Genomic DNA, 64167 nt, shown 5'->3' with positions numbered 1-64167 from the left:
ATATTTCCCGATGTAGGTGACGGCTACGAGCTTGTTACAGGTGCATCCAGGTTGTGGTACATGATGAGAGCTTTAGCTCGCTCTTGTGCAATCAAATCATTCATCCATTTCCCCTTTTCTCTCCAAATCATCATCCATGCATGCAGGTTGGTGACTGATGAAAGGAAGAAAAGGGAAGGCAAACCTGGACAGCACAGACAGAGTATCTGCATCTCTCCCTTTCTTTCTTCTCGAGGTTTTCTCTGATTCTTTCGGCAGCATCCAAATGCACGACAACGATGCCACCCATGATGCGTCGATGGCGACCGAAAGCTCAGCCTCAGCTCGCCACGGTCGAGAGGCTGCATTTCTGCAGAGATTTTCCTCTTCATGGCGAGCAGAAAGGAGAATATGTTCGCACTATGCGTACTGGAGGCGTGTGAATCCCGTATGCGCGTGTGGTGCCTGCTCTGCCTGCCCTGTGTGCGTGTTTTTGCTCGGATCAATGGGTTGATCCCCACTGCTATCATGCTGCTCCCAATGATGGCTCGCTAGCTTCCCCGACAGGTTGTGCCCATCAGGTGCAGCCTGAACTCACACCTCGCAGGGCCAACACTAGTTCACGAGATTGCTAACTACAGCTGCTAGCTACTCCCTCCGTTTCGCAATGTAAGTTATTCTAGCATTTCCCACATTCATATTGATGTTAATAAATCTAGATATTCAATATGAATGTGAAAAATGCTAGAATGACTTACATTGTGAAATGGAGGAAGTAATAGCTAGCCAGCTATACGGGCATGTCAACCATTTTTTTTTACACGGAAATGCTAAACTACTGTTGGTAGAAAATTGAGGCTAAAATATTGTAAATTTCTACCATTAGATTTGCTTTGCGGTTCCTGCTCCGGCGACCTCACCTCTTTCTCCTCAAGCTCTAATTACCCCTTCTTCACTAGCCATGACGACCGGCGTCTTGCCGACGAGCGGTGGCCCGACGATGCATGGTGGAACTAGTGGACGGCACGGCGACATCGGAGTCGCGGGGATGGAGGAAGACGGTGGACTGGTGTTGGTGGTGGGGGCAAAGCAAGTGTACAGTTAGGAGATGGTGGTGGATCCGACAATAGTGAGTCGCTGGAGATGGGGGAGACGGTGGGGCGGGGGCACCTCGCTGCCGCCACCTTGAGGAGAAATAGAGGGGGAAGGGTAGTAGGGAGGGGAGGCGGCTGGTCGAGGGAGCCTCTCTGGTGCCATTAGCGTATTTCGATCAACTGACAAGGCCAGGGCGTTGGTGGCAACGAGAAGCGGAAGTGTTGAGCACTTCATGTGGTGATGGGGAGGAAAAAGGAAAAAAAAAGAAAAGGTTAGAGTTTGGAGGGCTTTGCACGAATCTCAAAACATAATTTACTACATGATATTCTATCGTTAATATAGACCAGGGTTTAAGTTTTCAACAAAAATTGGTTCTCAACCGTAGTTTTTTTTTTGTTTTCACGGAGGACGGAAGCGGATTATAAGTAAAATTTCAAATGGTTTTTAAGAATTCAAAATTGAGACGATAGATTTAACTGAAATTTGAAAAAAAAAAACTGTCATACCGTCAAGATCGGGATTCGTCGCTCAATCGGAAATGGGAACACTGGTAATTGGTAAAAGACCAAAGCATTAACTTTGTTCAGTAGTTTTCTGAACCGGGAAACAAGGAGTATACTGTTTCGGTGCTTTTGTTTCGTCTCCTAACTAATACTGTACCTCGTTGGCTAGCTTGAGCTGGATGCAAAATTTATCTCCCGGTCATCGCGGTACACCGAGATGTCAGAATGATATACGAGGGCGCACATGCCTTGTACCAACCGGAAGCATCCAAAAACCCAGATGCACAGCTAATGCATTCACTCTATGGGGCATTGGACCAAGAGAAGAGAACACAGGACATTTTTGTTTCTTGTTCGTTTGTGCTTTGCAATTCTGCAAAGCATTAGGGGCGTTTCACCGCGTATGCATGTACAGCGTGTTCGTGCCACGATGGTTGCGTCAGTGAGGAAAGGCAGCCCACGTTAAGTTCAGACTTCAGAGGAGAAAGAAACAAGGCTTTCTCTACACTGTGGCTGCAACAAGGGCCCCACATGACAGCAGAAGACACTGCTGCTCCACGGTCGGACTGGCATTCTCGCCGTCAATGTCGTCGTCTTCCTTCAGTTTACAACTAAAAAAATATACTTGGAGTACTAGGAAAACAAGCCCAAATAGTAGGCATACATGTGGCCAAAACCGAACCGGTAAAACCGCTCAGGTTTTGCATCACTCTCAAGTTTCAACAAAACTAAAACACATTCTACCATGTGGGAAGGAAAGAACGCTATGCGTGAAATTACCGCCTAGATTAAACTGTTTTGGGGGTCACCGGTCACGGGCAAATTAGCACATCATCTCGTTCCCGTCCACTCCACCATCTTGCCCTCTAGTTGTACTTAAGTTTGCAAGTAGTAGGTGTGATCGTAGGATAGCCTATCATGCAATGGTTCTCATCCTCACCATTGTCTTCCTCGTGTTACATTCCTTTCGTTCATTCTCTCAGTGAAATGTACATTTTCATCACCCCACCTCAAATAACGGTGGTAGAAATATGGAGGGACATTATTATATATAAAAAAAGTACAGAGAAGTATAATTGAAATTTAGTAGTGGCTAAATCTCTTTTTTTTTCTTTTTTGGCATATTTCGATTGAATATGAGTGATGCCAACGTGGATGGCCACATATCGATTAGTCAAAAAATAATAAATAATAAAGTTACCCCTAATCAATCTATCAGTAAATTACTAGTTTATCTTTATCTCTAATAACTAATGGATCATTTCTACTAGAGAGTAACGAACCATCGTCCAAACTAAGAACATAATTACAAATTCACAATAGTCTCTAGTCTACAAGTAAAATTAGGGTGTGTTAAAAAAACTCAATTTGTGTCATTAAGAAAGAAGGAAACAGGCAACAAATTACATTTTTTTAAGAAAGGTCAAATTACATATAATTCGTGCAAAGCCAAACTGGCTCAAGCTCCGCCACATTGGCATTAGCATTTTGAGGGCGCCCGACATTCTCATCCTCATCGTCGTCTTACTTAAGTTTTTTTTTTTATTTTTACGCAAGTCTTACTTAAGTTTCATCCATTTGTTCCATGCTTTTACGTTCAAACGGCTCCCTTATGGCCCGGTCATATGCTCCTACCATACACAACACGCTGTTCCAATGTCAGTACAAATGTTACTAAGGTACCACTGATTGCCCACATTCTCTAATGAACAGTAAGAAAGTGTTTGGCAAATGGGAAACGGAAATGATTTCCCACCCATCTTTAAATCCTAACCATTCATTCTCCCTCTTCCATTTAATCCTAACCCTTCATTCATTTCCTAATCCCAATCCCACCCTCCATTTCCCATTATCCAAACACACCGTAAGGGCTTATTAAGAAATAAAAATTATTTTACAGGTAAATTTTTATATATGCGTTCTTAGTGATTTAAAACCAATGCTGAAAAAAACGTTCAAAATATCTTAAAATCAACTTCAAAATTATTTTTAAAAAATTTAAATTTTGGTTTTTGCCGACGGAGCTCAAACTTTGTATGAACTGCGTTTTTTTTAAAAAAGAATCGGAACAACTTTAAGATGTAGGGCTAGTTTGGTTTGAAGCCTAAATTAGGCTTAACAATATTTGTTAATTTCAATAGTGTTTAGTGTCTATTTGGTTTGAAGCCAAATTTTGGCATGCCTAACAAAATAGGCCATTTTAATAGTGAACTTAGGCTATTTTAGCTTCAATCCAAACACAACTTTGCCTTACCAAAATTAGTAGTGACAAAATTTGGTAAGGCTTATTTAGGCCACAAACCAAACCAACCCTTAAACTAAAATTAGGGTTAATGAACAACTTTTAGAACACAACCAAAATCGCACACTAAGGTAAAGGAACAAAACAACAAATCACGTTACACCCGCGACCAAAGCCAAAACGGAAAACGCACACCCAGCTAAGGGTTGGGCATCATTGCAGCATAACTAAACACAGCGTAGAATAGAGGAGCGCTTTACGCGGAACTAATTAACTAAAATTAAACCCCGCTTTCTCGGTCACGGGCAGGTCGGTCCCACCACCCCAAGTCCCCATCCACTCCACCACCCCGGCCATTCCATTCCATTCCATTTCTTTTCTTTTCTTTCTCCCCCTCAATTATTGCCGCTTCTGTCCATCCCCTCCCCCTCCAATTCCATTCCATCTTCATCTCCATATCTTCTCCTCCTCGCGTCGGCAGTTATCTCCTCGTTGATAATGGCGTCGTCGTCGTCGTGGTGGGTGGTGATGTTGTTGATGGTGGTGGCGGCGGCGGGGTGGGGCGGGGTGGCGGCGGCGACGGCGGCGGAGGCGGCGCACGAGGTGCTGCGGGCGCACGGGCTGCCGCGGGGGCTCCTGCCGGCGGGGATCGCGGATTTCAGGCACGACGAAGGGAGCGGGAGGTTCGAGGCGGCGCTCGGGGAGTCGTGCACGGCGCAGTTCGAGGTCGGGCTGCGGTACAACGCGACGGTGGCCGGGGTCATCAGCTACGGCCGGATCGCGTCGCTGTCGGGCGTCTCCGCGCAGGACCTCTTCCTCTGGTTCCCCGTCCGCGGCATCCGCGTCGACGTCCCTTCCTCCGGCGTCATCTACTTCGACGTCGGCGTCGTGTTCAAGCACTTCCCCCTCGCCGTCTTCGAGGCCCCGCCGCCCTGCACCCCCGACCCCCTCCTCCTCCTCACGCAGGTAATCTAATCCTTCTTCCTCGAACCAATCACGAAGTGAAATCTCCACCCACCTAGTTCATCTCTGAATTGGGCGCTCACGCGGGGCAGGTGCGTGAGGACGGATCGGTCGCCGGCGGCGGCGCGGCGTCGCAATGAAGGGGACGGACTCGATGGTTGAAATCGGCGAGGCGGAAACCAAAAGAATGCGCAGTTTTGAGGCATGGGAGTGGTCGGCCGGTCCGTCGCCGGCGGGCCGGCATCTGTGCAGATAGATAGAATGAACATTCCTTTCGTTTTCTCCTACTAGTTAGTAACCTTTCATTCCTCATCACTCTGTTCTTCTTGCCGTTCTTGTTGTCCAGTGCGATCAAAGCCGGCCGACGGTGGCCGGTAGAGGAGGCTGCCGGCCTCCGGTCGCCGCCACGGCGATAATTTTTCGTGGTTATGATGGTTCGGGGATTACAACGTGTTGAATCTGTTTCTTGCCGTGGGCGATGAACTTGGATCGTTCCCGGATCCAATCCAGCGTGGCGATCGGCAAAACACGCGTGTTCCGTTCCGTTGGATGATGCGGTTTTGGGTAGCACAGCAAGCGTCGCTGTCTGTCTCTCTCGGCGCTGCTGATGATGCGTCTCCTCCGGTGGCTTTCAGTGTCCTGTTGCTGCTGCTAGATGCTCCGGTGGCGCGTATCTGAGGCGAAGCCGTCCATGTTGGCATCCAATGGGATCGCGCATCCTGCGGTACTGCTACTAGTCTCCTCCTGATGCGTCAGATTCGGCGGCATTCGCCTTCTCGATCAGCTAGCGCCAGTCTCGCGAGAGAATGGGCGAGCATTGTGATCTGTGCCCATCCATGACCAAATTGACCATATGCCTTCCCTAGCTTGCAGTACCTCTCTCCCTCCCTCTCGCCATTGGCTCTTCTCTGACATGTCTCGCCAAAAGTGAGCTCGCTTTGTGCCCCGGGGGGGGGGGGGGGGGGGGGGGGGGGAGGCGATTGGATTAGATTGGACCATTCACCGCGCCACGGCGCCAGCGAGGCATGTGTTTGACTGCTGGGTGGTGTGTGACCCGTTCTTGTCTGTGAAATGTGAATACTGGCATACTGCACGCACGGTGAGCACCATGTAAATGCTCTCTGCTAGCGTACACGGTTTTCTTCTCGCGCACACGGAATTCTTCTCGAGGTGTAAACCCCGTTTGGTAACTTTGGGGTATCAATCAAAGCGGCGAAACCGTGCACCGTTATGTGCCACATGGGCGCAGCATTCTTCCCGAGCTCCGAATTGATAAGTTGGATCTGGTACGGCGTAGCGTACGCATTGCATGTTGCGATCGATCGATCGATCGAAGTCCCGGCCTGGGCAATAATTCGCTGCTGCACATCCACACACACCGCAAGCTGACAGCGGCTGGCTGACGTGGTGGAACCACCAATCGGCATTACGAACAGCTCGGCAACGCCCAGGATGACTCGTCACTGACACGTGGATCCCATAGGGCACATCACGATCTTTTCTTAGAGAAGGTATTTTTTATCGGCCTCTACATCCGACCGGATATATGCAATATTTTTAAATTATAAATTTAGCCTAACCCAATCTGAAATTTGCTATCATGAAGATGCTACTTAAGTCAATGCAACCACTAAACTACATGCCCTTGTGGCACGTCACAATCCTGCCTGCGTTGCATAGTGTTCTTTGTGACACCAATGCCACAGTTGGTAACGAACGAACTAGTCGGGGGCAAGGGGCAAGACAGCATGTTTCGCATAGCGCTTGGGAGTGAACTGGTGAAGTTACACAGGAACAGCGAGCGACAGAGAGGGGGAGAGGATCAGGCGAGCGATTGCGTATTTTGCATTACGGGAGAGGGAGAAATGGGTGGATTGGAGGAGCAGCGGCATGTGCTAGGGGGGAAGCTAATGATGGGAAAGAGACAAGCGTATCAACTGCAGCGCCTTCCTGCAGCTGCCGGGTTGGTGGAGTAGGTGACGACCACCCGCGCCTGGGTGGGAGTGGGATGCCGGCGCGGGGCAAGTGATCGATCGATTGACCATGGTAGGAGCCACACAGGCCACAGCCACCTGGGTAACTAGTGTCATCAGCTGCATTTTGCTCAGTTGCTGCTTGCCATCGTCGTCGACTTGTTGCCCTCCTCTTTTTTCCCTGTCCGTTGCTGCTTCTTGGGTTCACTTTTGGTGCGTTTGGAACTTTGGATAGAGTATTAGGTGATCTGGATAGGCACGAGGAGGAAGCCATGCGATGCAATGGGATAATATGCAATGGGTGATGAGGTGTTTGGGTGTCCACCTGTTGAAACTGTGTCATTGTTGGACGGGTGACATGTCACATGCTGATGGGGTGGCGTCAGTCAATCATGCTTTTGTAGATTAACCGGAGTGAAGAATGGGGTCTGATGTTCTATCTGATCTGATCTGATCATCTCTTGTGGATCATCATGGTTAGGCTTGGCATGATATATGAATCTTGGTCCAGTCAGCAAGTGGGGGGTTTTTATTGGTAAATTGCTTTGGTAAGTTAAGAGGTCACATCACTAAACATTTGCTATGCAAATGTGAATGCGTATGATCCCTACTTGGCAAAAACTTGGAACGTGCTGTTTGCGTGTCTTCGCATTCATGCATTTCTATCCGTCGTTAGACAACCAATCGCCAGGTCAATTGTAGTGCCGGATGGCTAGCTGGTTGGATGACACTGATCATAGCTTGAACTTTACGTATTTATTTTTGGAACAGATGTTCGTATGGTAAAATGCCTTAATGGTATACGATCTATTTGACATCAGATACAACTTTCTGATATTGATTCCAATTCCATTCAGGGAAAGAGCCAGAGTGCCGTACAATTTGCACACAGAGGTGTGTCCAAAAGAACTTTTTTGCAGTAAAAATGTGAAATATAGGTACCTTATAGAGACATGAACCATTAGGCATTTGTCACCCGTGTGCCTGTGTGTGTCACTCTTCTCATGATCTCATCACACCAGTAAACTGCATATTAACGCCTGAATTCATTGGTAGTGCCAAATTCTAGGTAAACTCCGGCACTATCAAAATATTGTAGGGTAAAGTTATTTAGCTAATATTTGGATTGCTACCAATATAAAACCAAACTCTTATATTATAGAGGAGAAACTTCTAGAATATGACCAAATAAGGTAGGCACTACCAAATATTTGGTGTTAGTCCAAACTAACACACATATTATTCAGTTTGCCAACAAAGTGGAAAGGCATGTTTTGGTATCAAACCAAAACGGCCCTAATTAAAAACAAGGAGGGACAGGTAAATTAATTGGGCCGTCAAACTCAGGAAAAGCCCAGTCTGGTTCAAAAGGCCCAGATACAAAAAAAAAACCGCAACCCCAACTACACGTCTCCGGCACAGTGGAAGTCTACTTTGCCTCCCTTATTTCTTGCTCCTGACTCAATCGCCTCCACCGACCACGGCTGGGCCACCTCCCATGGCGTCCCAGCACGGCGGCGACCCGCGCCTCGACCGCCTCTCGCGTGCCCTCACCTCCGACCACCCGCCGCCGGCGGCCGCCGCGGTCCACGCGCATCTCGTCCGCGCGCACGCCGGCACGCCGCCCCCCGTCATCCGGTCCCTCCTCAACCGCGCCATTCGCCGCCTCTCCAAGCCGCACCCGCGCGCCGCGCTCCGCCTGCTCCTCCTCATGCCGCGCCTCCCCGTCTCCCCCGACCACTTCTCCCTCCCCTTCGCGCTCAACGCCGCCGCGTCGCTCCGGTTGCTCCCGCTCGGCGCCTCCCTGCACGCGCTCGCCCTCCGCCTCGCGCTCCTCCCCGGCCGCCTCCCCGTCGCCAACGCGCTCGTGGATCTCTACGCCAAGTGCGACGATCTCCCCGCCGCACACACCGCGCTCGCCGACATCGCGGCCCCCGACGCCGTCTCGTTCAACTCGCTCCTCTGCGCGCACGCCCGCCTCGCCTCCGTGCCCGACGCCGAGTCCCTCTTTGCTGCCATGCCATCCAGAACCCAGGTATCGTGGAACGCCATGGTGGTCGTCTACGTCAATGCAGGGGACGTCTCTTCTGCTCGCCGCGTGTTCGATCAAATGCCTACCAGGGACTCCACCTCGTGGTCGGTGCTGATTGTTGGGTACTGCAAGTGTGGTTCAATGCGAAGTGCACGAGAGGTGTTCGATAGAATGCCGGCAAAGAATCTTGTGGCATGGACAGCGATGATCAATGGGTATGCGCAGAGTGGGGTGCCAAAGGAATCACTTACGCTGTTTAGAGAAATGGAGGCTGCTGGGATTGAGCCTGATGCAGCAACTATGGTCGGCGTTATATCTGCTGCCTCGCAGATTGGCAGCACGGAGTTGGCTGGGTGGGTTGGAAGTTATGTTGACAAGAAGAGGATTGAAAGGAACGATAAAGTTCTTACAGCACTTGTAGATATGCATGCTAAGTGTGGGAATGTTGACGAGGCTCTCAGTGCTTTTAGGGAGATTGCACAGCCAGATGCATACCCTTATACTGCACTTATTAGTGGGCTGGCAGCTCATGGTCATGCAAAATTAGCGCTTAAAGTGTTTGAAAGGATGCAAGCTCAGTCAGTTTGGCCTGATCCAATCACTTTCGTCGGTGTGCTTACCGCATGCAGCCATGCAGGACTTGTTGATAAAGGTTTGGATTACTGGGAGGCAATGGTGAAGTACTATGGGATGGAGCGTCGAGCTGATCACTATGCTTGTGTAGTTGACATGCTTGGCCGAGCGGGGAGGCTTGAGGAGGCTTTTGAAATGGTGCAAACGATGCCAATGGGCCCCCACCCAGGGGCTCTTGGTGCATTGCTTAGTGCCTGCAAGACGCATGGCAATGTTGAGATTGCTGAAATTGTTGCAAACAAACTTTTTGAGTTGGAACCTCACAACACTGGGAACTATATAATGTTGTCAAATATATATGCTGAGAAAGAACAATGGGAGGAAGCAGAAAGAATTAGATCAGTTATGAGAACAAGACTGCCCTTCAAACAGCCAGGCTCTAGTTGGGTGGAGGATCGACAGAGGGAGCGTGGCAGGTTTCCTTTGAGGAGCTGAAAACCCGAACACATATCTCTCTTTGTTTCAAATGTAAATTTTCAGATGATGCCAAACAGATCTTATTGAACTGCCAGAAATGCAGGAGCTACTGATGCCATTAAGGTACTTTCACTTCTTTACAGTTCATGTTATATCTGAAAGATCCCAATGCAAATTATTTTGTGGAAGTATTCAGATAACTTTATTGCTTTAGTAAGTTTGGCATCTCAATGAATTGATGCGGTACAGCATAATACCAACACTTGTATTTTAACCTCTATATCTTAGATAATTGTTTGGCAAGATATTTTAATAAATGGTGTGGGGTAAGCAAATAAGGCAATTTGTAATCCATATCTTAATGCTTGTAACTGCAAGAGTTTAGAAAGAAAATTTTCTGTAATCTAGTATGCAGAAAATGCTCAGGCAAGAGCATGTCCATCGCTTCCAAATCAATAATTTCAGAAAGTAACAGTCTCCTCACGAAGACATGAAGTATGGAACGATTATTTGCATCACCATCATGCATGATTGTATTTTGTTCTGAATGTTTGGTAAATCATGTGCAGAAGAACTAGAACAATAGTTTTTTCTCCATGTTCATTATCCACTTTCACGAAAGGATGCTAATTGGTGCAATTATTCTGGGCATTATTGATCAGCCTGATTTCACTCTTGACAGCGGGAGCATAGTAGTCTGACTACAAGGAATTGATAGACAATTCTCGTTGCTGCAAGATTGTTAACTTTTCTGAGATGTTGCAAGCTAAGCTGGTTTTAAACAAGCTAAATATCAGGGGCGGATGATCTATGGATCAGTTTGTCGTTAAGGTAACTTCAATTCTTCATGGTTCATGTCATGTCTGAAATTTGCCATGATAAATTACTTTGATCCTTTTGTGTGTTCATTGAGCCATGTTTTTTTTAAAAAAAATATGCTTGTTTATCTCTAGAAGAATTGAGTATAGTTCATGACACTTGCAATTTAAGCTCGTCATCTTAGGTAGGTATCTGTGTTATCAAGAATTTAAGATGTGTCATAAAAAAAACCAACATCCGAATGTTTAAACTATGATGGTTCAGCTGGAAATTTGTTGATATATTTTGAAATTTTGCTAACCATGAATACAATGTTCACTTGCAAATCAGTAAGATTAGAAAACAGATCATCATGACGTTGGAAATAGTTATTTACATGGTGCATTCCATATAAATGGCCGTATATTGTTCTGGATGCTTGATAAATCATCATAGGCAGAAGAACTAGATTAACTGTTTGTCTCCATGTCGAATACCCACTTCAATAACGGGTGGTTCACCCATAACGTACACTAGTGACAACAAGCTAACTGATGCAAATTTTCAGGGGCATTCCTCAGCTTGACTTCACCGTCTCGATCGCTTGGATTAATTCATCTAGTTTGGCACCTGTGACCTCCTTGACGACCTTCCCGTCCTTGAGAATCTTGAATGTTGGCACAACCTTTATGCCCAGCTCCTTTGCAAGAGACTGCGAATCGCACGCACCAAGGAGGCTTAGCACGATTTATTCAGGAAAACAGCAGATACATTCCAATCGAATAATGGTGGGTGGAGCGTAGACAAGAGAAAGAAAATCAGTTCTAACTGACCTTGTTGTCTTGATTGCAGTCGAGTTTGAGGAACACAACGTCCTGGTCCTTCTCGGACATCTCCTGGAATTTCGGTGCCATCACCTTGCAAGGGCCGCACCTGCAAATCAACCAGTCAGTTTTACAGTTATTACACTGAGCAGTGGGATGAGATCTGTTCCCTTTCTTATTCACGCCGCTCATTTCAAAATAAATCCAGCTCGTGATAAGACTGAAGAATTCATGCGAGGCAACAGTTCATCAATGGAGATTGACGCGAAGAGATCAGTGGAGTTTTGTGGCTTTTGTGAAGTACCATTGGGTGTACATGTCGAGGACGACGACCTTGGGCCCTGCCGACTTGACAATTGGCCAGAAGGTATCCTTGTTCACCTCCGTCACCTGCCCGGTCACGGCCACCGCCTCCGCCTCGGCCCCAACAGTTGCGGTGTCCGAGCCGCTCGACCTCACGGGGATCACCGCCCTTGTCTCAGGGCCAGACACCACCGTCAGGCTCCTCCTCTGAGAAGCCACACCGCCGCCGAGCAAGGCGGGGAAGCGCCCGCAGGCGGCGGGGCGGCATGTGGAGATGGCCGGCGAGGAGGCCGGCCCGTGCGAGGAGGAGACGGAGAGGCGTAGCGCCATTGGATGGGAGAATTTTGGAAGGTAATGGCCTAATTGGGTGGCGAGTTGGTGCTAGGAAGGAAGGATGTGCGTTTTTCTTCAGCAGCGGCAGCGGCAGATGAGTGGTGAGCTTGAAAGGATATCTTGCATTGCTTGGCGGTATTCATAGCCTTTCTAGTGGAGATAGTTTCTTGGCGGGGAAATGACATGGCTGCCCCAGGTAATTCCTGCACTTTTGTGGTGGCACTCCACCTATAGCTTTCTGTGGGATGGGGCATTTCCGGTATCTGAAAGATCGGGTTGTGTGGTGCCTGCGCATCTCTGAGGTTTCATGGAGGAGAGAGCTTGTCTAACATTTGTAGATGGCTCTTTGTGTCTGGAACTGATGGCCTCACGATTGACGGTAACATGGAATCAGTATCATAGATGTCATAGATCCCTTTACATTTACACATATGCTATGTTAGATTGCTAGAGACCCTAATGAAGTAAAGATTAGAAACTGCACACAAAAGGTAGTGTTGTATAGTGGTTGAATTGGAGTTAGGCGCTATAGCGTTGTGAACTTACCAACATGATGCTGGGCCAGTATTACTTGGAAACCATAGTAATTGAATTATGTTGACAGTGTAGACTTTTAACTAGCCGAATTATGTTAACAGTGAAACCATAGTATTACTCCTTTTCTGGTTGTTGAAAACGGGATATGTTTCTTATACAATTTTACAGCTCCAGCACATGCTTGATACAATTTAACAGCTCGAGTAGATGCTATAACAGATATTTATCTCGTTTTTTTTTTGGGTTATTTCCAGTCTATGACCAACACATCAGCAATTCAGCATCGTTTTCTACTATTTGTATGTCTTCCCTTTGAGCAGTGAACAAACAAGTGTTCCAAATGCACTGTACCATCAAAGAATCAGTACCACGTGAAAAGAAAAAAAAAATCACCAGCGTCTCTAGCGAAAAGCCAATCCAGCTGCACAAACACATCAGCATCATCGCCACGTTTTGCGAATTCTACCCTACTCGACACAATCTCGTTAGTCAAACTCCAGCCGCCAGATATTGAACAATAATTGTGGACTGCTCGCTTCTGGCTTGGAAAAAAAAACAGAGGAATATTCCTGAGATATTGTAGGTAAATGCCAGATGTCACAATGAGTAGTATCATGTATTACATGGATATTTTCTCTTTGCTCATTGTCGGAAATGCACAGGTAGAAGGTTCAGTGAACCAATGCAATCAGGTTCATTTTCTTTTTGCACTAACTATCTTGCTTCGAGAGTTTGAGTTTGAGAACAAATTTCACAGGCTCGTGAATGGTAGTATCAAGTTTCTGAATAACCTCATCTCAAAATAATAATAATAATAATAAAGTTTCTGAAGAACCTACTAGTCAAATTCCCAAACCGACACAAAATGACAACGTGCCAAGAAGGCGAAGATGAGGCCCAAAAACATGTATCCGGCCCAAACATAGCCCCAAATGTAGCTGCTAGGCAAGGCCCAACATATACGGTGGAAGAGACGGCCCATGTGCAGAGGCGGCTTAGAGCACGCATCTGGCAAAGCGAATGCCCCTGTTACTCGATCAGGCAACTAAGGACCTGTTGAAGCTTATTTTGTCATGACACATCCGGTAGCGCTATGGTTTGGGAGGGGATACCGGGATATCTAATCCAACTCAATTGAGATCCTTTAGGGTACTGCATATCGCTCACTGACATGTGAGCCGGAGAGTGACCTACATCCGATCCAACTACATTAGAAGCTCTTGCTTGCAATGAAGGACCTGCCATCGCCATGGACTGCAACGTCCTGAAGGTCTGTATAGATTCAGATTGTCATGAAAGTTATTTCGAGTATTGCTACAAGATCAAAATGCAGATACTTGGCAGTCCTTAATGACACCAATATAAGAAGACGTCAATTTGTTAAAGCAGAATTTCGTCATGAAAGTTGGGATCTAAATGTAGATGCACATAATTTGGCTAAGTTTGCATGTACTTTAAATTATGAGGGGCGTTACATGTGGCTGTTAAAATACTTTCCCTCCCATTAATGCCTTATTCGATTAATACAGGAGGATGGATTGAAGGGGATTGATGGGATTAATTCCATGCACCTTAGTGGATGTAGAACAAATCTCCCTCGGAATCAAGGTGTGGAATAAATCACTCTCGAAGATCGATCACCTTGAGATTAACCGAAAAAAACCTTAAGAAATAACGTGTTTTTTTTCGTAAATTTCTTAACCCATTCATGATTTCAAATGTTTAGTAAACCCTAGTAATTCTATGTGGCATGCTGTGAGATGGATCTATCTCCTACCATGCATGAAACCAGTTAGTTTCATAGGACTACCTCATAGGAGAAAAAAAAGCATCTCCTTTACTGGAAAACCTCACCTGTTTTGTCAACTGTGTGGGGAAATTGAATCAATTAACCATATTATCTTTGATTGCCCCATTGTTTTTTTTTTGTTTGGTGTGCCTGGAGAGATGCCATGAGTTGGGGGCAGACTCCCAGGAGTTTTGATGACATTTTTTTACTGGTAGAGATGAACTCAATTGCTAAGAGCAAATCTGTTAAAATGTGTTTAATTGCTGCAACTGCCTGGTCACTTTGGTTGACAAGAAATGCAATGATTTTTAGAGAAAAAATCGTTTACTATCCTCTAAACATTCCTTTTCAAATCATTTCCCTTATGCTGCAGTTGAAACCTCTGCTTCACCCTGATCAGAAGCAAAGTCTGGAGATGCTGATGACCCACCTTAGGGAGACGAGATCAGGCCTACGCTCAAGAACTGGGATTGGTTAACACTGTGTCCTTCTGAACCTGATTTTCTATTTAGCTGTCCTCGTTAGGTGATGTTTAGAGCTAGTTTCATGAGAGTTTTTGGTTGGAGTTAGCCTGGAGTTGTTTCTGTTTGGTTCATTGATACTTGCAATCCCTATCAAGCCGGGGTGTGGCCCATTAATGTTTTTTTTTTCTGCTTTTGTGCTGAACCTCTGTCAAGCTGGCATCCCCAGCAGACTCGTGGCCCGTGATGGTTTTCAATAGAAGCCGGGTCCTTGGACCTTTTTCTAAAAAAAAAAAAACTCACATGCTGGATATATATATGGTAATGTGGAACTGAAATTGGGCATATATGGTTAACAAAGTTTCTGTACAAAAAATACACATATATGAAACTGAAATTGAAATTGGGCAAATGTATAGTCAACAATTTTCTCTTTTTACAAACCAGAACACATAAGTACGTACATGTTTTGAGGTCGCCGTATTTTGATCTTAACGACTTAACCAGTTGCTAGATCAGTGGTGATCGAATTCTTGTACAACACATGCGTCCTTGTTCCTACAAGGTTAAAAGGAAATTAGAAATACCGACGGGGTTACCGGTGATGACAGCACCAACGGTGCAGATGGTCCACAGCAACGCTTTCACGACCGGGCTGTCCATCGTCCACGGCGACGGCGACGACTCCTCCGGCACGCCGGCCGGCAGCTGAGGGAGGATCATGACGCCGCCGCCGCCGCCGGTCGCCGCTCCTCTCAGCATATTCACCAGACGCGCCTTGAGCCTTTCCACCCTTGTGCGCTGCTGCTGCTGCAGGCGCGCGCCCTCGTACTCCTCGCGGAAGAGGTCGTTGGCGCAGGCGACATGGATCTGGACGACACCGGCGCCGCCGCCGCCGTCGGAGACGTACCCCCAGGTGTGCCTCCTGTCGCCGAGCTTGACGTGCCTGCACTTGCAGCACGGCGACCTGAGCTTCCGCGTGAGCCGCAGCTTCGTCACGCTGCCCTCGGCTTCGATCACCTTCGGCAGCGCCGCGCAGCAGGGGTGCAGGACCCTGCCGCGTTTGAGCAGGGTGCGCAACCTTCCGATGTCCCGCACGTACGCATAACCATTCACCTGCAAGCGTGCACAACTGATTACACGTACGTATACTAGCTTAGAGTTTTCTGCGATGTAGCCAGAATCTTTTAATTTGGGGACGGAAGATCTTCCGAATCATACATATATAAAACAACATGCCCCTCTCAAAAAAAAAAAAACAACATGCCAAGTATCGTATATTCCGAGAATTGCATGTAGGTATTGAGAAAAAAGAAACACCTAAAACCAACTAAGACACGATCGACAACATCCGTGTTTCAAAAGTTTTTATTTGGACGAAGCTAATTAAGGTAGTAGATGAAAAATAAGAAAACATCGATCGATGACAAGAAACATGATCGAGAGAAGGAGAGATATAATGGGAAACTATTTTAATTTCTCAAGGGGATATCCTCTCGTTTTGTGCATGTCACTCAAATGTTTATAAAAAATGTGAAAAAAAAAATCTGAGAATATGTATTAACTCGTGGTCTATCACTCCACAAATATGCAAGTTCAAATTCAACTTCTACATCTCGCAACGGAAAACCAAATTAAACTACAACTAGTTAACGTATATTCGCAGTTAAATTTGTTTTTTTCGTTGCGAGATATAGATATTGAATTTGAACTTACATGTTTGTGGAGTGATGTACCGCATGTTAATATATCTTCTCAGATTATTTTTTCATAATCATTTGAGTGACATGCAATCAACGAGGGGATATCGCACGAGATATAATCTAGAAAGAGGTGACTTACGTTGCCTCCGCATCCATCGCAGCGAACGTCGTCCTGGACTGTGCTGGGAAGAGATTTATGGAACACGAGGCTGTAACGCTTGAAGGGATCCTGGTAAGAATCCCCGAACCTGTGCTGCGCGCACGCCTCGTGGAGATGGAACCCCCCGCGACACCCTCCCAGCTTGCACACGTATCTCATGTGGTACCCGTGCTCCTTGCAGCCATCGCACCGGAATGACTCCTTCCCGGCCGTCAGTGTGAGCTCATGATCGTGGTGCTCGGAAGCTCGAAGCTTACTGTGCCCCGTCATCTCGCAAAAACAATGAAATCAAGTGAAGCGGCCGACTAGCTATGATATCTACGTGCAGGTGCATATGCATCACATATGTGCACCAATATAATCGGATTGGGAACTCTAAAAGCAAGCGTTATACTTGGAGAGCAAGAACGTAGAGCATGCTGCTATCATGCTACTCCGCGATCCCCTCTTTATATACTATATAAGACCTGGCCTTTTGGTTTGTTTTAAGTCGCACTTTTTAAAGTTGATCAACTTAATTTATAGAATGAATGTAGCAACGACATTTCTTAAAAAAAAACAAATAGGCTGTAAAAAATTCAATGGTGGTGATGAAACTAATTTTATGTTGTAGATTTCGATTTTTTTTTATAAACCTTTTGTACTTAAAGAAGTTTAACTCAGAATAAACTCAAAATATCTTATACTTCCTCCATTTCACAATGTAAGTCTAACATTTTCCACATTTATATTAATGCTAATGAATCTAGATAAATATATATGTCTAGATTCATTAACATCAACTAGCTGGGTGGCCCGCGCAATTGCGCGGCTAATACCCAAATAAAATCATATATTTTTTTAGTATGATTTTACTTAAAATTTATTAAATAGCTATCTCATTGTCTTAAGATTTTGAAAGACTAAACCTTATCATCCTCGTGTTTCTAATTATATAGTTTTTAAAAGTCACACCAGTTGCTACCCCTTATGTCATCTACTTCTTTATTTGCTTGCTCGATCTACCAATATTTCTATTCATTCTTCTTGGAACCTTTAAAAATTGGATTTTATAGTTTTTAGAGTTTATTGTCACATTGGGTTTCATTTTTATAATTTCTAGATGTTCCGTCAAACGTTGCCATTATACTCCTGTGTGACATGTCCACTGTCTCTTCTCTTTATTGTCATTGAGATTTTAAAAATTGAACATAATTATCGTTTGGGTTCATTTTTACTTTCTAGTAGTCCCGCCAAACCGTTAGCGGCTTTGCTATTGTACTCCTCTACGGCTCGCCCGTTGCCTTCCTTCTTTATTGTCATTGAGATTTTAAAATCGAACATGATAATAATTGTTTTTTTTTACTTTTTAGAAGTTCTGAACCTTAAAAAATTGAACTTGTAGTTTTATTTTTTATAATTTTTAGAAGTCCCATCAAACGATGCCACTATGCTCCTGTACAGCCCGTCCGCCACCTACTCTTTATTGTCATTGTGATTCTAAAAATCGAACATAACTATCGTTGGAATTCATTTTTTATTTTCTAGAAGTCCCGTCAACCGTCGACAGCTCTGCAACTATACTCTTATGCACCCCGCCCGCTGCTTCTCCTTTTTATTGTCATTGAGATTTTAAAACTCAAATATGATTATCAATGGGTTTTTTTTTACTTTCTAGAAGTCCCGACAACCGCTTTACTTGTTTACTTCACGGTCTGCCTGACATCCCTTCTTTTAATCATCATTAGGATTCAATTTGGTGTTTTATTAACAATTTTTATATGTCGTACCAACTGCCACCACTCTACTCCTTTATAGGCCTGTTAATTAATTTATCTCGTCATGTGTTTTAGATGGTCTTTTCTTAACAACCGACACCTTGTAAGCTTCGATGCCTCGTGAGCACGGACTCGTTTCAATGATATTTTTTCCGTATTGAAAATCCAATTTGAAATTTATTTCATATTATTATAAATTTAATTAATCTCATTTTGAATTTTAGATGGTCTGTGTAAAACTTATAACCTATAAGCCTTATATTTTAGGCTTAACTACATTAATTAACACTAAATTATGCTCCGAGGTGAATACAGCTCCGAGCTGAATACGTTTAAAATAAATTTACACGATTATGATTATAATTTGTTGTCAGTTGCCAATGTGGCCGGACACTTCTGGGTGTGTTGCATGCATTGCTGGTCTGGAATGCTGGTTGCAGCTTTGCTTTGTTTGCTTTACCTATTGGGGGCGATGGTAATCAACTTTGCTTGCCACTTGTTCTGCCGCAGCAGCCCAAGTATATCTACTTCATATATCTGCGTTTTATGTGTGCGGTAACAATGCATATATACTTGCGTTTTGGAATCATAACAAATTCTGTACCGTATTGTATCCCGCTTGAATTTTTGATACCGTATAGTAATCCAATTGGATTTTTCTAAACGGACAGGACTTTTTAATCTATATCAAAGCTCTATAATTCTTTATTTTTTCTATAGCAAATCTAAACCGTTGTAATCTAAATCTATTATAATCCAACGGTGTATAATTTTCTCTTTTTCTCCGATTAACGTGAGAATTTCTAGCCCCCACAGCGAACGTGGTGTCTTCTTTTCGAGCTATCTTAATAATATAATAGAAGATATGAATGTGAGAAATGCTAGAATGACTAATATTGTGAAACAGAGGGAGTAATATGGAACGAAGGGGATTGTGTGATGTTGCCTTAAGACAAGTTGGACCACTACCTTGAGTTATGTGAGAAAAATCACACCTCTCTACGCGTGGTATTAACTAAGTACGCGTAATCAAAAAATAATATAAATTTCTTAGGGATATATATCTATCGTGAGAAAGTACTATTTGTGTCCCTACTAAAGATATCGTCATCGCAAATGGGTGATAATATAATCCTCATTTGTAATGGGTATCCACTAGAGTATAAGTTTGGATGTCCATGAAAATGACCTTGACTCGAGACTTTAAGCTATTTTCACAGCTTATGCGAGAAAAATCAAGCTCTTCTCCGTGTGGCATCAACTACATACGCGCAATCGAAAAATCAATGGAATTAAATTTCTGGGTTTTTCACTCAAATTAAATTATATCGTGAGACGAGTTATAATTAATATTGGTGTGTAGTGTGGTCTTGAAATTTGAGTGCATCATTTGATCCAGTAGAGTTTAAGTATGTGTGAATATGACTTAGCTTCAAGACAAGTTGGGCTATTTTCTCAGCTTGTGTGAGAAAAATCACACCTTTCTCCATATAGCACTAACCATATGGATGCACAATCCAAAAAAAATATTGATACTATTCGGTCAACGTATATGGTGAGAAGAAGTATCATAGGTGTTGAGTTAAGTTTAAGTATGTACATCACTCCATCCATTAGAGTTTAAATAATAAATATATAAGAATATGCGTTGGCTCATATGACATAAGTAATACTTCTAGAATAAAATATGTCATGTAATAATATTTAATTTTAAGTGTGATTTCTCAATTACATGGAATTCAACTAGTTTAAATAAAATATAACAGGGAAACTTTTAAGTTTCTGCTAACAAATGAGTTACTGAATTTCTACCTTGCGAGTTTGCGAGGACAATGTATAGAAGAATTATATGGATAGCGCCACACAAGAAAACTCATCTAATTTCCTTAGTGTACGTAGTAGCACCTGTTTATATATAACGTACGAATCCGGGACTAGAGAGTCCCAGGACTGCCGTAAGATAGGGAGCGGCAGTCCGGTTGGTCCATTTTTCTTTTTTTTCCCTTCCAAATTGAGTGAGATGTATATACCTAAATCAAACACCAGATCCCCAAATCGAGTGCCATACATATACCTAAATCAAACCCCAAATCAATGTAACATCTCAAATCATTCACATCACAAATACAAATCCTAAGTTACTTACACACAAATCAACTACATCACAAATCTTAAAAAAAATTACACACAAATCAAATGCATCACAGATCGATTATACATATCAGATCCATACAATAAATCACAAATTGTAATAAAAGAAATTATACATATCTCAATCACAAATTATTAAAAAAACGGAGAGGAGAACCGGCGCGTTGCCGCCCGCCTGCTGCCGCTCGCCACGGCCGGCACGCTGTCGCCCCGTGCGCGGCCCCGCTGGCCGCCGCCGCGTGCTGCCCCACCACCCGCTAGCCGCCTGCTCGCCGACGCTGCCCGCCAGATGTGAGGAGGAGAGGGGAAGAGGAGGAAGGGGGGAGGAGAGGGGAGGGGAGGAAGGAGATACGAGGGATAGGAGGAGGATATGATCTTATCTAAATATTTTGGTGAGGAGGAAATATCGTCTGGGACTTAACCGATCAGATATGGAGAGAAATATTTACTTCCGGTTGGTAGTATCAACCGGGACTACTTTAGTGCCGGTTGATACCTCAGCCCCCTAACATGCCTCTGACAGGGGTTTGTGTTACTAACCGAGACTAAAGATCAAAATTTTTATAACCGGGACTACCGGTTCTTATTGGAACCGGTATTATTGTGGAAAACAGCCGATCCAGTAAAGATTATTTTTCTAGTAGTTTTATCTCATGTCAAATTTATATTACGACTTTATTCAGTTAACGCGTTGTTAATTCGTGGTCGATCGATCTAGTTTGTAGGTGTAGCTGCCGCAAGAAAATATGCACAAGCACATGGATCAGATTAATAGCTGTCGTTTTAGGCACTACGCCATTTATGTGGATCAGGACACATGTTGCAACTTGCAAGTGACATGACCGCAAGTATATGCATTGAACTAGTCTAAAAATAATAATAATAAAAAGAGTCTAAAAAAGTACTATATGCATTGAACCAGTCAAGTAAACGCAAGTAAACTAGGTACTTTGATAGTCTGATTGACACAGACATATGTAGCAACTAACCGGAGTGTGTATGGGGCACAACGTACGCATTCAAAACGTTGGGCATTCAGGCATTTCAGGGTTATGGGTCGTAAGTGAAAAAAAATGTGACCACTAATGGAAAAACGCAGTTAATTTACAGCAAGACTTTTATACTCTTACCTTTAGTGGACCAAAAGATATAGCTAAGTGATAAAACGATGAAAAATTCCCAATAAATCCTAAGAGTACGCTTTAAAACTCAACATTATTAATTGTCTTTGAAACAAGCAAGCCTAATCAACAATTCTGATTTTTTTTTTTTGGTGGATGGCACATGGAGCAGTGTTGATATGCTTAGATCGAGGTCGTGCGTTTGGCGGCGACCTTCGTGAGCGTGGTTAGCGGACGGGAACCGCGGCAGGATGTGGTGTGTACTTTGTGGCAGTATCCTTGCCTAGTCGGCTTTGATGACTTTGGAGGTGGTAATATCTAGGTCAACGATTGATATTCTCCGATGTTACTCCAGTTCTATTTAGGTTCGATGTCAGATGTGAGCAAAATTCGATTAGCACAATAATCAGCCGCTGATTTCACAGAAGATAAGGACTTCATACAACACAAAATTCGATTAGCACAATAATCAACCACTGATTTCATAGAAGATAAAGACTTCATGCAACTTATAAGCCATTGAGCAGAACAACGAATGGCTATGTAGATTCTCGCAAAACATAGATTAAAGTTTAGCGATACCTATTATTTTTATTTTAAGGTTGGTATTTTTAATTCGTAGCCATTCGATCCAGCCACAACCTACGTGATAATTGGTTATAGCTTCTTTGTAGCATATGTTGGATGAATTTCATTTTAAAAAATGTGTATTGCTAGATTCCAAGAGCCTAAAAATTTGCGAAAATTAGGTCACCTAAAAATTACACATTCGTAAGCCTAAAACTGCATCGGTATGCAATATACAATTTTACTTATTTTTAACTATAATATTATTCTTATATATAGTTTTGATTTATTAATTTGTATCTGAGCTTGAGTACTTCTAAAAAAAATTTAAATCTTTATCTTTCATGTAGTTTGGTAATATTTATTTTTTAGGTTAGAATAGTTTACAAAGTAGCGTGCCTCGCTATAAGACATGTCACGTGTGTTTGTCATCTTTATATATGATATCCTTATAACATGCTTTAAGGCATGTTATACTTGAGTATGAAGTATGAATCTTTTCACTCCCCCCCCCCCCCCCCCCCCCTCTTCTTATTCCCCTCTCCCTTTTAAAAGTTGCCAACTATGCAAGGTCAATTAGCAGCACTTCTCTCACGCATATGCAAGTAGCTAGTGGTGCATGTGCATGGGCGACTGACAAGGAGCATTCTCGTAAGAATAATCAACACCTTATCCCTATCGATGCCTATCGATGTACTCGTTTACTTGGAAGTTTGGAAGTTCACTTGCCGGTTCTTACATTCTAAACCCCGCGTGGTACGCGACGTTATTAGATACTACATATACTGTGTACCTATATGTTTCTCCCACTAGCTAGCTAATTAATTAATCTCTCGTACGTTTCTATATATAAGTGACCGCGAGATCGATCCAAGCCACGGTATGCTATGAGCTACTGAAACCTACCTAGCTACTCAAAAGATCGATCTAGCTTGGCGAGCGTGAGGTGGTGAGGTACGTTTACGTACGTACGTATACTCAGCATGGCCGGGTACACCGAAATTTTGGACACCAACCATCACGAGCACAAGGTGTGCTTGGTTCGCAAGGACGAACCTTTCATTTGCTCTGGCTGCAAAGAGCTCGGCTTCGAGCTCCGGTACGCTTGCCACACTGCGCGCTGCAACCATCAGTACCACAGGTCCTGTATACTGCAGCCTCTCAACACTCGCGTGCCAGCTCCCTTCTACAAGCACGACTTCTTCTTCTTCAAGTCGGTCAGTACAGCTGGTGCCCGTTGCGAGGCATGCGCTGCTGAGGTCTCCGCTCTCTTCATTCTTAATTACTAATTCCTCCTGGCAAGGTTTATGATTAGATATACTTAAGTCTGGCTTGTATATATTTATATTTGCACGTATTTCGAATAACATAAATACATATTTAAAAACCAAAGTAATTTTGAATAAGATAAATGCATATTTAAAAAAATTCAAAGGCGTCATCCATCATAAAATTAAGCCGGTGATAATACCTCCGAAACATGAGAAACTATTTTTATCCCTCGAGGGATGTTCCCTCATTGTTTATATGTTACTTATGTTACTTAAATAGTTATGAAAAAAATTGAGAAGATATATTAACATGTGATATATCACTCTACAAACATGTAAGTTTAAATTCAACTTATGCATCTCGCAAAAAAAATTAAATTATAGCTAGTTAACATATATTCACAGTCAATTTTATTTTTTTTCTTTGCTAGATGTAGAAATTGAATTTGAACTTGCATGTTCGTGGAGTGATATATCACATGTTAATATATCTTCTCATTTTTTTTTAATTTTTTTCATAACTATTTGAGTGACATACAAACAACGATGGGACATCCCTCGAGTTATCAATCCACTCCCCCGAAACATATGTAGATGTTTCTTTCCTTGGATGGCGAGGCATGCGCTACTGAGGTCCTCGCTCTCTCCATTCTTAATACTTCCTTCCGGCAAGGTTGACCTTGACTGCAAATTAATACTCTCTATGACTTTTTAGTAAAGAACGTCGTTTTGATATTTTACATAGATTTCATCATTTGACTTATTAAAATTTTATATAATTATGATTTCTTTATTATGGTTTGGATTATGATTACAGTTACTTAAGTACGACTTGTATTTTTACATATTTGTACATATTTTGAATAAGGTAAATGCATATTAAAAAAAGAGACGTCATCCGATCCATTGTAAAAGCCGGCGATAATACCTCCAAAACATATGGAGTTGTTTCTTTTCTTTGGATGTCCCTCGTTTCTTACATATCATCCAAACAATATAAATTATTTTCGACAACATTAATCAATATGTAATATATATATATATATATATATATATATATATATATATATATATATATATATATATATATATATATATATATATATATATATATATATATATATATATATATATATATATATATCATTATGTAAACATGTAAGTTTAAATTTGACTCATACAAGTTGAAAAAAGATAATGAAACTAACTAGCAAGCTAGTGTATTGTTCACATATTCACAGTCATATTTATTATTTCTATTCCAACTTAATTTGTATATAGGTTGAATTTAACTTTAATGTTTCTGAAATAACATACCACCTTTGATCTATATTATTAGATATATTTTTTTATTTAAGATGGCATCGAAGAAACCAAGGGGCATCCCTTAAGGAGAAAAATGACTTTCCATGAAATATATATGTATTCACGAAAATAGTATTAGTAGATTTTTTTTTCCTCAAAACTACACCTTCAATTTAATCTTTTAGAAGAATAAAGATTAAAGGGTGCTAGCCATATACATTGAGAATAAAAAGTTGAGAAGATATATTAATATGTGATATATCACTCCACAAACATACAAGTTCAAATTCAATGTAGAAGTTGAATTTGAACTTACATGGTTTAATTTGTTTTTTTCGTTGCGAGGTGTAGAAGTTGAATTTGAACTTACATATTTGTAGAGTGATATATATATCATATGTTAATACATCTTCTTAAATTTATCAATTTTTTTATAACTATTTGGGTAATATATAAATAACGAGAGGATATCCCCTCGAGGGATGAAAATAGTTTCCCAGTAGAAAACCCTTTCCCGCCGTTAATTTACACCATGCTTTGGGAAGCTCGCAGGTGCGAGGTTACGTGTACTACTGCCCGGACAAGAAGGTCAGCCTGCACCCTTGCTGCGCAGATCTCCCCCGCGTGATAACCACCGAGACGGTGCAGCTGAAACTGGAGAGGAAGATCACCAAGAAATGCGGCATGTGCCACGAGCGGAATCAGGGGAGCTTCAGCAACCCATGGGCCTACGCCTCCAGCGAGAAGATGATCCAGCTGCACGTCGCCTGCGTCCGGAAAGCTCTCGTTTCGCAGTTCGAGTCGAGGCTTTACGGCGTGCAAAAGCCGAAGATGCTGCTGCCGCCGCCGCCTGCTGCTGGAGCAAGCGCTGCTTCTTCAACTAGTAGTTCGACTGCCATTGTGGAATGCAACAGCTTCCCCGTGCTCGAGGTGGATAAGTACCGGAGGAAATCGGCCGGGTTCCTCGATACGTTCAGGCGGATCGTCAGGGCAGTCATGGCCATGGTCTCGGCGGTGATCACCGGGAACCATTTGGAGATATACATGGCTTTCATAGAATTCTTCAAACCGAACTGAGCTGACAACATTTGCATCTTTGCGGTTTGGAGCTCGTGTGTTTGTGCGCAGCACCAGTTTCTCCCTTGAAATTATAGATTTGCTTTCAGAACTTGAAAATGGGTTTGGGTGGTGTGTGGTGGTTCTTGCAAGTTGTAATAAGGGGGAAAAAAAGGAACACATTTGTTCGTACAATTTTCAACATATATGTATAAGACGATCAGTTTAACTGGATAAGGTGGTTCTTTAAGGTGCAGAGATGTTTTTGGATTTTGAGTTATGACAACATGCAAATGATTTTCCGAATGTAAATTATAATTAAATTTTCTTTCAGAACTTGAAAATGGATGGTGTAAAAAAAACATATTCTTCATGCAAGGGAACCGTGAATAGTTCAAAGCATAGCTCAGGTGACGTGGTGCGAGGGTGTTCGCCCAGTCAACCTGGGTCCTGGTTTTGAATCCTAAATCGGACTTGTCGGGCCTGTTCACTTTGATGTCATTTTCAACCTTACCAAGTTTTGATAAAGTTGCCAAAAAAAATGGCTACATTTAGTATGTAGCTAAATTTTGGTAACTATATAAAAAATCCTGCCAAAATTTTGGCAATTTACCAAAATTTTCGCAATGCCAAAATTTGGTAAGGTTTTTTTTATCAAAGTGAATAGGCCCGTCGTCTCATGGTGTTTCTTGTACCCCTTATTCTTAATACAAAGATAGCCAGCTCCGTTATTCCTCTTTTTTTTTTTTGACCAAACGTTATTCCTCTTTTGTTTCCAAAAAAAAAAGAAAGCGCAATCTGGCATACATGCATGCAAACACGAACCACTTAACAGTTGGAACATCTGAAAACCCCGGCCAGCCAGATGCTGAATCAACTGTCGATCATGCCGCTGATAGGATTTCGTTAGAAATAGATACACACACATATATGCATACACTGATACACAAAAGCTTGACCTGGAGAATCAGGTCAGAGTATCAGGTTGAGTTGGGACTGTGGGAGCTAGTACAATCACAGAGTCGTTCTCAAAAACTGTACAATGAAGTAGAGAACGGCCAGGAAAAGCGCAATCTGGTACACATCTTGGTTCAATCCATCATCCGGCCTTTGGAAGAACTGCAATATTGAACACAAAAGCTCAAAAAGTTGAAAACACTATGACTGGATAGCTACAGATAAGTGGGTGGGTTTATATAAAGTGACATCAATTTTTGCAATGTATGATTCATGTACCTTAGTAGGATCCCCTGAGGGATCTGGATAAACCTCCAAGTTCTCATCTTTCTTTGATGATAGCCGAGATGCTGTACCCTTTGCAGCTTCGATTGTGTCCTTTCCGGCTTCAACAGTGGAGAAGGCCCTCCTGGACAACCAAAAGTAGGCCTGGGCAGGAGGAGACGAGGCAGAGAGGTCCCATGAGTCGACCTGTTCGAGCACTTGGCCGCTAATCTGGTTCAATACGAACTGTGAGGTAACAGAGACGATCAGGTCTCCTCCGATGGTTGCGAAGATTGGATTCTTAGGTTTGCCTCTGAATGTCCATTTGATGGTCAGGTTGCTTGTCGATTGCATTGACATTTCCTGGACTGTCTGACGCAATAACACGAATGCTGATTAGATAGTCAGACTGGAATCAATCCAAACTCATGAGCATGCCAATGTGAAATAAGGAGAGAGGCATTCTTTGTTTGAATTTGAACTGACAAAGTCCTTTTTCTTTTGGACAGTATGTTATGCAACTTGTTTGGGTTAGATATCTTACAACAGAGTTCTAACTTCATGGATATGGTATAGAATTGCAGCAATCCTTACCACTGTAGGGTTTTCGAGTGCCTTGGTGATCCACAATGGCCTCTTGTACTTCTCCCGTCCAACAAATGTTCTGACCGGGTCCTGAAAAAAAAAGAAAGGCACGAAACCACAAGGTGATGTCAAGTAGCTCATCAGTTATTGTATCTGCATCTGGACATCCTAATCTGTCACTAGTTCAGTAGTTTGTTTCTTGCTGTTGTTTGAGTGGTACTTTCGTTGCTATTCTTCTTAATATAAAATCAGCATCAGCCTGGCTAAAACTTCTGAAAATGGAGGCATGTTACCTACTTAAACATTCATCAGATTTCCTCGGGGAAAAAAAACATTCATCAGCTAACAGCAGTATTTTGTGTTGGTTCATAGAGCTTTTGCAAGAGCTTCTCGGGGTCTACTCTGTGCCTGAAACTATTCTTGTTGGTGTTGCTAAACCTTCGGAGCGAATACGCAAAAGCGTTACTCGCTGATTGAAATGGCATAGCTCTATTTTTCCCTTCCAAGAAAAAAAAATACAGATAGTACTGTTAAAAAAAAAAACCTACAGATAGTGTTTGCCACAGTTCATGGAATCCCATGATCATATCAGACTCGTAGCTTACATGTTTGCTAGATTAACTTGAAAGGAGATGCAAAGCATTGGTGCGAGATTGGTACCAAATTAATGTCTGAATTACTGATAACACATAGTACGGAGTAGCAGTAAAGTGGTAATTGGTGGTACAAGGGTGATGCGCACACCTTGTATTTGACGGAGACGGCGTAGCAGGTGAAGGCGCGGTTGTCGTCGCGGAGGTCGAGGATGTCGCGGGCGAGCTGCCTCGCGGTGGCCTCCACGTAGGGGCTGCTTATGCACTCGAAGTCGTTGCAGAGCTCCCCGAAGTCCATCCCGTCCACCAGCTTGTCCGTCTGCGACCTCTCCTCCGCACCATCTCCGGCAGCCGTCTCTACCTCCTTGGAATCATCCACAACTGCAATCACGCACAGAGCCTGGAGTTAATTAGATCACGTACGTGCGAGCTGGACCGCACGGCGAGATCGCATTGGTGAGATGAGATCTTCACCGTGCAGGGGGGCGAGGCGGCGTTGGAGCGCGGGAGCATGGCGGCGGGAGAGGAAGCCGGTGACGGCGGCGGGGATGCCTCGCCGTCGCCGTCGCCGGGGGGAGGAGGAGGGGGAAAGGGTGCGGGAGGAGAAGAGAGCGGCGGCGGTGGCGGTGGCGGTGGCCATTGGTGGCCCATGGCGCGGTCGGCGTGGCGGGACGTGAAAAGGCGGGAGGATAAGGCGCGGCGCTCCACGGCCTCTCGTTGCCACATGTGGCCTCCGCTCCATTAGCCCTGGCCCAACAACTGCTAGTCCATTCCATTTCTCATTTCTCTTCTATTTTTCCTCAATTTTTTTAAGGGAAAACAAAATTGGCCCGTGCCAACTACTATAGGTCTAGTATTTTCTAGTGGACTGCCTTCTTCTAGGCCCAACGAGGAAGATGTATCCCAGGATGGGCATGACTTTCCTGAGCTTTCACGTGCCTCTAGCTTCGTGTTTTGTTGAAGAACACAATGTTTTCTTATAGAAACTGTTCTAGAAAATCATGCGTCACTTATGTAATTCTTGTATTCTGCCCTCTCTGTTTCATATTCATATTACGAGTTACTTTGATTAAGTATATAAAAAATATCATAGTATTTTCAACACAAAACAAACGTATTATTGTAACATATTGAATATTAGATTTGATAAAACTAATTTAATGTATTAGATATTGCTGAATTTATTTATAAATTTGATCAAACTTAAAAAGTCAAAGGTACATGTAATATGAAACAAAGGAAGCAGATGGGACTGCAAATGGGAGATGATTTTGTGGATGAAGTATAGGTCCTGTTTGGGGGAGCTTTTAGCAGCCGCAGCTTCTCCTAGAATCTTCAGTTGCCAGAAGCTCCCCCAAACAGTTCATCTTTTTATCTAGATTCTGAGAATCTGTAGTTGTAGAATCTGGAAAATGAACTAGAAGCTTAGCTGGGTTTCCCAGCTTCTCCAGATTCTCACCAGCTAGCTTCTCAGCAGCTGCTTCTCAGAATCTTAAGCTCCCCAAACAGGCCCATAGACACGAAGAATACCTCTGTTGCTCCAAAACTGCCCAGTTTACGGACAACAAATCGAAAGATGCACCTGTGATCCGGGCTACATGCAACAGATAAAATATACTTGCATCGAAGAGTACTTTACTCCTGGAGGTAATCATATACAGTATGGTGATAAAGTAGTGAGTTGTCCTCTTTGTAGTGGAGGAGGTAGTAGCATTTGTCGCAGAAATAACAGGGATTGTTCAGAGTCCACTTGTCGTCCACCGTCATCTTCGTGGCATGGAAGATCTGGCACACCGAACACTTCTGTAGCCGCCTCTGCATCTGGAATGTCATGAGAGGGTATTCCGCTTGGTTCTGTGTGTCCTCCGGGTGGATCAACCTCATGTCCCTGATCACAATCATGTGTTTGCAGTTCCCCTGAAAACGTATGTGCAGGGTATTGTCAGAAACATGGGGGAAAGGGTTGTAGATCTCTACCTCAACCATCATACATTACTACAGCTTCAAGTTAATCGATTTTAGATTTCATCACAAAACATAGATAACAAACAACACAAGGTTTGATTGTGACTAAATGACGATTTGATTTCCACAAAAAAAGTGATGCAGAAACATCACAACAATAAAGGCATAAGGAGAATAGATAAGAACCTGATGACAGTAGAGGTACCCAGCACCGAGACGGAAGTTCAGATCAGAAAAGCGAGTCTTTTCCATTTTTGCAGATTTAAAATCAGGAACATTTGAAACATTCAAACCCATCAGTAAATCCTTTTGTCGTTTCTTCAGCACACCAGAAGTAATGGCATCCCACTTCTCTTCCGCCTCATTTCTGGAATTTTTAATCCAGTCAAGTATAGGTTTACTATAATCAACAGTGGAACGCCTTGTGTCATTATAGAATGTGTCCTGACAATAGAGAGCGTTGATTAATACAGTTGCAATTCTTTAAGAACACACAGCAAATTTCTGTTCACAGATGCATACCTCAATAAGAAAATAACCAGAATGAACGTGTTGCTTTGCCACATTCATCAGCTTGTCTTTGAAACAGTAAATATTGTCTCTAAGATCTGTAAGGAGCTGGCTTCCCAACACTAGAAATTCCTGGCTCTGCAAGGAAAGGAGATCACCAAAAAAATTTATTCCCCACATATTTCACCCTACAAATAAGTATACCAAAAAATATATGTATATAAGTCATTACTTTCACAGAACCATATCTCTTCTCATAAACTTCCACACACAGAAGTACTTCTGGATAGACTACAGGTCTGTGCTCCCCAGGTTTGAAAGTTTTGTTCTGGGATAACAAAAATGGTTAGTGTGAAATTTGAGACAAATGAGCCACTTGTGTAAAAGAGCAAATGAAATAGGCTATAGTTTTTAATGCAAACCTTCCAAGTTGTGCTGATGTACCTAAGAGATTTTGCAACATCAACTTTCTCAGCTGATGGCTTAGAAACTTTGGCCAACACAGAATCACCACTGCGTTCAAAAAAATATGTTTATAGAAGGCTGTAATGAAAACAATATAACAGATAAAATCGAATCATCTAGTTATGGCCATAAGTGCATAGCCTGGACAGCTGTATTTTATACTTATCTTATTCTCTAGTGGCTCAGTTATAAAAGGAAGCAAACTATTCCTACCGGGCATACCATATATGATTTACATAAATGGGCTAATAAATAGGATACATGAGTAAATGTATGGGCTAATCAAAATCCAGTATTAAGGGGAGGTAAATTTCTATACCTAGTTAGTTCAGCCAGCACAGAAGTACCAATTTTTTACTGAAACATGAATCTAGCCAAACTGGGCTGCATCCTGCTAGCATCTGAACCACAAAGAACGATTTACATTACTTTTACACAGTTATTTGCCACAGCCCATCAGTAAAAGTTCAAATTACTTATCAACAGAAATTCCACAGCTCTTCAGCAAAGCTAGTAGCATTTTATGAATAAAATTGATAGGCTGCTGAACTGTGTAATTTTCACCACCATGTGATAACACCATCCCATTCGGTAGAAAATTAAATAATATATATCTATGAGCTTATGGCACAATCAGAAAATGGAATTACTAACAATACATACCCACAAATCAAGGTCAAATAAATACATGCCCACAAAGTTAACTGTTTTACCTGAATGAGTGCAAGCTGGCTGCATGTTTGTCTTCCTCTTGTTTGGCCTTAATTTCTGCCATCTTCACTGCTTTAGTAAGATAGCTCCCCTAGTTATAACCATGCCACAACATATGATGACGCAAAACCATGGTCAGATTTTCCAGAGATTAACAATAGATGCAAGAAGAAGAGGGAAATATGTATATATATATTTTTAGAGAAAACTACTATACAAGATAAATTCATCAGAAAATGCATGCAATTAAGCAGAGATGCAACATTAGGGTAAGGCATACTTGTAAAATATGTGCTCGAACTTCTCTATCAAAATGCCTGCCTCTCTTTTTGCCCTTTCCGCATTTTGTATCTCCATCTGCGCCTGCAGCATCATGTGAAACAACTTCCAGATCCTCGACAGGTGGTACAGACTCATGTGAAACAACTTCCAGATTCTCGCCTAATGAATTTGAAGTGGTATTTCCACCTTTTTTCATTCTTCCTCTGGATTTCCCCTTCATGCCACCTGTTTTCCCTTCGATGCCTTGTTGTGGTACGTATGGTACAACTGCCGTGTCAACAGATGGTCCAGGTATCTCTGTTTCAACTGACGAATTTAAGGTCGGAGTGACATTTTTTCGCTTCCTGCCTCTAGTTTCCCCTTTTACCCCTCTTGTTTTACCGTTGTTTCCATGCACATGTGGTATGCTTGCCGTATCCTCAGTAGGTGATCTGGAAGTCTCTCTCTCACCTGATGAGCTTGATGTGATAGCACCATTTCCAAAGGTGGAACTAGCTGACATTCTGCATGTGATAGTTCGAAAGAACATCAGACCCTATCATTTTGTGAGCCACATAAGACATGAATATTAAATATAATAATATGAAAAGAAAATTTAGATGCCAGGAATTCAGCTACAAGCCATAAAAATTGAAAAGAGATGATTTGGTGCATAAAGTGCAAACCGCTGTTCCATGCTACCAATTCACAATAGAACTTTCTTTATGAGTTGGCATGGAATGATGCTATCCAACAATTAACCGTCCGTGTTGCATCTAATTCCAACTCGCATAAAAGAAGCACCAATCAAGCAAAAATAGCTTACCCTCCATCAATCCTCTGATCCTCCAGCTGTGACAAAGCAGTGGAATCCCAGCCCTCCTAAAAACACCAAATAACAGAAACATCACATCAAAATATTGTTCACAAAACTAGAACTACAATTAAGCACATTAGCACAAGCTCGATAGGAACGGTCACCTCCATAGCCTCCCGGAGAGCGCGCTCCACCAGCTCCTCCTCTGAGAGGACCCTCAACTCATCTACGCTGCAGAATCCACAAAATGTACAAACCAGAACACGAATAAGCATATGAACAACATGACAGACACTGGGGGATTTCTCCACCTGATACGGCGGAATTTGGGGGGCTTACCAGAGCTCTTCGTCGAATTCATCACCAGGATCGCCCAATTCATCTTTCAGCGACTGCTCGCAAAGTAACACAGAACGCGATTACACCAAAGCAAGGGCACGGATTGAAGAGCTAGGGTTTGGCGGTGTGCTCAAGGGGATTCGAACCTGCAGCTCGTGGAGCGCGGAGGACATGAACTCGGGGACCGTGGAGACGGGTCCGACCATGAAGGGGACGAACACGGGCCCGCCACGAGCGAAGGGCATGCGCCGCTGCTCGCCGGCGGCAGAGCTCTCCGCCTCCTCCCCCGCCGCCGCCGCCGCCATCGCCGTGTGTCCGCCTCTTTCGCTGGTTGGGGGGGGTTTTCGGCGCCAATGCGGTGGGAAGAAGGCTAAAAGCTACTGGGCCCAGTATAAAGCCCAATATGAAGAATCACTACTGGGCCGTCGTCGTCTCCGTCGAGTATCGTCTCGCTCCAGAGCACTCGGCTGGCGGGCTGGGTGCTCTCCACCGCCGACCCGTGACTCGGTCCGGTCGCAACGCCGCCGAGCTACTCCTCCATATCCAGTATTATGGTTCATTGATACCGATTAGATTCAGCTACTAGTTAAGAGAGTTACAGTAAACTTATTCCTATTTTTATTCAAATTGAATTATTCTTTTATGAAATTGAATAAAGACTGTAAAATTCGCATACCCAAGGGTACTAAGGCCCTGTTTGTTTTAGTTTAAAATTATTGTAATCTAGATTATTGAGTCAGATTATTATAAGTTGGATTATAAAAAGCCTACATAGAATAAGCTGTTAGCTGTTTGTTTCTCTGAATCATTAGCTCTACATAGAATAAGCTGTTAGCTGTTTGTTTCTCTGAATTATTAGGTAGTTGTTAGGTGTTAGCCACCCAGTATAGCTGTTTGTTTCTCTGAATTATTAGTTAGTTGTTAAGTGTTAGCCACCTAGTAATCTAAAAAAACACTTTTAGAGTGGATAACTAGATTATAGTAATCTAGCTTATAGATTATAATAATCTATCAAAATAAGCTATTTGTTTGTTTCATCTTACTTCTATTAATCTATATTATAATAGGAGTAAGATGAAACAAACATATAGCTTATTATGATAGATTATTACAATCTATAAATCCACTCTAAATGTGTTTTTCTTAGATTATTGAGTGACTAACAGCTAACAAACAGTTAATAATCAAGAGAAAGAGAAACAAACAATCAGGTTTGGAAATTCCAGTCATTTCGGACCTCTTTTGATACGATATTATTTCGGCCAAAATTTTATTTTTTTTAACTTTTCATGAATTTCAGTAATATTTGTTCAAAATTTCGGACCAAAATTTCAGAAAATTTGTTCTATCGGTGACCTCCGGTACACTCGGTCAATCCAATAAATTAAACCCTGCAAACAGCTTATTCTATATCGGCTTGTTATAATACAGCTTATAGTAATCTAGATCAATAATCTAGATTACAATTAAGTTAAAACAAATAGAGCCTGAATCAATAAGCATGTAAAATGGATCTCAACCATAATAGATTTACAAAGTCATGTTTATGCGTCACTTACAAAGTTATGCTTATGCGTCACGTCCAAATACGTGCTCATTCAAATAATTGGTTTCGATAAGCAGGTTTCCGTTGCTACAAAGAGAAAAGAAGATCTATCAGGTTTCCGTTGCACAAAGAGAAAAGAAGTTCCCATGAGTCATCGCTTGTCAAACGTTGTTTGACGATATCCTTCTCCCAATTATTATCCATGAGCGCCAATTATCATCCATAAGTCATCGCTTGTTGTTTGACGATATCTTCTCCTAATTATTATCTCGTTTTCAATCTAATATAATTTTCCGTGAAAACTCGATAAAAAAGAGGAAACTCGGTAAAAAAAAAGAGTACTGGGATTGCTGGTTCTCGTTCTAGTTCGTTGAACATCAATTTCACAAATAAGATAATCCAGTTCGTTGAACATCAATTTCACAAAAAAGATAATCCTTACACTGCTATCTAATCAAAGTATAACCCTCCAGTCTCTCCAGGATTGCTATCTAATCAGTCTCTCCAGGTTTGCTATCTAATCAAAGTATCGATCGAAAATCCATCAGTTTATCCAGGATTTCATCAACACAGAAGTCCAGCGAGCTCTGATCGTCCCCTCCTCGCAGCGGCTTTTTCCATCTCTGCATAAATCAAACTACTATATACACAAAACATTCTCAAAAACAAAATCTTTAGTCAAAAAAACACTCACGGTTCAAATGACTACCGTTTCGCCGTCGTCGAACGACCACAGCCGCAGCGGTTCGCCGCCGTCGTCGTCCGGCAGGAGGCTTTGTGGAGGAGGGATCGCGTGTTCGCGCCAGATTGCTTCGAATCGGTTGTGCTCGATCATTTACCCGCCCAAGTTGATGTGCTCGCCGTCGTACGCGACGCCGTTCCCGCTCGCCGCCGGCGGCGGCGCGGCATCCTCCTGGGAGTCCACCATGAGCGCGCCCGCGTGAGCGTGCGCGTGCGCGCGCTCGAGCGAGACACTTTGTTCAGCCTCGTCGGCGGCCTTCTGGATCGTGTCGCTCGCGGCGGCCAGGGAGACGTCGATGGATCGGAGAAGCTCCAGTAGCTCCACGTCGGGCATGGCGGCGATGCCGTCCACCTGCGCCGCCGCCATGGCCAACTCGCCGCCGCCGCCGCCGGGTCCTTGCTTTGCGGCGGCTTGGTTCTCGCGGTAGGAGGCGTTGTCCACGGAGTGCTTCCGCCGATCCTTCTCCGGCAGCGATTTGTACCGAGTGGCGATCGCCCAGACCTCCTCCTTCGACGGCCACCACGTCGGCTCGCCCCCGGCGCCGACGCCCGGGCAGATCACGGCGACGGGGACGTCGCACCGCGTCGCGAGCGAGCTCGCCTTCCTCACCAGCCTCTCCTTCCTCATCTCCAACGCCGCGCGCCTCTGCTCGCCGGCGACGGCGGGGGTGACACGAGCCTCTCCGCCGCCGCCGCCGCCGCGCGGCATCGGTGCTCCCATCATCTCAAACGTGTGCGTGTGCTAGCAGATGAATCTTGTGCTAGCAGATGAATCTCCTCTCGCGCGAGTTTTGTAGGCTGCTCCCCTTCCGGGCCCAAGAAGCGCACGGGGTTGGGCCTGAACACGACCCGGAGTTCCCTTCTTTTTTTTTTTTGAAAAAGTCCACTTAGACTCCCTTAATTGTTTACCGAATCTAATTCACGACCATTAACTGAAAAACCGGGTAGGATGACTCCCCGAATTATTGAAACCAGTGTAATTTGACTCCTGTTTTACAGGACGTGGCGGTGCTAACCCGATTTTCATTCCACGTGGCGCTTGCGTGTCATTAGAATTAAAAAATTGTTTGTGGGACCCATCTGTCACATACACAAGAATATTGTGGGACCCACCGACATGTGGGGCCCACATGCCATCCTTTCTCCTTCCCTTCTTCCTCCTCCCTCTGTCTCCCTTCTCTCTCTTTTCTCTCCCCCTTCTCTGATCTGATCTCCCGGGGGCGCCTCTTCGGCCTCACTCGACAGCAACTCGGCGAGACCGGCGTGGATCTCTGGTGGTGGTGGAAGCGGGGCGGAGCCCGAACCGTCCTGGCTCGCGGAGGATGGCCGGCGGCCGGTCGGCAACGGGCGCAAACACCCGGCTCTGGCGGCGAGGCCCTCCAGGGCGGGCGCCGGTCGGCGACGGGCGCTCATCCCCCTGGTCTCCGGCGAACGGCGTCTTTCTCTCAGATCAATCAGCGCCATCTTTTCAAAGATGGCCGGATCGAGTCAAAATAGAAAGCAACATTGTATCACCGGGGAGATTCCACGCCATTTGCAGCTCGACGACATAGACACGGGCACACGGCCGATATTACGCGTACAGCAACCTGACAAACGCGTTGTTATTCCCCTCTCCAACCTTCCTCGATCGTATATATGGCAGCAGCGCAGCACGTCGTCATCCGGCCATGGACGTCACGGGAGCTGGTCGCCTGGTCAGGCCATGGCGGAGCAGGGAGCGGAGGGGTCGATGGCGGCGTTGAGACGAGGCGATGCGCTCGGAGCCGAGGACGCCGTGGGAGCAACGCGGCGGAGGGGGCCCGACGACGCCGGCCGTGGACCTCGGCGCAGAGGGCGGAGGAGATCCGGCGGAGACCGAATAAGGGAAGGAGATCAGATCAGAGAAAAGGGGGAGAGAAAAGAGAGAGGAGGGAGAGAGAGGGATGAGGAAGAAGGGGAGGAGAAAGGATGATATGTGGGTCCCACATGTCGGTGGGTCCCATAATATATTATTGGGTATGAATGATGGGTCTCACAAATAATTTTTTAATTTTAATGCCACATAAGCGCCACGTGGAATGAAAACCGGGTTAGCACCGCCACGTCAGCGCCATATAAGCCAAACCACACTCTAAAACCGCTGGAGGAGTCAAATTGCACAGGTTTAATAATTCAGGGAGTCATCCTACCCGGTTTTCTAGTTAAGGGTCACGAATTAGATTCAGTGAACTATTAAGGGAGTCTAAGGGGACTTTTTCCTTTTTTTTTTGGCAATTGCTTATTTGACCCTGTTTGAACTATAATTGCCGATTTGACCCTACTTTTTGAACTTTGCTTATTTGACCCTCCTTTTCGAGTACGAAGGTTCCGTCTGACCCTCTTTCGCTGACTCCGTTAGGGTTCAATTTTTTTTAAAAAAAAGAAAATGTTTCCAGAGTTCCTAATAGCGAAAATACCCTCCAAAGCCAAACCCTATTCTGACTCTCTCTCTCTCTCACTCGTGCGTACCTCTCTCTCACTTGTGCGTGCGGCGGCGGCTAGCTGAGGGGGCGGCGGCGGCGTCAAGCACAGCCCCGCCGGCGCCCGCTCGTTGTGGTGGAGGGTAGCGGCGGCGGCGAGCTGAGGCAATGGAGACAACGTGATGTACAGCCACGCCGGCGCCCGCTCGTGGAGATAGAGGCCGGCGGCAGCAGCGGTTTAATGGGGTGCGGGGCGGCGCCGATCTGAGGGGGTGAGGGCGGCGAGCTGTGGGGGCTGCGGCGGCGGCGGGTGCTACACGCGGTGACGGTGGGAGGGCGACGACGGCGGCGAGCTGTGGGGGTGGCGAGGTCGATGGCGTCGATGAGCCACCGCGCGCAGCCGGCATCGTAGCGCGCCGAGCAGACCTCACGGAGGAGGCGGGTGCGGGGAAGTCTGGGAAGGAGCAGCTGTCACGCCCAGAAATTCCTGAATAGAATTCCAAGCAGAATGTGTATTAAAATCCCCGTCCAGGACCGGCCGGGGTACACAAACGACAATGTTGATATTCAGATTCACGTCTTACAAACATCATAAAAGTCTTACATAAATGCAGCGGAAAAATGAAGGATAACAGGAGCTAAGCGTTGACTTGAACTGCAGCGGGAACACCACTCCACAGGCATCCTCGACGGCACGGACGATGTAGCGCCCGTTCCGTCTTGGCGCCTAGCGGGAAAACTAGCTCTTAAAAATCCTATTTGCGAAATCCGTTTCCTTGCTTGTTGTCTAGTGCCCGTGCCATCTCAGGTCAAGTCCCCGATCCATCGTCGAGTTCAATCCCGAATCCAAATCCTTCCCAAATCAAATCCCTCCGCAAAAGTCTATTTTGCCTCCCTAGGGTTCGATGGGCCGAATCCCCCTCGGCCCATCTCCCCCTCCCTCCCCGGCTCGCTCTCTCTCTCTCTCTCTCTCCCTCTCCCCCGCTCTACCCGAGCGCTGCTCGCGCGAGCGCGCGAGCCGCGCCGAGCCCTCCCTCCTGCTCCCGCTGCCGTTCCCGCCGACGCCGCCCAAATAGCCGCGGCTCCCCGCGCGCGCGCGCCGTGGTGGCCGACCGCCTGGTCGCCGCCGCCGTCAGGCTCTGCCCGCGCCTGCCGCCCGTGTCGCCGCTCCGCTCCAAGCCGGTCCGCCGTCATCGCCGTCGTCACAACCCGGCCCCGCCACTCCGCGAGCTAGCCTCCAAGGGCCGGAGGCAGAGCCCTCCGCCCTCTCTGCCGCGTCGCCCTCTCTCCCTCCTCCTTTTCCCGAAATGGAAAGGAGGCAAGCCTCCTTTCCCTCTTCCTTTCTCCCTTTTCCTCCCATCGCCGGCGTCATCCTCCCCCCCCTCTGTCGCCGTTTTGGCTGCGAGCGCCGAGCGCCAGCTCGCGCCTTGACCGCCCAAGGTCGGTTTCCAAACCGTCATTGCCGCCCTTTAAAGCCCAGGTGCCCTCCCTCCCTTTCTCTTCTCGTTTTGTCCCATCGTCTCCACTCCATTGTCGCCGCCTCCCGTGCTCTGTTCGCCGTCGCCGTTCGCCGTCGCGCGTGTCGGAGGAGCCGGCACGAGCGAGGACACGGAAGGGGACTCCGAGCGCACCCTCTCCTTCCTCCTCCCCGGCCCGAGGCCGGAGAGATCGCTCCCGTGCCGTCGGCCTCTCGTCACTGCGCCCCTTCACCCCGCACGGTAGTGTCGCCCTCCGTTCTCCCTCCTCGTTCCATCTCCTCCCCTTAGACTCGGGTAGTAGCACGAGTAGCCTCCCCGTAGCTAGCTGGCGCCGCCCCGACCGTTGCCGCCGCCCGCCGTGTGCTCGCCGCCGTCGCCGCCCGAGCTCGGAAGCGCCGCTCGTCGCCGGCCCCGCTCGGCATAGCTCCGCCCAATCCGTCGCTAGCAACGGATTCCCGTAGCCGCGTAGATGCTCTCACCGCCGGGAATCGACCCCTCGTGACCTCATCGCCGTTTCCCCCTTCTCCTGCCGCCGGTTGCCGCCGCCGCAATCCGCCGCCGTCGAGCATCCCCCGGCGAATCCGAGCCGTTGGCTCGTCTCCTCTCGTCCCGTGCAACCTCCCGGTGTGCTCGCTTTCGCCTGTATCGCCGTGGTTCGCTCCGCCGCTCGCCGCCGCCGCCCGCCGTCCGTTTCGGCCGACGTCGTCGTCTACCTCCCGCCGGCCCGCGTGGCAGCCACGTAGGCGCCACGTCGGCGCCACCTCGGCCACGACCGGATCGGCTGACCCGGCCAGCCGCCCCCTCCGTTTCTCTCCCCGTGCGCGCGGTCCACCGCGAGCCGTGAGGCTACGCGTGGGCCCGTCGCACCGCGTCCTCCGCGAACCGCGCGCATGCGCCGCGCCCCCTCCCCAAACCCTAGCACGCCCGCGTGCACCTCGCTCACGGTGAGCCAAGCCGCCGACAAGCGGGTCCCACTCGGGACCACGCGGAATGGACCCGGCCCACCGGCTCTTTCTCTCCCCTCCCCGCTCGCGCGCGCCATGGGCCGCCTTCTTGGGTCGGCCGGCCCATTAAGCTCGGCCGAGCCGCCCCTTTCTCTCGGGCCGCGCCCTAGCCGCCCGAGGGAAGTCTAATTTCCCTCCCTCTTTCTTTTTCTTTTCTTTTCTTTTTCAAAAAGGGTTTAAATAAATCCTTTTCCTTTAGACCAAAAATCCAATAATCTTAGAAATTCAATATCTTCCCAACCGTAAGTCCGTTTGACTCCGTTCAACTTCCAAAATTCCTCAAATCTCGAGATCTATCTAATGGCACGCTTAGAGGTCAATAATAGGGCTTTACTTTTGCCGTTTGTTGAGTTGCCCCGTTTCGCGTGTAGTGTCGGAGCCCGAAGATCCGCAGTGCGAGGATTTCGAGGATCAAGCTCCAAATCTCGAGCAAGGCAAGCCACCTTTGAACATCTTGAGCCTATATTTGAACTTAATTAATTTGCTTGCAAAATATTATGCATTGATAGGATTGCACTTGATCTGTTTGCCCCGTCTGCAAGGCAGACCGGTGGGCCTACCCAACTTGTTGCATCTGATCCCTCCACTGTTAATTGTTATACCATGTTCCCTTGTAACCACCTAGTCGCGCCTCGATATTCGTGCACTCTGTGCGAGTATCGACGGTCGCCTTCAAACTTAAAATCTGAGTAAGTTCTTGGGTAAAACTTGGATTTTTACAAAAGACTTGAAAAACCCGACACCTGGGTCGGTGCTTGCGAACTAAATGAATTTCCAAAACCGCGGACCGGGGAACGTACCGGGAGTACGGTTTCCCGCTCTTGCACTTAAGGACCGTTTCCTTGGAATTTCATCCGAACATAAGACAAGTACGACCACATGGGTGGAATGGGACACCCCTGGCTGAGTAATTAGCCAATCGGGGGAGCCTTGATGCCAAGAGACATGTGGATTCGCTGGGGTGGTGTCGGGGAGGACCCCTGGGCTTCCTGGCACAGTGTGGTCTGGGACCTAATCTGGTGTTGGTCTGGGACCCCTCTCGTTGGCATATGGTGAACCTGTGTCGGCTTTCGAAATGCCTTGTCATGAAAGCCTTAAGGTCTCTAGTCGTGGCCGTTCTGCACGGGCTGGATGATCCGGGTTAGTAATGTCGTGTGGGTAAAGTGTACCCCCTCTGCAGAGGTTATTAAACTGTCCGAACAGCCGTGCCCACGGTCATGGGCGGATGTGAGGTGATTCCTAGCGTAGTTTTGTTTGACTACTGCCTTGTGAAATTTTGCTGTTGTGAAATGGGTTTGATGTTTGGAAAATCTGCGGCTGATGGGACCAGCCAGGCCCGGGTGGCCGTTTGAAAGCTATTGGCCGGGTGCCAATCTTGATCAATTCAAAAGACTGATACATTGCACAAACTCCGACCGGACGAGACGCACATTCTCATCCGTGTCGTTTGAGAAGCACTCACTTAGTTGTTTCAGGAAAGAGTTCAAATAAAATCAATTGCAAAAACAACAGCCCTTCTTTGAAGCCTGCATTAAACACTTATTTCCCATGGCTTGCTGAGTACTCTCGTACTCACCCTTGCTCCTTATAAATTATTTCCCCCCCCCAGTTGCTGAAGAAGATGAAGCGGATCCCGCTGACGAGGAGTTCCTTCAGGAGCAAGCCGGCTACGATGAGTTTTAGGGTTTCGGCCTAGTTCCCAAGTCGCGCCTGTGATGTGTGGTCCAAGTCTTGGCTTCCGCGTTCCTTTTGTAATGCAGTTGTGAGCTCGGGATCTGTCCGCAGCCCAACATGACTGTACCCCTAGGCTTCTGTTGCTGTGATATTCTGTCTTCCTGTTATACCAGCACTGTTTCCTGGGACTGGTATCAATTAACAGGTTAATTTGGAGCGTCACGGGCTAGTTCCGCTCGGGACTAGTTCGGGGCGTGACAAGAGATGGTATCAGAGCACAGGCTTGGCCCTAGGGCGAAACCCGACGTATAGGACGACCCTAAGGATACTAAGTTCAAAACTACTTGCGAAAAGCTAAGGTTTCTTCTTTTTCAATAGTTTGTTGCTAAAATGGTTACTGATCTTTTCTCCCTCTTTCAAAATTGTAGATGGCAGTGAACGCCAGCTTCAGTTCCCACGGTTTTGGTGAGGGTCACCACGTCGCTCAGCTTCGTGACCTCGCCCGCTTCCTTGGCTTCTCGTGTCCCGAGTACACGGGGTACTCCGTGGACCGTGTTCCCCCTCGCTGTGAGCTCTCTGTGTATCTTTACCCTCGAGGAGGTATACACGGAGCTGGCCTTCGCCCACACCACTTCACTGTGGCCAGGCCCACCCTCCAGATCGCGTACCAGGACCTCTCCTGGACTGCGCTTCGTCGCTTGGCCCACGACTACAGCCACCGTCTCGGGGGCTCTGCCTTCCGGCAGCTCCCACGCTTTCCTTCTGGCCACGCAGACGCCAGGTACCCTTGTCCGTACAGCGAGTCTCAGCCAGTGCTGACTCGCATGGTTGAGCTTTCGGAGGCTCAGGCCACTCAGCACGACCTACTCCTTGAGGCTTACCGCTCCCTTGCCCGCCGCTACGCCGCTCTGGAGGCCCGTCTGGCCGAGGAGGGTGTCACCTCAGTTGACACTATCTCTTGGGACTCAGGCCGCCTCTGCCACGCCAGCCACCTGTCCTCCCACAGCTCTCGCGGCTCTACTCGCACTCCTAGTGGCCCGCGCTCCCCCAGCTCGCGTGCACCGTACTCACCAGTGTACTCCCCCTACCCACACCCAGTTAGCCCCTCCTACACCCCCGGACACACTCCCGTTGCTTCCTCCCGCCGTGGCCCACGCTTCATCCGCACTGCGCGGAAGCGTGTTGTTGGTTCTTCCACCGTGTTCCGTTTCGACTACCCGGCTCCCCCACCGCCAGCGGCCCGTGCTGCTGCCGGCCCTCGACAGGTTCCGCCGGTCCCTTCGCGTCAGCCGATCGACGTTTCTTCGACTGAGGAGCCGACTACAGGAGGCAGCCAGGCAGACGAGGAGTAGAGGAGGCAGTCTTCAGCAGCCGTCCGTGTGTTAGGCCCTTTTGTTCCGCCGCCAACTCTTTTGGAGTCGTGGCGAGGTAGTGCGTGCGAGTGTTGATGAGGGTGTTGTTTGGTAGTCTGGATCTCCTAGGTGGTGTGCGTACAGTCAAGCTCGGCGTAGCTCTGTGACTTGTCCACACCCGTTGTATCAGGTGTTTTTATGATTTGAAAAATCCAGTTTATGCCTAGTGCGTGCTATCTGAGTCGTTATTTATTTTGCTCCTTGCCTTCCTAAGTGCTTATCTGATTCTTACCTCGCCCTCTTCTGGGAGTTTAGATGGCTAGCCGCCCCCGCCGTGCTGCTCGTGCACCAGCCCGCCTCGGTTTTGAGGAAGGTAGAGTTGAGCCAGAAGCAATTCATGAGTCAGCTAATGAGCAGTCTCACCACAGCAACCGTTCGCACCGTACTGCTTCCCGTAATGCAGAAGTGGAACAATCTCACCGCTCACACCGCACTGCCAGTCACAATTCTGGAGAAGAACGCATCCCTTCCCCACCTCATGTGGAAAACAACATACAACACTTGATGGCAGTTCAGACGCAAATCTTGCAAGGATTAGCCGCAGCCATAGCCGGCTTTCAGCATAATGCGCATGGAAATGGTCACCCTCACATGGGCAACAATAGATCCAAGCTGACAGACTTCCTGAGGTCCCGGCCGCCAGAGTTCTCTCAGACCATCGAGCCCGTTGAGGCTGACGATTGGCTGAAGGATGTTGATAGAAAACTCAACTTAGTGCAGTGTACTCCTGTTGAGAAGACGCTTTACGCCTCTCACCAACTAAGAGGACCTGCTGCAGATTGGTGGGAGAATTACTGCAATGCACACCCTGAACCCACTAACATTACTTGGGATGAGTTTGCTACGGCTTTCCGTGCAGCTCACGTGCCTGAAAGCACTATTGACATGAAGAAAGAGGAATTTAACAGGCTTAAGCAAGGCCATAGTAGTGTCAATGAGTACCTAAGTCAGTTCAACAAGTTGGCTCGGTATGCCCCTGAGGAAGTGGACACAGACAAGAAGAAGATCAGGAAGTTCTTGAAGGGAATCACAGTCGGAATGAGGCTTCAATTGCTTGCCCACGACTTCCCCACCTTTCAACATATGATCAACAAGGCACTTCTACTTGAGGATGCCAGAAAAGAGGCTACCGAGGAATATAAGAAACGCAAGTCTAACCATCAGGGGAATTCTTCCCGAGGCGCACCTCGCCCTCGCTTTGGTCAACCCATGCAATATCACCAATCGGTCACTCAGACTAACCGCCAGCCAGGCTACGCCCCTCGTCCTCAAATGAACCGTCCGGCACCTCAGCCACAGCAGCGTGCCCCAAGTGGCAATACTGCGCCAAACAGTGTTACCTCCTTCAAGTCACCACAAGGACCGTCAGCAGTTCAGTGTTTTCGGTGCAACCAGATGGGTCACTATGCCAGACAGTGCCCTCAGAATCCTACCAACACCAACTCAGGACATGCTAATGGCAGCACTGCCAGAACTCCTACTCCAACGACAGCTCAGTCTCGTCCTAGCTCTCAGGTAAGTGGACAAGGTTCTCGTGCTTCCAACAACCTTGGTCGAGGCCGGGTGAACCACATTCAAGCCGAGACCGCTCAGGATGCTCCAGACGTTGTGATGGGTAAGTTCTCCGTCAACTCCGTACCCGCAATAGTTCTGTTTGATTCAGGAGCTTCCCATTCCTTCATATCACAAGCTTTTGTGAAAAGAAATGGCTGGAAAACCCAAAATTTACGTGTGCCAATGATAGTACATTCCCCTGGGAGGAATATAAGGGCAACTCAAATATGCCCGGAAGTTAACCTTAGAATTGAGGGAGTTGACTTCCTAGCCAAACCGATAGTCTTAGACTCGCAAAGCTTGGACATCATCCTAGGGATGGATTGGTTGGCTAAGCACAAGGGACAGATAGATTGTGCCGAAAGGTCCATCACCTTGCAGGGACCTGGGGGAAAGCAAGTCTGCTTTATCTCTAACACCCCTACCGCAAGTCGGTCTATCCTAACCTGCTTACAAGTCACCTCCTTGGAGTCGGTGCCCATAGTTTGTGAATATCCCGACGTATTTCCGGAAGAGTTAACGAGTATGCCACCAGACCGGGAGATTGAGTTCGCCATAGAACTGGCACCAGGCACCGCACCAATTGCAAAAAGACCCTACCGAATGGCAGCTAATGAGCTAGCAGAAGTCAAAAGACAAATCGAAGAATTGGAGAGTAAAGGTTATGTGCGACCTAGCTCATCCCCTTGGGGAGCCCCAGTGCTCCTGGTTAAGAAAAAGGATGGCTCAGAGAGAATGGTGATCGACTATAGAGCCCTGAATGAAGTAACTATAAAGAACAAGTACCCGTTGCCACGGATTGACGATTTGTTCGATCAACTTAAAGGAGCAAGAGTTTTCTCTAAAATTGACTTGAGGTTAGGTTACCACCAACTGAAAATCAGATCTGAAGATATCCCGAAGACCGCTTTCTCAACGCGCTATGGTCTATATGAATTCACAGTGATGTCCTTCGGACTCACCAATGCTCCAGCATTCTTCATGAACTTAATGAACAAGATCTTCATGGAATACCTGGACCAGTTTGTCGTGGTATTCATCGATGACATCCTAATATACTCCAAGAATGAGGAGGAACATGCTGGACACCTGAGGCTGATAATGGGGAAGCTTAGGGATCATCAACTATTCGCTAAATTCTCGAAGTGCGAATTCTGGTTGGACCGAGTAGCATTTCTTGGACACGTGATCTCCTCCAACGGTGTCGAAGTAGACCCCAGCAAGGTTGAAGCTGTACTTGCTTGGAACCCACCCAAGAATGTGTCAGAGATCCGCAGCTTCCTTGGCTTAGCTGGATATTATCGAAGATTCATTGAAGGATTCTCTAAACTAGCCAGACCTATGACCGAGCTGTTAAAGAAGGAAAAGAAATTTGAATGGTCAGCAGCCTGTGAAGACGGCTTTCAAGAAATGAAGAAAAGGTTGACCACTGCCCCAGTTCTCACCTTGCCAGATATCCGAAAAGATTTCGAGATCTTCTGTGATGCATCAAGACAAGGCTTGGGATGCGTCCTAATGCAAGAACGAAAGGTTGTGGCCTATGCATCCAGGCAGCTCAGGCCTCATGAAGTCAACTATCCCACCCATGATCTCGAGTTGGCAGCCGTGGTTCATGCTCTTAAGATCTGGAGGCACTATTTAATCGGGAACAGATGTGAGGTATACACCGATCACAAAAGTCTAAAGTATATCTTCACGCAGACCGAGTTAAATATGAGGCAGAGAAGATGGTTAGAACTAATCAAGGATTACGATCTTGGAATTCATTACCATCCCGGAAAAGCTAATGTGGTCGCTGATGCGCTAAGTCGCAAGACCTATTGCAATATAGCTCAAATATGGCCAGACCAAGATCGCCTGTGCAGAGAATTGGAGAAGTTAAGGCTGACCATGGTACAGTCAGGTGTCCCTGCCAGCTTGACAGTGCAGCCTACCCTAGAAACGCAAATCCGGGAAGCTCAGAAAGATGATGAAGGGATAAAAGAATTACTAAAAATAATACAGGAAAAGAAGGACACCAATTTTTCCATAGACGATCAAGGCACAGTTTGGTACGGTCCACGCATCTGTGTACCGGCCAAGAAGGAGTTAAGAGACCTCATTTTAAAAGAAGCTCATGAGTCTGCCTACTCCATTCATCCAGGAAGTACGAAGATGTACCAGGATATCAAGGCATATTTCTGGTGGGCTGGGATGAAACGAGATGTCGCAGAATATGTGGCCCTTTGTGACATTTGCCAGAGAGTCAAAGCAGAGCATCAGAGGCCAGCTGGTCTGCTGCAACCCTTACCGATTCCTGAGTGGAAATGGGAAGAAATTGGGATGGATTTCATCACCGGTTTACCAAGAACCCCTAGCGGGTACGACTCCATCTGGGTAATCGTGGACCGACTCACGAAATCAGCTCATTTCGTGCCAGTGAAAACCACCTATGATGGAAAGAAATTAGCAGAACTCTACATGACCCATGTCGTATGTAGATTTGGCTGTCCCAAGAAGATTGTGTCAGACCGAGGCACTCAGTTCACCTCAAGGTTCTGGAAGCAGTTGCATGAAGCTCTCGGAACCAATCTAAATTTTAGCACAGCCTACCATCCGCAGACCGATGGTCAGACAGAAAGAGTAAACCCAATCCTAGAAGACATGCTACGCGCGTGTGCCCTGGACTTTGAAGGCACTTGGGATCGTTGTTTGCCGTATGCTGAGTTCTCATACAACAACAGTTATCAGGCCAGCATCCAGATGTCGCCAAATGAGGCAATGTTTGGAAGAAAGTGCCGCACTCCTTTGTGCTGGAATGAGGTTGGCGAAGCACTGGTGTTCGGTCCTGACGTACTCAAGGCAGCAGAAGAACAAGTTAAGCTGATCCGAGAACGTTTAAAGACAGCTCAGAACCGTCAGAAGAATTACGCTGACAACCGGAGGCGAGATCTTGAGTTCGAAAAAGGAGACCACGTGTACCTGCGGGTATCACCCCTCCGTGGTATGAGGAGGTTTGGGATGTCCGGCAAGTTAGCACCCCGCTACATCGGCCCCTACCTCATAACAGCCAGACGTGGCGAAGTGGCTTATCAGCTTGAATTACCTGAAGGTCTCGCAGATGTGCACAATGTGTTCCATGTATCCCAGTTAAAGAAATGTCTTCGAGTTCCAGAAGAACAAGTTCCCCTGGGTAATATCGAGCTGGAAAAGAACCTGACCTACAAGGAAAGACCGATCAGGGTCCTTGAAGAGGCAGAACGTCAGACCCGAAGGAAGACCATCAAGTTCTACAAGGTCCAATGGAGCAATCATTCTGAAAATGAGGCAACCTGGGAACGAGAAGATCTTCTCCGCGCCGAGTTCCCAGAGCTGCTCCCTTAGGTGCTGAATCTCGGGGTCGAGATTCTTGTTAGGGGGGTTGGTCTGTAGCGCCCGTTCCGTCTTGGCGCCTAGCGGGAAAACTAGCTCTTAAAAATCCTATTTGCGAAATCCGTTTCCTTGCTTGTTGTCTAGTGCCCGTGCCATCTCAGGTCTCAAGTCCCCGATCCATCGTCGAGTTCAATCCCGAATCCAAATCCTTCCCAAATCAAATCCCTCCGCAAAAGTCTATTTTGCCTCCCTAGGGTTCGATGGGCCGAATCCCCCTCGGCCCATCTCCCCCTCCCTCCCCGGCTCGCTCTCTCTCTCTCTCTCTCTCCCTCTCCCCCGCTCTACCCGAGCGCTGCTCGCGCGAGCGCGCGGGCCGCGCCGAGCCCTCCCTCCTGCTCCCGCTGCCATTCCCGCCGACGCCGCCCAAATAGCCGCGGCTCCCCGCGCGCGCGCGCCGTGGTGGCCGACCGCCTGGTCGCCGCCGCCGTCAGGCTCTGCCCGCGCCTGCCCGCGCCTGCCGCCCGTGTCGCCGCTCCGCTCCAAGCCGGTCCGCCGTCATCGCCGTCGTCACAACCCGGCCCCGCCACTCCGCGAGCTAGCCTCCAAGGGCCGGAGGCAGAGCCCTCCGCCCTCTCTGCCGCGTCGCCCTCTCTCCCTCCTCCTTTTCCCGAAATGGAAAGGAGGCAAGCCTCCTTTCCCTCTTCCTTTCTCCCTTTTCCTCCCATCGCCGGCGTCATCCTCCCCCCCCCTCTGTCGCCGTTTTGGCTGCGAGCGCCGAGCGCCAGCTCGCGCCTTGACCGCCCAAGGTCGGTTTCCAAACCGTCATTGCCGCCCTTTAAAGCCCAGGTGCCCTCCCTCCCTTTCTCTTCTCGTTTTGTCCCATCGTCTCCACTCCATTGTCGCCGCCTCCCGTGCTCTGTTCGCCGTCGCCGTTCGCCGTCGCGCGTGTCGGAGGAGCCGGCACGAGCGAGGACACGGAAGGGGACTCCGGGCGCACCCTCTCCTTCCTCCTCCCCGGCCCGAGGCCGGAGAGATCGCTCCCGTGCCGTCGGCCTCTCGTCACTGCGCCCCTTCACCCCGCACGGTAGTGTCGCCCTCCGTTCTCCCTCCTCGTTCCATCTCCTCCCCTTAGACTCGGGTAGTAGCACGAGTAGCCTCCCCGTAGCTAGCTGGCGCCGCCCCGACCGTTGCCGCCGCCCGCCGTGTGCTCGCCGCCGTCGCCGCCCGAGCTCGGAAGCGCCGCTCGTCGCCGGCCCCGCTCGGCATAGCTCCGCCCAATCCGTCGCTAGCAACGGATTCCCGTAGCCGCGTAGATGCTCTCACCGCCGGGAATCGACCCCTCGTGACCTCATCGCCGTTTCCCCCTTCTCCTGCCGCCGGTTGCCGCCGCCGCAATCCGCCGCCGTCGAGCATCCCCCGGCGAATCCGAGCCGTTGGCTCGTCTCCTCTCGTCCCGTGCAACCTCCCGGTGTGCTCGCTTTCGCCTGTATCGCCGTGGTTCGCTCCGCCGCTCGCCGCCGCCGCCCGCCGTCCGTTTCGGCCGACGTCGTCGTCTACCTCCCGCCGGCCCGCGTGGCAGCCACGTAGGCGCCACGTCGGCGCCACCTCGGCCACGACCGGATCGGCTGACCCGGCCAGCCGCCCCCTCCGTTTCTCTCCCCGTGCGCGCGGTCCACCGCGAGCCGTGAGGCTGCGCGTGGGCCCGTCGCACCGCGTCCTCCGCGAACCGCGCGCATGCGCCGCGCCCCTTCCCCAAACCCTAGCACGCCCGCGTGCACCTCGCTCACGGTGAGCCGAGCCGCCGACAAGCGGGTCCCACTCAGGACCACGCGGAATGGACCCGGCCCACCGGCTCTTTCTCTCCCCTCCCCGCTCGCGCGCGCCATGGGCCGCCTTCTTGGGCCGGCCGGCCCATTAAGCTCGGCCGAGCCGCCCCTTTCTCTCGGGCCGCGCCCTAGCCGCCCGAGGGAAGTCTAATTTCCCTCCCTCTTTCTTTTTCTTTTCTTTTCTTTTTCAAAAAGGGTTTAAATAAATCCTTTTCCTTTAGACCAAAAATCCAATAATCTTAGAAATTCAATATCTTCCCAACCGTAAGTCCGTTTGACTCCGTTCAACTTCCAAAATTCCTCAAATCTCGAGATCTATCTAATGGCACGCTTAGAGGTCAATAATAGGGCTTTACTTTTGCCGTTTGTTGAGTTGCCCCGTTTCGCGTGTAGTGTCGGAGCCCGAAGATCCGCAGTGCGAGGATTTCGAGGATCAAGCTCCAAATCTCGAGCAAGGCAAGCCACCTTTGAACATCTTGAGCCTATATTTGAACTTAATTAATTTGCTTGCAAAATATTATGCATTGATAGGATTGCACTTGATCTGTTTGCCCCGTCTGCAAGGCAGACCGGTGGGCCTACCCAACTTGTTGCATCTGATCCCTCCACTGTTAATTGTTATACCATGTTCCCTTGTAACCACCTAGTCGCGCCTCGATATTCGTGCACTCTGTGCGAGTATCGACGGTCGCCTTCAAACTTAAAATCTGAGTAAGTTCTTGGGTAAAACTTGGATTTTTACAAAAGACTTGAAAAACCCGACACCTGGGTCGGTGCTTGCGAACTAAATGAATTTCCAAAACCGCGGACCGGGGAACGTACCGGGAGTACGGTTTCCCGCTCTTGCACTTAAGGACCGTTTCCTTGGAATTTCATCCGAACATAAGACAAGTACGACCACATGGGTGGAATGGGACACCCCTGGCTGAGTAATTAGCCAATCGGGGGAGCCTTGATGCCAAGAGACATGTGGATTCGCCGGGGTGGTGTCGGGGAGGACCCCTGGGCTTCCTGGCACAGTATAGTCTGGGACCTAATCTGGTGTTGGTCTGGGACCCCTCTCGTTGGCATATGGTGAACCTGTGTCGGCTTTCGAAATGCCTTGTCATGAAAGCCTTAAGGTCTCTAGTCGTGGCCGTTCTGCACGGGCTGGATGATCCGGGTTAGTAATGTCGTGTGGGTAAAGTGTACCCCCTCTGCAGAGGTTATTAAACTGTCCGAACAGCCGTGCCCACGGTCATGGGCGGATGTGAGGTGATTCCTAGCGTAGTTTTGTTTGACTACTGCCTTGTGAAATTTTGCTGTTGTGAAATGGGTTTGATGTTTGGAAAATCTGCGGCTGATGGGACCAGCCAGGCCCGGGTGGCCGTTTGAAAGCTATTGGCCGGGTGCCAATCTTGATCAATTCAAAAGACTGATACATTGCACAAACTCCGACCGGACGAGACGCACATTCTCATCCGTGTCGTTTGAGAAGCACTCACTTAGTTGTTTCAGGAAAGAGTTCAAATAAAATCAATTGCAAAAACAACAGCCCTTCTTTGAAGCCTGCATTAAACACTTATTTCCCATGGCTTGCTGAGTACTCTCGTACTCACCCTTGCTCCTTATAAATTATTTCCCCCCCCCCAGTTGCTGAAGAAGATGAAGCGGATCCCGCTGACGAGGAGTTCCTTCAGGAGCAAGCCGGCTACGATGAGTTTTAGGGTTTCGGCCTAGTTCCCAAGTCGCGCCTGTGATGTGTGGTCCAAGTCTTGGCTTCCGCGTTCCTTTTGTAATGCAGTTGTGAGCTCGGGATCTGTCCGCAGCCCAACATGACTGTACCCCTACTCTATAATAAAGAGACCTCTGTTGCTGTGATATTCTGTCTTCCTGTTATACCAGCACTGTTTCCTGGGACTGGTATCAATTAACAGGTTAATTTGGAGCGTCACGGGCTAGTTCCGCTCGGGACTAGTTCGGGGCGTGACAGACGAAGCCTACTCCTCGGAGAAACCACCATCGGACACATACTCATACTCTGGGGTTGGGGAAAAATAGAGCAAGACTGAGTACTACCCACTGTACTCAGCAAGTCATACCAGAATAGGGATATGATGCAGGGAATTATCAAAGGAGAGCTAGAGTGGTTCATTTGCATAAAGTGAGCATTTATAAACAGAAGTTGAAAGCAGTAAAGCAGTTGTAACAATTAATCAATATTAATCATCCACTGTCCAACGCTATACCACGTTGCAACAGGCCCAACCACCCACCTAAACTATCCAGTTTCAATAGACTAAACTAGGGTGAAACTAATCACGGTGAATCTGGTTGACCGCCCATAACCGCGGGCACGGCTATTCAAATAGTTTTACTCTGATCAGAGGTGTACAACTGTACCCACAAGACACAGCCCCACGACACGTTACCGTGCGCCGACATGCCACCACGACATACCGGAAAGAGGCCGTGACAGGACCCTTTGCATAACCCCCTCTAACCAAGCACACCACACCTTAGGTTTCACCCCCACTCCTCGCAAGGCAGCGGGCAGTCCCCTCTCGTGCCTAGGTGAATCCGGAAGCGACAGAGGCCGTCGCAGGGCCCGCCCCGCTCCATCACGCCCACCCTTGCCTGGATGCGTCAGCTAGAGGAAAGCTACACTACAAGCCCAGTCGTTGCCCACACTGGCTTGTGGTAAGTACGATAAGTTCTTCTAGGGCATCCCGCGAACCAGTCCTTAACTGCCATGGGTGCGACCAACAAAACCATGCACCCACAGCCCACCATGTGATTCATTTTAATTAACCAACACCAAAGCGGTGGTACTAATTCAACGTTACCATTAGAACCTACAGTCTAAACATTAATAGGATTTCCCTCATTGTGTGCTAGTTGAACTAAGCATGGCTAAGCAATCCCTAGTCCAATCTCTAGTCATGTTACATCCCAAACTAACAAAGGAACATGGTATAAAATAGTACGGCTATGACAGTTGGTAAACATCCCATAGTAACATTATAAAACAATGCATTATTTGAAGAAAAACAATAGAGCATTTGCAATATAGGATCAACATGTTCAAGTGACAAGCATGACTTGCCTTGCTCTGCAGCTGGAGGAACCTCGGCGACTATCTCGAAGTACACCAGAGCGTCGGAAGAACCGGAATCTAAGCGACAAACAAAGCAAACAATACAAACAGGCTATAAGACTACTGAAACAGAGAACAAAACCATTTTTAATGGATTCTACACATTTTTCTTGATTTACTGAGACTTGAATGGGCTTAAACGGAGCTCGGATGAATTAGTTATAAATTTTAGAAGATTCACTGTGTTTATTACTATAACAAAAAGGCCTTAAATCATTTATTGCGCATTAAATCCCAGGGCTGACGTCATCAAAAGGGGGGGGGGGGCGGCGCCGACAGGCGGGACCCGCATGTCAGCGGCGCACGGGTGGCCGGTCCACCGTGGACCGGGACCACGCGGGTGGTCCACCGCCGGTCCACGGGATCGACGGCCCGGATCGGCTCGGGGCCGATCGGACGGTGCGGCGGCGGCCTGGCTCGGCTCGGCTCGGCACAAAGCCGGCCGGCCGGCCATGGCAAGGGCGGCAGCGCGCGCGCGTCGCCGGTGACGGCAACCGGCGGCGGGAGACGGCGGCGCAAGGCGGCGGCTCGACCCAGCACGGCTAGGAGGGAGAGGGAGGGGAATAGAGGAGGAGGGATGCCTCACCGAGTGGCCGGGGCGGAGGAGGACGACGGCGAACGGTGACGGCGAGCCACGGGAGGACAACGATGGCGGGCGGACGAGCTCCGAGATGCCCTAAGAGAGGAAAAGAGAGAGATTAGAGGGAGGGAGATGAACCACGACGATCGGAAACCATGGCCGAAGACGGCGGTAGAGGTGGTGCTCACCGGAGTGCGAGGGGATGCGGGCTCCGGCGACGGACCTCGACGGAGGAGGTGCAGACGGGGTGGACCTCGGCCATGCGAACCCAACGGCGGCGACGGCGCGGTGCGGCGACGAGCCTAGCGGCGGCTAGAGGCGGCCGGAGTGGCGGGAAAGGCGGCGGCGGGTGGATGCACGGTGCGGGAGCGATGGAGAGCTCGGGAGAGAGCGGTGGAAAAAGGAAAAAGGTGGAGGGGAGTGCGGGGAAACTTTATAGGGGCTCGAGAAGGACGGACGTGGCCGGGGCGCTCCCGATTTCGCCGGCGATGTGGGAGGTTGGAGGTGGGGAGAGAGAGAGAGTGGCGGGATTCAAATTTGAATCCCGGCCATCTCGGTTGAGCGCGCGGGCGAGAGAGAGGGGGAGTGGGCGCGGGGAAGCACGCGCGGCGTGGCCGACGTGAGCCGGAGGGGGCGGGGTGCGGTGGTTTCGGCGGTGGTGGCGATGTGGGAGGCGGGCGGCCGGAGGAAGGGGACGACCCCGACAAGTGGGGCCCACCTGTCGGCGTCCCGGGGAGAGAGGGAGGGGCGGCTTGGGCCGGCCCACAAGGAGGAGGGCGCGCGGCGGCGGGGTGGACTGGGCCGACGGCCCAAGAAGAGGAAAAGGAGGGAAAAGAAAAAGAAAAGGAGGAAAAGATTTTCCCTGGGATTAAATATTCCTTTTGCTCAATTTTAATTGGTTAAAATTATTTCTAGAGCTCTGAAAATTCCACTAAAAATCTTGTTAGCGTATTTCGACATGTAGAACTCAAGAAAAATTCCACATGCCAATTCTGATTATTATTTGCATTAATTTATTAAGGTTTACTCTTGCTTTATACTGGTATTTTCTTGAGACCATTTATAACTTCAATTCAGGCTTGGGAAAGAACTTCAGGGTGTGACAGCAGCCCGCCTCTCCGCCGTCGCTTGCCTCGCCCGCCTCTCCGCCGCCGCTCGCCTCGCCCGCCTCGTCCGCCTCTTCGCCGCCGCCTGCCTCGTCCGCCTCTTCGCCGCCGCCCGCCTTGCCCACCTCTCCACCGCTGCTCGCCTCGTCCGCGCAGCTCGCCTCGCCCGCCTCTCCACCGCCGCCCGCTTGCCTCTCCGCCTCATCCGCCACCGCCCGCCCCCGCTCACCGTCGGCCGCATCGCCGTGCACGCCGTTCGCCACTGTCATGCTGACTGCCGAGAGAGCGAGGTCGATGGCGTCGATGCTGTCCGATTTTTTTTTAACAAAATCTATCATAATTGCCTCAAATTTGACAATTTTTAGTCAAATCTTTCAAAATGAGTCAAATTTCTCAAATTAATGCCAAATCTGTCATAATTGGGGCACATTTTATTTAATTTATTTTCACAAAATTCTGTCAAATTTAAGTCAAATTTCACAAAATGATTCAAATCTGTCAAATTAATGCCAAATCTGTTACTTGAGCAAAAATTATTACAAATATTTCAACATTGTTGAATATATACACGGTATAACAAAATAGGGTCAAACAAGCAAACAAAAGGGATATAACAGGGTCAAATAAGCAAGGGCAAAATGGACTATTTACCCCAAAATTAACACCGTCACCTCACCCAAATGGAATAGGTCAGACCGGAGCTTCGTACTCGAAAAGGAGGGTCAAATAAGCAAAGTTTAAAAAGTAGGGCCAAATCGTCAATTACAGTTCAAAACAGGGTCAAATAAGTAATTGCCCCTTTTTTTTGGGAAGTTCGGGAACCCGTGAAGATCGTCCTCGACCGTGTGCCTTTTATAACTACCCTGAAAATAACGGTAAAAAATGCCCGCGTGTTGCAACGGACGAAGGCTATTTTAATATTATTATTGTTGTATGGTTTAGTTAAGGTGAAATTCATGGTGGGAATTTACTTGGATATATATATTTCTAGAAAATCATGATGTGTAGTTAAGAGTTCAATCATCTCAAGTTAGCATGTTAGTTCTTTTAAGGGGATTTCTTATACGACTCCTTTTGTATTTCCAAAGCGAGCGATCTTAAAACTTGACTCAAATACAGATTCATATTTCCAAAAGCGAACGAACTTAAAAACCGAACCATACACGGATAACGTGTCAAAGTACCGACAAAAACATCTTTAATTTTTATAATAGTAGAGATTGTATAGAGTATCCATAACCTCATGGTTATGGAAGTTAAAAGAGGTGAAAACGGTCGAAAACATTCAGAATCAATATTATCTTTTCAAAAACAATGATCGATCGGTCGATAATAAATCATATTCATCATTTAAACTACTCAGTGTTGACACCAGTACGATGCAGAAAGAAATTAGAAAACACATTTATATATAGAAAAAAACAGTAGCGGTTGAAAATATTACCCGTTATATAAAAACGATGCTCGGTTGATCAAGAATATGACATAAGGTGGATGAGCAGTTCAACGTAATCGATAGATAATTCGCTAATGCATTGTCATTTGCCCCTATTGCATTAAGAATGGTACTCCCTTCGTCCCAAAATAGTGTAGTTTTATATTGTTTATGTCCAATATTTGACCATTTATTTTATTAGAAATTTTTTATAATAAATATTTTTTATTACATGATAAAATATGAATAGTACTTTATGTGTGACTATTTTTTAATAATAAAAATATATATTTTTTTAAATAAGACGGACTGTCAGGTTAGACACGATATATACGGTTGCACTTGTAGAATGGATGTAGAGGAACTCCTCGGAATCAATGCTACCGTCGTATTGTTTCCATGGGCCCAGGACAGTCTTCGTGGCTTGATTTTTGTTGTTGCGGACCGAGCAATAGCCCCTTCTATCGCTGTACTCCCTCTTTTCCGTCAATCGAATGGCGCAACGACCCCGGACGTCGCTACGTCAAACGATCTAAACGCCAATGAAAAGAAAAAAAGGGCCAATCGTTGTTCGACGATATTCCAATTATATCCATCAGTTATTTACTTATTTACACTTAAAAAAAGTGCACTTTAAGGAGTAATAACTATTAACTACAATCATGTTGTTTTTTAAGCAAAACGGCACTAGATCATGACTTTTCATTGAATATAGTGGAAGAAAAAACAACTCTTAAGGACTAGAAATGAAAAACTTTGTACTCTTTAAATATTATATATGGAGGGGCAGAAGGTCCCGCAAACGTTTTGCTCCTGCCATTGTCCAGTCCGCGCCTCTTCCTTAATCTTGGCGAAGAGGAAAGATGATGTAGCCTCCTTGTGCTGAAAGATTCGTTGATTCCTTTTCTTCTATATCTCCCAAACCATGAGGACGATGAGGGTGCGCAAACCTCTCGAACTCATGCAACATGCCGTATTAGCTAGTGTCTCCCACCAATCTTTGACTGTTTGTGTTGTCTCTCAATGCCTAGAGTCACACTAGTGGTACACAGCATGCTCCATATTATCCATGTTGTTGTTTGATGACATCCAATTATCCATCAATCAAATACCCATCCCTCGATGCACGTTTTCCATCCAATTTTCAGCAAAAGGCAACTGCGGCGGCGACATGAAGGTCAACTGTCGGAAGGCGGCAAACAGCAAACTCGATCAGTCCCACGACTACTTTTTAGATGACCAGATCACCTAGTTATCCAGCTTTATTAAAGAATCCCCATAACAAAGTTCTTTTGCCTGTTAATTCTCGTTACAGTTACAGTTACAGCTGGAAGACAGGAACTAGCTACAGATCGAGCAACATCTGAATCTCACATAGAAATTTACAGAAACATCAAGTTCACAAAAAAGGCAGACCACTGCACTGCTATCTAAGTGAAATCATCGATCGAAGACCCTTCAGCCGGTACAGAATGTCGTCAACACAGGTGTCCAGTGAGCTTTGATCTTCCCCTCGCAGCCGTTTTCTTTTTTTTGTGCTGTTTTCTCGAGCTCTGCATAAATGAAACTGTTTTAGATACAAAACCTTCTCAAAAGGAAAATTATACGCGTACAAAAATCTGTGATTTGTCTAGAAAAAGCATCTTGAAAAGCTGATGTGGATAAAATATGAGTGATTCTTGATTTTAAGCCCATTCTTTTCTAACTGAAGGGTTGTTTAGATTGATGTCATTTCAAATCATATCATTTTTGTTAAAATTATTAAAAATGTGCATACAATTAGTTTCTTGGCCAACTTTAGTAAATACATAAGAAATTCTGTCAATTTTTTTAATATTGTCAAACTACTAAAATTTTAGCATTAGATTTATTTTGACTGCAATCTAAACGGCCCTTAACTAACTACTAATTAAGACTAGTACAGATTTTTTAAAGTGTTTTTTTAATGAAAATAGATTACATCTTACTTCTGTCACAAGCCACGCGGCCATAAAGTAAATATAGCATTACTCTTATCAACAACAAAATCTTTTCAAGTCTAGAGGCCAACTCAACGCGGGCACATTCAAAGGATTACCCTCTCGCCGGCGTCGAACGACCACAGCCGCAGCGGCTCGCCGTCGTCGTCCGGCAACGACTCCGGCAGGAGGCTTTGTGGAGGAGGGATCGCGTGTTCGCGCCAGATTGCTTCGAATCGGTTGCGCTCGATCATGTACCCGCCCAGGTTGATGTACTCGCCGTCGTCGGCGACGCCATTCCCGCTCGCCGCCGCCGGCGGCGGCGGCGCGGCATCCTCCTGGGAGTCCACCATGAGCGCGCACGCGCGCCTTTGTTCGGCCTCGTAGGCGACGCCGTTCCGGTTCGCCGGCGGTGGCGGCGGCGGCGGGGCGGAGCACGGCTCTGGTTTCTTTTTGGAGCAAATTACCGGCTCTCGTTCCTCTTCGAACCACCGATCCGGTGGTGGCTGCGCGCCCTGCACCTCGTCTCCCATGTCCATGGGCGCGGCATGTGGCGACACGGCGTCCTGGGAGGAGGAGTCCACCGCCATGAGCGTGCCCGCGCGCTGGAGCGAGAGCTTCTGTTCGGCCTCGTCGGCGGCCTTCTGGATCGCGTGGCTCGCGGCCGCCAGGGAGCAGTCGATGGATCGGAGAAGCTCCCGGAGCTCCTCTTCGGTCATGGCGCCGAAGGCAGCGGCCACCCCCGCCGCGCTGGCCGACTCGCCGCCGGCGGGGACGCCCTGCGGCTGCTGCGTCGCGGCTTGGTTCGCGATGTCGGCGGCGTCGCCCACGGAGATCTTCCTCCGACCGTTCTCCGGCAGCGCTTTGTACCGATTGTTGATATCCCGTGCCTTGTCCATCGACGGCCAGCGCAGCGGCTCGCACACGCCGCCGATGGCCGGGCCGGACAAGGCGACGGGGACGGCGCACCGCGTCGCGAGCTCGCTCGCCTTCCTCACCAGCCTCATGCGCTGCTCATGGCGGGGGTCGCCGGCGACGCCGGTCACCGGAGTAGGAGCCTCCCCGCCGCCGCCCGGCGGCATCGCTGATGTCATCATCATCTCTCCCCTTCCTTCTCTCCCGCCCTTCGAATTGAATGAATCTCTCAATTTCTCGAGCGTGCGCGTGCGCGAGGAGATGCGTCTCCTCTCGCGCGACTTAAATAGGCCGCGGGCCGTACGGCCCAAGCAGCCCACGACTCCGACTAGGACTCGTGTTGGGCTTGGGCCCGAACACGAATCGGACTTCCCTTTCTTTTCTTTCGGGGAAAAGGCCCGGAACCGCGTGGGCATTGCCGCCGCCGCCGCCGCAGCGACTCACTCCCCGACTCCCCCATGGCGCCGCCGCACATGGCGTCCGTCCCGGCGGCGCTCCGGCGAGCGGCGACGCTGGCGCGGTGGTATCCGGCGGCGATGTTCTCGTCGTGGATCGTCCCCGAGAACAAGCCCATCCTGGTAAGCGCTCGGGGCGGAGGTTTCGCGGGCTGGGAGGGGCGCAGTGAGATCTCCTTGTAGCGGGTGATGATTTGGTGGGAGCTTCGTGCGCGCAGGTGCGTGACTTCGTGAGGTCGGCGCTGTACGACCCCAACCATGGCTACTTCTCCAAGCGGTCGGGACCCGTGGGCGTGCTCGACTCCAGCATCCGCTTCAACCAGCTCGACGGTAATCCTCCTTTCTACCTGCTTCTTGGATCATTCTATTGCTTGGACCGGATTTGGCTGTGGGAGTTTGGTGTGTGTGTTCCGGCATTGCGGGAATCAGATTAGGCCGGTTCTAACATTTGTTTGCCGAGGTGGCATTTCGACGAACACGTTGCGCGTGCCACTGTTCCTCTCATGCAGAAATTTGGGACTTCTGTTTTTCTTCCATGACTGTTGAACTCCATTGATTGTTTGCCAATTACGATTCTGTGTTGTGCTGTTTTAATATCTTGGACATTTGACTAGAAACGGAAGTAATTTGCTTATGTAGGTAGGAGTGCGTATATGCAGTACCTTGATAAGTTGTACAAGAAGCATGACATCGCTTGGTTCACTCCAGTGGAGCTCTTCAAGGTGTTTTCTTAAGCTGTTCAATAGCATGTAGTGTCATTTTTCTGTCAGTTTGACCCTTGATGCGTGGTCTTTCTCTGGTGCAGCCATGGTATGCCTATGCAATAGCTGCATCAATCCTCCGTACAGCAAATCTTTCAGTCCCACTGAAGGTGCATTCTTAACTTCCTCCTCAGCATAGTTCTAGACCTCCATCCACCCATTTGCTCTTACAAGCGCCATAACCGCTCACATATGATTTAATAAATGATGGCTGTGCTACTGCACCATTTTCCTTTTCTTTTTTTCATTCCTTCTCAACTAGTAATATTACTGCAGTTCTCATGGCAATTTTTTTTTTGGAGAAAAGGTACCTTATAATATTATGGCACATAGTCATCTGTTTTCTTTTTCACCAAACCATATGAATTTTCCCCTGCATGGATCAGATTTACGAAATTGGTGGTGGTTCTGGCACATGTGCAAAATGCATACTTGACTACATGATGTTAAATGCTCCACCGAAAGTATACAATACTATGAAATACATGTAAGGAAACCTTCCTTCACTTTACGATCTCTGTTATGTGATCGAATATGCTTTGACCTTGCTTTTATCTTAATTTGCTAGCTCAGTAGAAATTAGTTCCTCTCTAGCTGAGAAGCAATTGGAAACTGTTGGTGAGGTGCGAAGCCATTTGTCAAAGTTCATGGTTGAGTGTCGTGACGCAACTGACAGAGCTGGATGGGGTAAGCTGACTTCTTGTCCCTGCTCCTCTGTAGGGCAATCTACTCTAAAATGCATTCTATTTAAAAAATAATGTATGAACTTTGATAATTCAGCTTGCAAATTTTCAGCTAATGCTATTACACCATATTTTGATGTAGTGCTGATAGGCTCAGTCTAAAATGTGTGGGTTACACTTACACAGACTTCCCACTAATCCCTCCATGTCAAATCACACTTATATCGGATTTTATCTTCTGATCTTTATATTGTTGCACTTTTATTCCTTGACCACTTTGGGTTACTTTCCTGTCATATTTTACAGGCCGCAAGGATCCTCGACCTTGTTGGGTGTTAATGCTTGAGGTACTGCCTTGACTATCTGCTCGGTTGTTTCTTTGATGTCTCATATGAATCAAAGAAGCAATATACCATCATTACAGTCCACCTTTCCTGTTATTAATTGACGCTTAGCTGCAGTCCTCTGGCTGGTTTGCACTAACTTAGTAGCTTGGCAGAATGTGTAGCAGCACCTCAAATGTTATTTAGGCTTTCAAGATGTGAATACTGCAAATATACCTTTTTTCAGTGTCGAGTTTATCTGTGTGTTATTTTGTGTTTCAAAGGATATGTAAGAGTAGGTTATAAAGTTATAGCAGACATAAACTCTTGATTACTCTCTCTTTGCCAATGATATTGCAAACAAAACACTGTATCAACGTTGGGCGCTGTTCCTTTACGTACCCTCACTATTGCCATAACAACCAGATATAGGATCCTCTTTAGACATTCTACCAACCATCACTTATTAACCATTGTATGACCATGCCAGTAGTCTGGACTGACTGATGATGGCAAGTAGGGAAACACTGGTTGCCAGTATCATTTTGTTTGCTAAGTGAAGAATTAGATTATCATATGGACTTCTTAGCTTCGCAATCATATCTTAGAGACATGATGGCAGCAGCCTCAACAGCAACATTCATTTGGTGTATTGTCAGGTACTTGACAATCTACCACATGACCTTGTCTATTCGCCAGATCAGGTCTCTCCATGGATGGAAGTATGGATTGAAAAAGTAAATGGCAGGTTTGTGTTTTCCTTTTTCTGATTCCTGAGAGTGTATGCTTCAGACAATATATGAAAGTATCTTTTTTGCTCTTATACCGATTATTTATGTGCGGCTTTAGGCAAGTTCAATGAAATGATCTGGACTTTGGAATAATTTGATGAAATGAATGAACTTATGCTTCTTGTGGGTAAAAAAAAAATGATGGAAGTCTGACAGTCTGTAGTGAAATTCTTTTACTGAATTCTCTTCTGTTACCTCGTGGCTAATGATCTATTGATCTTATCATTTCTTTTCTATATATTACTGTATTGTATTTGTAACATATATAAGCACAGTGCTACATAAGATAAGTTTATTCTTAGTATACATACTTTATATTTTGGAAAGGAAAAAAGGTATATTCTTCAACAGAAGATTAAGGGAAGGTTCTGCTTGTTTTATAGTGCTCTCATGCTGGTCTTTTACTAGATTCTTGTTAGATAAATTTATCATTTTCGATATATTATTGTTGAAGGGCTGATTCCTTACCCCTCTAGTATAACATAGTCGATCACCCTTGTGCTTCTGGAATCTGGACAGTTGTATTGATTGATATTGCCTGGTAACTAATGAGGACAGACTTCATTAAATTTGTATGGTTGCCTTTTATGAAAAATAGTTCACAAGGCTCTGAGGTATACAAACCATTACAAGACCCACTAGTTTCCCGCTGTGTCGAGATTACTGGCATAAATGAAGAGAAAGTGTCTGTGAGAGACAAATTATCACTTGCTGCAAAAGGAGTTGTGTCAAAAGTATTCCCAAAGCCTCGGAGAGCTTGGTTACCAACTGGATGCTTGGTATGTCTTTTGAACCCACTTCCACTTGTTAGGTTATAAACTGTTATTCTATATGTGATCATATGCTGATGAGTTTGTCAGCTTACTGCCAGAATCTCTGAAATATGTGTTATGACGTATGCAGAAAATACTAGATACTTTACATCAAGCTTTGCCAAGCATGTCCCTTATAGCTTCAGATTTCAGCTATCTTCCTGATGTCAGTATACCTGGCGATAGAGCTCCATTGGTTTCTTCAAAGGTGACAAGACCTTCACTGACTTTTGGTGCGTTTTTCCAACAAGGCAATTTCTCTAGGACACCTCGTTGATGTTGTGTCCTGCTTGCAGAAGGACGGGAGGACTTTGGATCATCGCAACTATCTTGAGGCTCAGGTTTGAATAATGTTTCTGTTCTGTTATATCTGAATATTAGATTCGTTGCAAACATGTCGTAGCTTAGTTGACCCTACTGTCCAACCCCATGGGGAAAAAGAACTAAATAACTTTGAGCAATTAAGTTGTTATGCTATGTGTTTAATTAAGTTGTTGTGCTATGTGTTATTATATATTATTAAAAGAACTCGGTTATGTTACTTGCCAGGGTGACGCAGATATTTTCTTCCCAACCGATTTCTGGCTTTTGGAGAAGATCGACCATGACTGCTCTGGTTTCTCAAAACAGCAAAAGAACCCCGGTGCATTTAAACCAGTTAAGACGAGGAGAACCATCATTGTAAGTTCAGACTATTTAAGCCAGTTTTGTTTTCTATGCAACCTAGTGTCCTAGTTCATCTTGC

General features: G+C 47.0%; 9 protein-coding genes and 1 pseudogene across 11 annotated transcripts in view; 4 read left to right on the top strand and 6 right to left on the bottom strand.

The window, feature by feature from the left end:
- Window positions 1–4173: 4173 nt before the first annotated feature.
- LOC127769084 (uncharacterized) lies at window positions 4174–5231 on the top strand. Its single transcript, XM_052294790.1, has 2 exons — window positions 4174–4785; window positions 4875–5231. The coding sequence occupies exons 1-2, from the start codon at window positions 4318–4320 to the stop codon at window positions 4920–4922; spliced, it is 516 nt and encodes a 171-aa protein (XP_052150750.1). The 5' UTR covers window positions 4174–4317; the 3' UTR covers window positions 4923–5231.
- A 3022-nt stretch (window positions 5232–8253) lies between these two features.
- On the top strand, window positions 8254–10924 carry LOC127768849 (pentatricopeptide repeat-containing protein At3g29230-like). 2 transcript variants are annotated; one of them, XM_052294540.1, is made up of 2 exons: window positions 8254–9960; window positions 10520–10924. In XM_052294540.1, exon 1 carries the CDS (start codon window positions 8254–8256, stop codon window positions 9853–9855), a length of 1602 nt encoding a protein of 533 aa, XP_052150500.1. In that variant the 3' UTR covers window positions 9856–9960; window positions 10520–10924. The 2 variants fall into 2 exon arrangements, with proteins under 2 accessions (XP_052150500.1, XP_052150568.1); XM_052294608.1 differs by having other exon boundaries at window positions 10500–10924.
- Window positions 10925–10988: 64 nt separating this feature from the next.
- LOC127769000 (thioredoxin F, chloroplastic) lies at window positions 10989–12223 on the bottom strand. The gene is made up of 3 exons (XM_052294718.1): window positions 11764–12223; window positions 11469–11568; window positions 10989–11347 (listed from the first exon to the last, which is right to left on the bottom strand). Exons 1-3 carry the CDS (start codon window positions 12090–12092, stop codon window positions 11213–11215), a joined length of 564 nt encoding a protein of 187 aa, XP_052150678.1. The 5' UTR covers window positions 12093–12223; the 3' UTR covers window positions 10989–11212.
- Window positions 12224–15227: 3004 nt separating this feature from the next.
- LOC127760353 (uncharacterized) lies at window positions 15228–17125 on the bottom strand. The gene is made up of 2 exons (XM_052284592.1): window positions 16725–17125; window positions 15228–15998 (listed from the first exon to the last, which is right to left on the bottom strand). The coding sequence occupies exons 1-2, from the start codon at window positions 17013–17015 to the stop codon at window positions 15441–15443; spliced, it is 849 nt and encodes a 282-aa protein (XP_052140552.1). The 5' UTR covers window positions 17016–17125; the 3' UTR covers window positions 15228–15440.
- Window positions 17126–23242: 6117 nt separating this feature from the next.
- On the top strand, window positions 23243–26216 carry LOC127759955 (uncharacterized). The gene is made up of 2 exons (XM_052284167.1): window positions 23243–23600; window positions 25470–26216. The coding sequence occupies exons 1-2, from the start codon at window positions 23325–23327 to the stop codon at window positions 25992–25994; spliced, it is 801 nt and encodes a 266-aa protein (XP_052140127.1). The 5' UTR covers window positions 23243–23324; the 3' UTR covers window positions 25995–26216.
- Window positions 26217–26842: 626 nt separating this feature from the next.
- LOC127765539 (uncharacterized) lies at window positions 26843–29038 on the bottom strand. The gene is made up of 5 exons (XM_052290457.1): window positions 28847–29038; window positions 28524–28753; window positions 27789–27869; window positions 27210–27566; window positions 26843–27092 (listed from the first exon to the last, which is right to left on the bottom strand). The coding sequence occupies exons 1-5, from the start codon at window positions 29010–29012 to the stop codon at window positions 26988–26990; spliced, it is 939 nt and encodes a 312-aa protein (XP_052146417.1). The 5' UTR covers window positions 29013–29038; the 3' UTR covers window positions 26843–26987.
- Window positions 29039–29531: 493 nt separating this feature from the next.
- On the bottom strand, window positions 29532–33770 carry LOC127764144 (snRNA-activating protein complex subunit). 2 transcript variants are annotated; one of them, XM_052288986.1, is made up of 12 exons: window positions 33587–33770; window positions 33441–33493; window positions 33266–33332; window positions 33111–33166; window positions 32492–32808; window positions 32304–32386; window positions 32026–32114; window positions 31270–31360; window positions 31080–31175; window positions 30860–30985; window positions 30524–30781; window positions 29532–30289 (listed from the first exon to the last, which is right to left on the bottom strand). In XM_052288986.1, the coding sequence occupies exons 1-12, from the start codon at window positions 33743–33745 to the stop codon at window positions 30008–30010; spliced, it is 1677 nt and encodes a 558-aa protein (XP_052144946.1). In that variant the 5' UTR covers window positions 33746–33770; the 3' UTR covers window positions 29532–30007. The 2 variants fall into 2 exon arrangements, with proteins under 2 accessions (XP_052144946.1, XP_052144940.1); XM_052288980.1 differs by having other exon boundaries at window positions 29534–30289; window positions 32304–32808.
- A 1737-nt stretch (window positions 33771–35507) lies between these two features.
- On the bottom strand, window positions 35508–36451 carry LOC127771648 (uncharacterized; annotated as a pseudogene).
- Window positions 36452–58789: 22338 nt separating this feature from the next.
- Window positions 58790–59764, bottom strand: LOC127759848 (uncharacterized). Its single transcript, XM_052284071.1, has 2 exons — window positions 59285–59764; window positions 58790–59062 (listed from the first exon to the last, which is right to left on the bottom strand). Exons 1-2 carry the CDS (start codon window positions 59762–59764, stop codon window positions 58790–58792), a joined length of 753 nt encoding a protein of 250 aa, XP_052140031.1.
- A 237-nt stretch (window positions 59765–60001) lies between these two features.
- Window positions 60002–64167, top strand: part of LOC127775798 (uncharacterized) — a 4864-nt gene continuing 698 nt past the window's right edge. The window contains exons 1-12 of the mRNA XM_052302098.1: window positions 60002–60175; window positions 60271–60382; window positions 60692–60774; window positions 60858–60923; window positions 61200–61300; window positions 61382–61500; window positions 61803–61843; window positions 62479–62567; window positions 63209–63389; window positions 63514–63630; window positions 63719–63763; window positions 63972–64103. Of these exons, the coding sequence (XP_052158058.1) occupies window positions 60056–60175; window positions 60271–60382; window positions 60692–60774; window positions 60858–60923; window positions 61200–61300; window positions 61382–61500; window positions 61803–61843; window positions 62479–62567; window positions 63209–63389; window positions 63514–63630; window positions 63719–63763; window positions 63972–64103 (1206 nt within the window). The 5' untranslated portion in view covers window positions 60002–60055. The remainder of the gene's footprint in view (window positions 60176–60270; window positions 60383–60691; window positions 60775–60857; window positions 60924–61199; window positions 61301–61381; window positions 61501–61802; window positions 61844–62478; window positions 62568–63208; window positions 63390–63513; window positions 63631–63718; window positions 63764–63971; window positions 64104–64167) is intronic.

The sequence above is a fragment of the Oryza glaberrima genome, chromosome 1, assembly GCF_000147395.1.
Source record: "Oryza glaberrima chromosome 1, OglaRS2, whole genome shotgun sequence".
In the NCBI taxonomy this organism is placed as follows: Eukaryota; Viridiplantae; Streptophyta; class Magnoliopsida; order Poales; family Poaceae; genus Oryza; species Oryza glaberrima.
Note: the sequence above shows the minus strand (reverse complement) of the source record. Positions and strands in the feature narration are given on the sequence as shown.

What these genes read in the sequence shown, in the direction of transcription:
- LOC127769084 (XM_052294790.1), top strand. Translation starts at nt 4,318, where the DNA reads ATGGCGTCGTCGTCGTCGTGGTGGGTGGTGATGTTGTTGATGGTGGTG. An exon ending in CCCTCCTCCTCCTCACGCAG is followed by an intron (nt 4,786 to 4,874) that starts GTAATCTAATCC and finishes CACGCGGGGCAG; the next exon opens with GTGCGTGAGGACGGATCGGT.
- LOC127768849 (XM_052294540.1), top strand. Translation starts at nt 8,254, where the DNA reads ATGGCGTCCCAGCACGGCGGCGACCCGCGCCTCGACCGCCTCTCGCGT.
- LOC127769000 (XM_052294718.1), bottom strand. Translation starts at nt 12,092, where the DNA reads ATGGCGCTACGCCTCTCCGTCTCCTCCTCGCACGGGCCGGCCTCCTCG. An exon ending in CTCGACATGTACACCCAATG is followed by an intron (nt 11,569 to 11,763) that starts GTACTTCACAAA and finishes GTTGATTTGCAG; the next exon opens with GTGCGGCCCTTGCAAGGTGA. An exon ending in ACTGCAATCAAGACAACAAG is followed by an intron (nt 11,348 to 11,468) that starts GTCAGTTAGAAC and finishes TGCGATTCGCAG; the next exon opens with TCTCTTGCAAAGGAGCTGGG.
- LOC127760353 (XM_052284592.1), bottom strand. Translation starts at nt 17,015, where the DNA reads ATGACGGGGCACAGTAAGCTTCGAGCTTCCGAGCACCACGATCATGAG. An exon ending in GCGATGGATGCGGAGGCAAC is followed by an intron (nt 15,999 to 16,724) that starts GTAAGTCACCTC and finishes GCACGCTTGCAG; the next exon opens with GTGAATGGTTATGCGTACGT.
- LOC127759955 (XM_052284167.1), top strand. Translation starts at nt 23,325, where the DNA reads ATGGCCGGGTACACCGAAATTTTGGACACCAACCATCACGAGCACAAG. An exon ending in GCGAGGCATGCGCTGCTGAG is followed by an intron (nt 23,601 to 25,469) that starts GTCTCCGCTCTC and finishes GGAAGCTCGCAG; the next exon opens with GTGCGAGGTTACGTGTACTA.
- LOC127765539 (XM_052290457.1), bottom strand. Translation starts at nt 29,012, where the DNA reads ATGGCCACCGCCACCGCCACCGCCGCCGCTCTCTTCTCCTCCCGCACC. An exon ending in CCGCCTCGCCCCCCTGCACG is followed by an intron (nt 28,754 to 28,846) that starts GTGAAGATCTCA and finishes GCGTGATTGCAG; the next exon opens with TTGTGGATGATTCCAAGGAG. An exon ending in CCTCAGGGGATCCTACTAAG is followed by an intron (nt 27,093 to 27,209) that starts GTACATGAATCA and finishes TCAATATTGCAG; the next exon opens with TTCTTCCAAAGGCCGGATGA.
- LOC127764144 (XM_052288980.1), bottom strand. Translation starts at nt 33,745, where the DNA reads ATGGCGGCGGCGGCGGCGGGGGAGGAGGCGGAGAGCTCTGCCGCCGGC. An exon ending in AGAGATATGGTTCTGTGAAA is followed by an intron (nt 30,986 to 31,079) that starts GTAATGACTTAT and finishes CTTTCCTTGCAG; the next exon opens with AGCCAGGAATTTCTAGTGTT. An exon ending in CTGGTTATTTTCTTATTGAG is followed by an intron (nt 30,782 to 30,859) that starts GTATGCATCTGT and finishes CTCTATTGTCAG; the next exon opens with GACACATTCTATAATGACAC.
- LOC127759848 (XM_052284071.1), bottom strand. Translation starts at nt 59,764, where the DNA reads ATGCCGCCGGGCGGCGGCGGGGAGGCTCCTACTCCGGTGACCGGCGTC. An exon ending in AGAAGCTCTCGCTCCAGCGC is followed by an intron (nt 59,063 to 59,284) that starts GCGGGCACGCTC and finishes GTCGCCTACGAG; the next exon opens with GCCGAACAAAGGCGCGCGTG.